The 72089-nt window shown below is 35.8% G+C and overlaps 1 protein-coding gene across 1 annotated transcript; it reads left to right on the top strand.

Moving 5' to 3' along the window:
* The first annotated feature begins 44006 nt into the window (after positions 1-44006).
* hnf4b (hepatic nuclear factor 4, beta) lies at positions 44007-56050 on the top strand. Its single transcript, XM_083557735.1, has 10 exons — positions 44007-44363; positions 46925-47102; positions 47620-47714; positions 49659-49762; positions 50208-50360; positions 50639-50726; positions 50804-50956; positions 52617-52853; positions 53050-53169; positions 53687-56050. Exons 1-10 carry the CDS (start codon positions 44249-44251, stop codon positions 53812-53814), a joined length of 1371 nt encoding a protein of 456 aa, XP_083413861.1. The 5' UTR covers positions 44007-44248; the 3' UTR covers positions 53815-56050.
* The last annotated feature ends 16039 nt before the right edge of the window (positions 56051-72089 follow it).

Below are 72089 nucleotides of genomic sequence, written 5' to 3'. Positions count from 1 at the left end.
ACACACACACCATTGCATATGGACTATTTCGTTGCATATTACACATTTATCTCTTTTTACTGGGCAGTGCATCAGTATGACTGTGTTATTGCCTCATTATACTGTGTTATTTTTGCACTTTTGCACACATGCACTTGTATTCGTATGAATTCCTATGAATAGGTCCATATGTTCTTGTTTTCTGTAATTTTATTCTTGTTGTTTAATCTACCTGCTGGAGAAATATTGTTTTAATTTACTGTTTAATTTACCACCTGTACCAACTTTTTATGTGTGGTGTATGGATGGCATGGAAAATAATTTTTCTGGTAAATGAAATCACAAATTATTACTAAAAGATAGATTTTTTTTACATTTCTTAATTATTGTACTGTTTATTTTCAGGTTTAAATGCAACGATGTTACAGTGTTTTAATCAGAAATACTTTAATGTTTCCAACATATATTTTAATGGTTCTACACATATATATTTGAAAAATTACAGTAACGACAATAGGATCATTTTTTCCACTTTGTGAAGGTTTGTGCTTATTGAGTCACAAGGGTGTTAGTAAAGTCAGGTACTGATGTAGGGTGAGGAGGCCTGGGGTGCAGTCAGTGTTCCAATTCATAGCAAATGTTGTTTTAGTGATTGAGTTCAAAGCTCTATAGCAGGCCACTCAAGATCTTCCACTCCAACTAATGTAAACCGCACCTTCACTTTGTGCACAAGGGCATTGTCATGCTGAAACAGGTTTGGGTCTCCTAGTTCAAGTAAAGAGAAAATGTAATGCTAGCATATCTAGAGACATCATGTGCAATTGTGTGCCTCAACTTTATGGTAACAGTTACTACATATGGCTGGAAAAGTCAAGTGTCCAAAATACCTTTGTCCATACAGTATATATGATATTTCATTGCTTATATGACTGTTTAAGTGAGACTTGTGTTTTAGTTTAATTTTCATATCTTACTAAAAATATTTTTGTTGTGTTATAACGTCTGAAACAACAAAAAAACGACGAGGCTTATTGAAATGGAAGTTTTTATTTATAGACAACATCGCCCTCTGCAGGACGATTAAAGAATTAATGATCAGACTCTTCATAGGATATTGCATCTTAAAGTACAAGAAATGCGTCAATAAATAATTTAACATAAAAATAAATAATAATGCTGATAAGAAAGAAATTATATTTTTTAGGTATAAGTATTAAATTTAAAATGTCATAATACATTCAAAAGCCTTGGTTATAATTATCTTTGAGACATTAAACTATCTATATTTGTTTATATCTTTTTGTTGATAATAAGCATGAAACATTTTCAGCATTCATAACAAATCGCTTTGAATAATAGTATTGCATTATAAGCATTGATTATTCTGTAATGCATTCTTTTAGCCATTTATAAATGTTATAAACAATGTTATACAGCAATTGTGAATTTATTATGAAATGTTAGAAGTGTATTCCAAAGTCATTAAATGTATCACAGAAAGTGTTATTAAACAATCATAAAGCTTCATAAAGATCCTTGGTTTACTGAATGTAGCCAAAATGTCTTGTAAATTCTCTAATTCATCGGAAATTCTTCCATCATTGTGAAACCAAAGCAATTTTCCCTGACAGGCTGAAATCACCTTGACAAAACATTCATATTTATGTAACCATCCCTCTCTCCCTCTCTCTCTCTCTCTCTCTCTCTCTCTCTCTCTCTTGCCCATTCGCTCTCTCATAGCCATGGTGCCCCGTGCAAAAGATTTATTAATGGTTTTTGAAAAATACCAGTGATTTCATATAATTTAATGGGCTGCAGATGGGCCGGATTCAAACCACTCGGTCAGAAAATATGTCCCAAAATTGCTGCGCTTTCTAATATCGGCAGCATTCCGGGAGCCGACAGGGAATAAACCGGAATGGAGCACAAATGCACCTTTCATATTTTGTGGGGTGGCTCGGAATCTGCACCTCGTAGGTGATAAAAAAAAAATGGGACTGCAGCTCTGACTCAAATCAGCCGAAGAGACGAGGCACACATCCATCTTAATGCTGCAGAGGAAAGAGAGTGTAGGACCTGGGAGAGAGAGAGAGAGACCTGCACTGCTACTCTGCACTGTAGCAGCCATTTATTATTTTTCAGTCAAATTTTATTTATTTGTAACTGTAAAGCACTGCCGCATTCCACATGAACCTTTCAGTGAGGCATGCATGAAGTTCAGAGCATCATCTCTGAACACGTGATTAAATTTTTTCATGTGCAAGTGTGCGAGTGATATGTGACCATGTTTGCTTTTGGACATATTATGAAACTGCACAGGAATTTAAGTACATGTATTAAGAACTCTTTGGCTATAAGTGAAGATCACATATATGTATAGACACATATACACACACACAGACAAACACACACAAACACAAGAAAGCAAAATGCACACACATTGTACATGCAAATATATATTTAAATATAAAAGTTTATATATTTCTATTACTACTATGGTTTTGAATACAAATGTACAATAACCTGGTTGCATCCAGAAAATTCTACAGAAACAGCTGACCTTTATTTAGGGTAAATCAAAATTAGTTATGATGATGATAATTACTTTTGAACAATGGTACACTGGCCCACACGTCCTATAAACCTACCCACAGCAAAACAAATCTCCTAAAACACACATTCTCACACTTACAGTCACCCAGCTTCTAATCAGACACACCCATGTCCAGTTTAAAACACTCATGCCAGCTATGTATCTGACTTTCATTCAATGACATGTTGCAAAGTATTTGTCATGTTTGTTCATGCTCTCAGTTGATTCAAGTTCCACGTCTCTGATTTTGCCTAGTCCATGTTGTATGCTGACCACCTGACCCTATGACTGCTCTTGATTTTCAGTTTGGAAAGAAAGAAAGAAAGAAAGAAAGAAAGAAAGAAAGAAAGAAAGAAAGAAAGAAAGAAAGAAAGAAAGAAAGAAAGAAAGAAAGAAACCATTTTGCATTTGTATTTCATGATTTCTGGCACCCTATCTATCATCTATCAATACAAAAAAAAAAATAGAATTGATTAAAAAAAAAAAAAAAACTTTTTTTTTCATTTTTTTTTTTATGCAGGACATATCACAAGACTGACCTGCAGCTTTGCACTTGGATGTTATTAAAGAACTGGCACAAAAGAGCTTTGAGATGAATGGAGTGCTCAAAATCTATGATTTCTGAAGCAGAAAAGTATTTCTTTTAAAAGTTCTTGAAATAAGTGTTTTCTTTTCCACATAAACACTGTATATATATATATATATATATATATATATATATATATATATATATATATATATATATATATATATAAAACAAGACAACAGAATAAACAGAGAGAAGTTAGCGCATCAAAGAGTCTAGAGCTGCAGCTGAGCTGTGTCTTTGCACGCTGAAGACGAGGAGATGTTCCACTCGCTTCACAGCTCCTCTCTGCTTCTCTATCTGGATTACCAGGATGCATTTGATTCCTTGAAACCCACCCGCTCACATCCACGGACTTCCTCTGTTTCTGATTTCCAGGCCCCGGTCCTGTCAGGGGAATGCTGGAGCGCAGGGATGAGGCTTTCACTCAATGAAGGGATTTCTGTGAGGGACAGAAACACGAGAAGCAAAAGTAAAGCAGAAGAGAAAGGAGGTGGATTAGGGATTAAGTCTCCTCACTGACTTTTACACCTGTATGTGACGGTAAATCTCTGCACAAAGTAAGACATTTAAAAAAAATAGTTCTCTCAACTGCGTTAACAAGAGGACATGTGTTGTGTGTCTACTAATAATTAAAAATATATTTTGTTGTGTCAGAAAATAGGAGGCTTAATATATTTCAACACAGATTCAAACACACACACACATGCTCATAAAAGTCAAGAAAGAAGAATACACACAACACTATCAATACTTTCACCCCAACACACACCTGTACACTTAAATACATACTTCAACACATAACATCCCAACATTCTATCACACATCTGTGTACAATACTCATACACACTTACCTCACCACTATCAAGCATCCTGGCACTCACAAATCCCTAGGCACACGACCCAAACACCTCAAACACACACCATAATACTCCCCACAGCCAAACACCCCAGCACACACTTTAACACACTAACACTCACTAAATCCAAACAATTTCACCACAAGTGTTGCTCAAACACCCCAGCACTCGACAACAAACTAAATACATCTCAATATCCACTTAAACACTATAAACACCTCAAAACACACTAATACACTCATATTGTCATATACTGTATACACTTAAAAATACCTAAATACTTACAACACCCTAACGCTCAGCTTTTTAAACACCCTGAAAACTTATAATGCTTCAACACATCAAATAACCCAGCCTAACCTGATATTTCAATATTTACACCCCAAACCACCCAAACAAAGTACACATGAAACATCTCACACCAAAACCTATTAATTTTTTTCAATGCATGTCCTTTTACTGTATGTCCAAAATCTTTGATTGGAAGGACAGAAACATAGTATGAGAATTTGCATTTTGGTAATGCACCTAGAGGAAATGAGTAGCAGAAGTATAGACAGACGTGGAATGTGGTTTATATGTGCAGTGACCAACACTGTGCAGATGAAATGCTCGATTTAAAGCCCTGTCATTGTCACATAATTGGATATAAATTAATGTGAGCAATCAAGTTAAACTGGATGCTCTCATACTAATTTCTTCACTTTCTGTGCCTTATGTCCTCACTAATGAATGCATTAGAAATGCTGCATATTGTGTGTAAATCCAATTGTCATTTCCTCTTTAGATTGTTTCATTGTTCCAATTAGCCAAGAGAAATGTGCAAAGAAATGATAGGAGCACCCTATATAAACACACACACACACACACACACACACACACACACACACACACACACACACACACACACACACACACACACACCAGTGGACACAGGAAGGGGTAAAAGTAGGATTTATAATTTGAAAGACTGTTTGGAGCTACAATAATCTAAGCAATGCTATGCAATGTAAATCAACTTCTTTTGCACAGTAAGAAGTATAAATTGATAAAATATATTCCATATCATTCTTTAATGATTAAACAAATTAAACATTTCCAAAATTGAAGGATTTCTAAAAGTCAGTGCTAGGTTTAGTGCTAATTTATCATCGCTTATTTGTGTTCATCATGTATAAGTAGGACTGTCAGGTGGGGCGATTACTGGCATCAGCGATTTAGCGGTGCTCGAGAAAAGTTTCCATCAACTCACTGCAAAGTGAGCAAGAGAATGCATGAAGCAAAAGAAGCCTAGCTCGTCTGATCAGATTATGCCACAAGATGATGATGCTAATTAACCAGGGCAAATTTGCATTAGCGGATTATGTAATGGGCTGAAAGCCAAGTGGAGCGGTGGGTAATTGACTAACTAAGCGTAATACCAGCTAAAGTCACAGCTTTACTGGAACACTGCCCAGGCCACTTCATGCCAACTCGCTTGTGCCCGATCATGCAGAGAAGCCAGAAACATCAATTAGACAGTGGAGGGTAATTGTGTGGGAGGAGGGCCTAGTGGCACAGGGGACCCTGATAAATGTCCTTAGGCAGCCTCGTGTCTCTGCTCATTTCAATACTTATCAAACGACATGTCTGTACTTGCTAATGCACTCAGACAGACAGTTAAACACACAGATTAGGATGATGATGATCAAATGAGGCTTTTAGAAAGAAGAGGGGGTAAAGGAACAAATGTGGAGAAGACTTTCGGATCACTTATTTTCTGTACGTGGATAAGGATTTTGGAGTTTAGAACTTAAATACTAGTAATGATTTACACTGTTGCGCTATTATGGGAAAATAATAAATGATAGGGTAATGTGAGGAGTTACTCTTACTTCCCTGAAGTTGGTCATTTTTCCCATAATAGCAGCTCACTAAGTGCTATTTTGTACACCACACTGTAAATGTTTACTTATTAAAGAATAAAATGCCATTATTTTTATATGTTTATATGTACATTAAACAGTGTGGTAGGCAAACAGAGAAAATTCCTGTTAAATGTTATAGCAGCTATGTCACAGCTTGTCATGTATCCAAGAACCTTTTTGTCCTTAAAGTAACAGCTTTTTTACTGACACTGGAGACTCCTTCCATTGATTTTTTTAAATGTTTATTGTTTTCAGATTAACCTAAGCAATACAAAAATTCAGTTCATACTGTTTCCTTTGATTGTTTTTTTTATAGCAGCATCCCTGAAGTGTTTAATTTGTTGCGATCTTTAATATGATGTGAGGAAATCATTAGTTTGAGTTCTTCTAGTGTGTTCCTGTCTCACCATTTGCAGATTATAATTATAATTAGATGAGTTCATCTAATTATAGTTCATCTAAGTTGTACAGCAGCCATGTTTTAGTAATTGCCCCGTGATCGCTCTCTCATCTACGGCAATGTTTGTTAGATTTATGTGAAAGGATATATGTGCTTTTGAAGTTGTACAAGAAGCTCCGTGGGACTCATCATGTCAGTTGTATCCAGCAGCTAACAGGAGGAAGGAAACAGGATACAATACAGAATGAAGGAGAATTGCAAAGCCTTTGCCCTCAACAAGGGTTCAAGCAGTTGAAGCTGTAGCTTTCCCTCCATCCCTACACTCCTCCATCTCTCTGACCCCTCAGCAGGCTGGGAGCAAGCCAGGACCACATGGTGCATGAATGTCCATTCACTTCAGACCTCTCCCAGGCTGCTCCTGACTCTAATTGGTCCAAGAGAGAATTGGTTCTGTGTATTTTTGCATGTTAATGCTCCCATGGTAACTCTAATGGCCGCCCAGTGAGAGGCATTTTCGACTGCATTACCTCTTATCAAGTTACAGAGCCCCACCTTTTCAAATAAGATACATTTAATTGATCTAGTCTATAAAAATCCTGCATTGCTGTGAACGACCCCCAGGTTTCAGTCTTCTCTTCCTTTATTTATTCGCTCTGTTTTCACCGCTTGGGTCGAGAGCAAACCCTGCATGTGGTGCGGGAAAATTAGGTTTATTCAACTCTTTACAAAGAGGAGGGACAGCAGAAAGAAAATTCAAAAGGCTTAAAAATTTGATCAGCAGTCCCAACAATCAATCAAAGGCCGGGCTCCCAGGCCGCGAGGCTTGAGAGGAGATGTGAAATGAACCTTTTAAACAGCAGGCTTTTGGCCCACACTTCGCTCATCTACGCAGGGTAGAAGATGACTAACAATGCTAACACGGTTTCTGTCCTGTGAAAACATTCAGAAAGTTCAGAAACACATGCACACAGCCACACCACACCACACCACACCAAATCACATCACACAAACATGCACATTAAACCCCATACCATGCAAAAAAAAAAAAAAAAAAGAATCGCAAGCAGGAAGCAAAAAAACTGCACTTGAAACATGTTTAACGCTTAAAAAAATATAAAGCACAAATATTAAGAATGTAATTTTACTGAGTTGCTGTGCTACAGTTTGCACACATGGCCTTAATTTCAGCCTCACTGCTAGTTAATCCTGTTATTGCGTGTCAGAGTTATTGCGCTTACTACAGCAGTGCACGCTTATCAGAAATAAATACATTAGATTCACTGTAAGAGTAATACAGGGACTTCATAAAAAAATAAATAAAACTCTAGTAGTGCACACGAAAAAAAAAAGAGCAAATTCCTACTGAAGGAACTCTATGTAAGGGAAAAAAAGCACTTTGTGTCATGCTGTGATAAGAAAATAATCAACACCTATGTGGTTCCCTATTGCCACAACTGGTGATTTTTCTATAGGATCTTTAGATGCTTCTGTTTTAGATCTTAAACTCTGAAGATTTCTAAACTCAGCTCATTGAATGTCCACTTTTAAATCTATTTTTATACTCTAGTTTTTAAAAAGGTTTATTCAGCGGCTGAAATAGATAAGTAATTGATGTATCTGTCAGGGAACAACCTGCCACACCTTCCCTAAACACCCCGCACACTTGCAGCGACTTTACATCTTACTAAGTACCGGCACCTGACGCTCATCACCACTCGACCCTATATAATCACCCACTCTCTGTTCTACTAGTTTACTAAGGAGAACATTTATGGACTAACCCTTTGGAATTATTTGCATTCGCCGGACCTTACCTTTCTCGGGAGATCTGAGATTTGATGGACTTCACCTTTCCAAAAGGTTTCTATTGGATTATTTATATGAACTTTCATAGTACAGCTGGAGCCTGTGCTTGAGCGTACAATTATTCTGGGTTCCTTTAGATCAGGGGTCTCCAATCTTTTCCAGAAAAGGCCAGTGTGGGTGCAGGTTTTTATTCCAACCAAGCAAGTCCACACCAAATTCTACCTGTTCAAATCTAATGATCTTCATTTTCAATGACTATCAGGTGTGACCATTGATTGGTTGGAATGAAAACCTGCACCCACACTGGCCCTTCCTGGAAAAGATTGAAGACCCCTGCTTTAGATAAAATCACAGCTTTTGTTACATCGGTTTTCGGCCTCTTCTCTCCAAAACCTCACAGTATCATTGTTTAACACTGTCAGAATTGATTTATTTTGTATTTTTATTATTTTATTTTCTGTCTCCTGCCCTGTCCTGGATGCTTCCTCTTACATGTCCTTTTGATTGTTGTTGATTAGTTTGTGTATTCATACCCCGGTGTTTGTTTGTTCTTTGCAAAGAATTGTTCACTGTTTTACCACTTGTCCATATCAACAATTGCTATGTCCCTGTTTGTATTTCTCCGTCATCTTCTTCTTCTTTCGGCTGCTCCTGATAGGGGTCGCCACAGTGAATCATCCATCTCCATACTACTCTGTCCTCTACATCTGCATCTTTTAAACCAACTACCTGCATGTTTTCCCTCACCACATCCATAAACCTCCTCCTTGTCCCTCCTCTGCACATGTCCAAATCATCTCAATCGGGGCTCTCTCACTTTGTCTCCAAAATGTCCTACATTCGTGGTCCATCTAATAAACTAATTTGTTATCCTGTCCATCTCTGTTACTTCAAATAACCAATGTTTGGAACCAGTACACACTAGCACTGGCACTAGCACTTTGTATTATGTATTTTTATTTTTTTTTGTGTGTGTGCTGATCGCCTGACCCCTGCTTGTTTTTCATCTTAGGGTTTTGGATCTTTTTTTTTTTTTTTTTTTAAGTCTGCTTGCTCTTTGAATATGTTAACCGGAATATGCATCCATCCAAGAATGTCCACATGACAATTGCTTTAATATACTGTACTTCAATGCAATTTGGTTGTAACTGATGTGTTTTGATTGAATTATAAAGCACTTTAGGTCAACTTCTGTTTCTTTAGAAATGCTCTATATATACTGACTGGACTCTTTTATGACATCAATTGGCCAGTGGTTAAATATTTATATTAATTAAACAATGACATACTACATCATAGGTTTCATTGTAATATAGTGGCAATTAAATTAATTTAAGTTAATAACAAAAAAAACAGCTTGTCATGTTGCTTGGCAACCTTGAACTTTCTGTGCTGAAGATCTAAAAAGCCCTTAAAGCACTAAAACGGTAGGCTTCTTCATAAATGTAAGATAAATTTCTCTACATAAAAAACTTATTTGGATCAATGATTGTGGTTTTATATATACATGTCAACTAAATACACACTGACTTCACAAATTTAAACAAATTTACAATTAAGCTAATTAAGTTCAGACATAACCTAGAGCTAAGTTTGTTTTAGGTGCAAAGTATTCTCCCAGAGTCTAAATCTCTAAAACATTACCACAGCAGGAAAGGTTCTTTTTAGTAGAAGAAAAGTTCTTTCTATAGTCAGTCTTCACTCACTTATGACTAAAACAGAGCTCAGGCAACAGATGCTTTTGTACTCTATATCATCCTTTACCATTCACCCTGTGTGTGTCTATGTGTGTGTTGTATATGTATTAGACCAAGAAGAACATCACTGCATGCCTGGGGAGCTTTCGCTGCTTCTCTGTGTGTTGTTGTGAAGCAGCTAAATTAAAACCCTGTCCGTTGAACTCCCACGTCCGCCTGGAAGATTCCCTTTCTCTGACCTTTTAGCAAAATTTCCATCAATCTCATTTTACGCATGATTATGGTTTTTAATGAGAGATGAGCCGTATTACTCTCTATAATCTCTACCTCTCTCAATACTGCCTGATAACACCAAAGCCTGAATAAGAGGGAAAAATGGCTTTTTTCGAAAGAAAATTGCACCTGAATGTCAAAAGCAATTTTCTTTTTTCTTATGAACTTGTTTGCCAAACAGCATCTTGTAAGCCAGTGAAATATAAAAAGTTAATTGTTCATTATATAGACTGGGATTTATCATTGTAATCATGACTCTCTCTCTCTCTTCAGGTTTCATTAAACGTTTCATCAACTCAGGATTGATCTGTGGGCCTTGCATAATTCAGTGTGTTATTTAAAACAGACACTTAATAAAGTTCTAATGTGATAGATACAGATGCAATTATAATGTTAAAAAAGACAAAATGTATTTGTTCATGCAACATATAATTTGTAACAAACAGTTAAAGAAAAAGAAATGCTCTGATGTTTTGTTACTTTTAATTGTTGCTCATTTAGAAAGCACAAAAATGACGATAAGAAATGTAAGAAAAAATAATGGTCAATAGACATCAGTAGATGCAGTTGATGACCTGGGTGCTTATGGGTCTTTGCATTATTATGTCAGGGGACCAAGTAGGCACAGATAAAAGCTTTCAACCTCAGCTATTGCTCTCTCAGGAGCGGTGGGTGAAATCCTCTGTAAAGTCCTTGTCTTTGTGTCTAAGCTTGCCGGAGGGTGGGGCTGATCCCCGCAGCGGCAGCTCTTTTGAATACATATTGCTATGGCTGAGCCCCTAAGACACCACAGGAGACCCTCAGGCCACATCCTGTTTATTACACACGTGCTCTTTCTGCCTTTTTCTGAGGTCTAGAGGTCCTCTCCACACCCGGATCCCAGGGAGAGGATGGAGAACATGGAGCATATCACATTCATAATGTTTGGATTGTCGTTTGGTTTTTATGAAACATTTTTCCCACAGCGCTCTTAAATTCTCCAATATAAATGGTCAGATTATTGTTGCTATTGTAACTGTCACTGTAATTTTACAATAACAGCTAAATTGGAGGGACATGAGGAGAATAGTATATATACATAGAGTACATGATCTGAAAAATAACTTTTTTGAAATGGCAAAGTTCTCTGTAAGAAGAAGTTGATAGTTGAATCTAGTCATCAGTGTCCGTTTTCTTCTTTTTCAGGAAAGAGGAATTCATACTCTGAGGTCTCAGTAACATGTCAAGCAACAATTTCAAGATAGAGAAAAAAAAAGCCGGTGATGGAATGAGCGACTGGTGAGTTTTGAGATCACAAACAAAATATTTTTTCATTAATGTTCCCATTAATGAAATGTCATTTAATAATTTATTATTTTATTATTAGTTGTTGTCAACTGTTTAATGTGGTAACAGTTACTTTGCCACATTGCACCACCCTGGTCTGAATTATTTTCCTACAACAGCACAATACATAACTATTCTTTATATAAAATCTGATCGTATCTATATGAAACAGCAAATACGAGTGATTTTGTGTAAACTAGAGGCTTGGAATATAAGCGAGGAAAACTGGAAAACACAAAAAACAGTGTAATTATGGATTTTATTTTTGCAAAAAAAAAGTGTCAGATGAATGTCTACATATTCTAATGTGCATAAGAATGAATTGAAGGTAAGACAGAATGTTATGGTTCTCATTTGGAATAAATGCTAATGAGCCCAAGAGACACAAGGGATTTGGGGTGGGGGGGGGCAATTAAAGAACGCCTGCAGCAACAATATTGAGGACAAAGGATGCCGTCTCACTAATTAAATTCTGTGGCAGACATCTGCCCTTTCGCCCCCCTTCTCCATTTCCTCGGTACTCATGAGAGGCAGTCAAACGTTCCCTCTCAACTGTCACTCACTGAAGCTGCTTCACACAGAGAGAGCTAACCCATAAGCTAACTCATTCCACTTCTACAGTTTGAGGTCACTAGAATGGTTCCTTGATCTTCACAAGCAAAGGAGAAGAATGAAGATCTGAGCACTAATAATAGTGCCATGAGATATGATAGATGTATTTAAAATAGGTTTCTGTAGTAAAGGTTATATACTTTAATTCATCTTTTATATAATTTTATTTAGTAGTGAGGAGATAAATGTGTTCATTGGTTATCAAAAAAAAAACAAATTAATTATACGCTTACACTTTTTTTTTTGGCTAACAAAACTGTAGCTTGGCTCTGACCATGCAGTTCTTCTTTTTGTACAGAACAACATTAAGTCAACCTCAACTGTTTAAAGGTTTCATGCAGTGGTTTACAGTAAGCAAGTATTTGACTGCACCAGTTATTTAAATATAGTTTCTGTGCTACATGATCTAAACAGTCACAGGTTTCAGACCATCACAGATATGAATCACCGCAAATGACATAATAAATAAAAATATATGTGTAAATATGTGTACACAAATATATTCTACTTCCAAGCTGCCCAGAGCCCCAGAAACAGTAAAAGACCTCTCTCAGCCTTAACTCTGTTGCACAGAGCTCTTAAAGGTGAGACACCACCATCACGTGTGAGTGTGTGTGGTAATAGCTCTGAAGTTAATAAAAAGAGGGCCAGGTAATAGAGTTTTAAATCACTGGCCAAGTACTTCTCCTCAGACTGGGAGACAGGTTTAGCTAATGAAGCCTGACAGCCCCATTCCAGAGTGACTGCAAGCTTAGAGCCCAGCCTGCATTGCCGCTAACTCGTTCCCTCCACCACAGCGGGCCACAGCAAACAGGGAAAGTTTAGAGAGACTAACTACCACACATTTCCTGCTTATTTAACACCCAATCTCACTTCAAAGTCTGTAATGGCAACAGGATTCGATCAACATCAAACATGCCAGTTTCTCTGTGCTGCTCTCTCTCTCTCTCTCTCTCTCTCTCTCTCATTCTTACACATACTGTACCATCTAATTCTTCAGTGCGATCAGCATTTATTGCTACATCCATTTATTAAAAATTCACCACTAAATGCATAGTTCAAAAACTTTAATTGGTAACTTTGTAAGTCAGAGGTTAAGATGAAGCTTTCTGACATCCTCTGGACAGTGAGGTAAACCTGAAAAGGGAGAAAATTGCATTGCTGGTGAAGGAATGAATGTTTATAGCTGATATATCTTAAGATTGAACAGAAACAAACTTGTTTACACAGATGTTCTGCATCCATAATTGGCCAAAATGTCATTAATTGGACACAACGTTATAAGGATATAAGGTTGCGTCATAACAGCATGTCCTGTAATGCTTTATTTCTTACTTAACATAGAATTGACTTATTCATAAATAAGTGATGTACAGTATGAAAGAAATATCCCTCAAGGCTTCCTTGATAATGTAGGTATTGTTTTTAATGAGTGAATGAAAGAGTTAAGCCCCAAATCCATAAGTCACTTTGATTCTACTAAGAGATTGATTGCACGTACTTGAGACACTCCACATTGTCCCAAATGTTTTTCATGTACAGAATGCAAAATATTTGTGCAAACCTGGCTCTCCAACATATTTCACTCCAAAATGAAGAGAGGACATTCTGGGCTAGGGGTTAGAACATGAGGTGCTGTTGATTTGCAACACATGGCAAAAGTGGAGGAGTTAAGATGGATGAAGAGAGAAAGAGAGCGAGAGAACGGATAGAGAATGATGAGTCCCTGCTCTCTAATATTCCTCAGGCTTCCTCCTCCCCACCGAGGCTGGATTTTCCCTCAACTTTTCCGCTGGTCTTGTCTTGTTTTATACGCTTCCAAGATGACCTGGAACTAATGCACTGCTTATTTCCCCCCGAAGATTGCATATGGACCATACAGCTTATGCAACCCGTCTTCATTTGCACACAGGTGGAGAGGTGATGGGGTGATGGAGTGGGGGAGGAAAAGTAAGAGATGAAGGATAGGGGAATAATTCCTTACTGCTATAAAAAAAATATTTTTTTATTTTCTTTAAATGGCTCACTCAAGGTTGTTGATCTTCTAATGTAAAACAAATTGTTTTGTTTTACAATCTGATTGGTTGATTTAAGTAAATAGAAAGTCAGTGATTAACTGATTTACTGAAGGTTAGGATAAACTATGGCCCCTGCTTCTGATACAACAGGTGGCATGAGAGGCTGAGCAAAAGTTAGCCGTTATTAGCAACATCATTTCCTTCATCTCAGAAAGTCAATGTTAGATGTTTCCTGCATTGATTTAAGTCCCCCAACCCCTCCTCAGTTTTTGTTGGTGGGCCTGGAAAGACAAGACAAAAAGATTTCCAACAGACTGGCCAAGTCAGTTTCAATAAAGACTGATAGAAGCTGTCAAAGATCCTGATGCCTTCTCTTTCAACAGTCTACCGGCGATTGCCTTGGATTGTGTACCATGATAAAAGTCCCCCCTGCACACTCTGTAGAAACACAGAACTTTGATGTGAAAGCATAAGGGATGCAGACTTCCAACTACCAAGGGTGTCTGAGAAGGGTGAAAAAAAAAATTTGTCTTTCTTACTTTAATTCTGAAGACCTCCTCTGTTAATAAAATATCAAGGCTTTGAGACAATCCTGAGATGATCCCCTTCTCCAAGTGTGCAGTGCAACCATCTCGAAAGATAGCGAAGTGGGGTGACATTACCTGTTTCAACACTATTGCTTTTTGGGCATGGGCATTAATGAGATTGTACAAAGGCATTTTTTTCCATCTCAAACTCTAGCCCCTCATCACCCCCATGTCCCTGCAAAAGGTGCTCAGTGTAATCTGACTTCATTTTCTGCCTCTTTAACCGGGACCAATGTATTTAAACGGTTGTGCCTTTGACAGATGCTCAGTTAAAATTATTCCTAACTGGAAATTTTGCTGGAGTGATATTAAATATCCTCAAGGCCAAGGCTGCCTAAAGAGAACGGACAACATCAAAAGCCAGAACACTTCAAAAAAAAAAAATAATTCTATATATAATGACCCCTGCGTACCTCCAGGGGGAGAAACGCTAACACAGTTCTTCTGTCTTCAGATCCTGGTCCACCAACATTCCTGTCCTTTAAATGTAGATTACGAGCGCTCCCATGACTCCGATCTTTAACGCAGAATACAGAATGAGATGCATTTTGCAATCAGACGCCTGAGCTCTAATCTATTCACAAGTCATTTTCACCTTGTCAGTCTAGACATTATCACTTTCCTGTGTGCCACAGTGTCCACAGTGTGTAGTTTTATTCCCGGGGTACTGACCCAAGAGTGCCCTGTGGGTTCCTCTTCTCACCACCCACCCATCCACCACCCACCCCCTCTCTCCCATCCAACACTTTCTAACCAGCTGTGCTTTTTTCAAGACTTCAAAAATGATGCTCCATCCCCACCACGAGGCCACCAGAAGAGTCGCGCCCTGCCGTTGCATACAAAGAATAAAAACTCACAGCTGCAAACACTCAGTCCAGCTCCCTGATCCAAGCCGACAGGAGTCATTAAGTCATAAAACAGCACACACTCCAGATGAGCTAGGGGTTTGGCATGGTAGCATAGCCGCCGCTCAGGAAGAAAAGGGTTACCTTCAGCCCTCAGGAGAGTGACGGATTGCTTAAAGCTGGACAACACAGCACTACAACTCTAAACTGAATAAATGAAGACCATATACAGTACATCAAGATTGTTTTTAGATTCATGTACATAAAGTTGGAAATTAGTATTTATCTCTATAACACACTGATATAACCCAGCAGTATATACTGTTGAAAAAAAAAAATATATACATATATATATATATATATATATATATATATATATATATATATATATATATATATATATATATATATATATATATATAGTTTATATGTATATAAATTTGCCATAAATATCTAAAACAAAAAATATTAAACTGCACTTTAAAGGACAGCCTTCACACATTAGTAACATTTCTGAAATATAAAAAGTAAAATCAATGGCCACTGTATGCTATGGCATGCCTTTCCCTTCGTCTCCCAGTTAGGTGACTTGGCCTCTGCTATGGTTTTTTTAAACCTATGGGGTTAAACAAAAAGCAAATGTTCAGCAAGGTTCCTCTGAACTTGTGCTGGGCTTTGAAAAAGCTTTCTCGCCCAGGCTTAATTTTTGCAAGTCAAATTCAAATGTCTTTGTGTATCATTGGCAAGTCATGACTAAAGGTTTGATCCCTAAGTTGGAATGGTGTTTAAGAAAACTCTGAAAAGTCAAAAAACTATAAAAGTAATTATTATGGACTATAACCAAATGTTCAACCATTTATGAAAATAGTTGAAATGGTTTTGCACAAAAGCCAACTCGTGGACTACTACGCCTACACATGAGGAGTTTTTATTAAATAAAATAAAATTCCCATTTACACAAATACACAAAATCTCTGTACGCAAGGTAAAAGGGTGAAAATCAATATTGAATGCCTGTGATCTTTTGGTCCTCAGATGGCACTGCATTAAAATCAGGTATGATTCTCTAATGTAAATTATGGCATTGGCTCAGAAATACAACCACACAGTTCGCTGTGTCATCCAGAAATGCAGGTTAAAGCTTTATTATGCAGAGAAGATATATGAAGATGATTCAGAAACAGCATCTTTTTCAGGGAATGCCATGCATTTATCAACAAGACAATGCTAAACCGCATACTGTATCTATTACCACAGCATGCCTTAGTAGTATAAGAGGCTGGGTGTTGAGCTGGCCTGCCTGCAGCCCAGACCTTTCACCAATTGACAAGATAAAAAATTTGACAAAGAAGACCCAGGACTAGAATCCTATATCAGCCAAGAATGGGACAACATTTCTCTCGCAAAATTCCAGCAACTGGTCTTCTCACTTCAGAAGAGTGGATGATTCACAATAGTAAACATGACCCTGTCCCATCGTTTTTAGATGTTTTGTAGCCATCAAATTCAGCATTACCCTATTTAAAAGTGTTAAAAATGTTTTATTATGAATAAAATGTTTGTTTTATTAGATTAGCAAATGTGTGATAATCATAATGATTAATAAGGCTTGGTGCAGTCATAAGATGCATAAAACATTGCATTAGTGCAGATTTTATTTTCCCATCCAGAAGATCTGAGAATTTGCTCACCTATTTTTAAAAATCAAAATTTTCGGTAAACCAAAACACCATCTTAATGTGATATAAACTAAATAAAATTCGGATGGGGTCTAAGTAAACTCCTGTTCCATTTTACACCATGTTTTAACCAAGTCCAGCAAGGTAAAAAGAACCTTAAAAGGTAAAAAGATAAAGTACTAATAACTGGAAAAGGATGAGCATGCTGCATCGCTTTCTCTCCCTCTCTCTCTCTCTCTCTCTCTCTCTAGGCTGCTATTTTTAAAGATGTACAGATCTGAAAAATGATGGCTTTTAGTCTGAAATATTACAGTGTTATTAATTACAGAGAACAAGTTTGACTCAGAAATAAATGTTCTTCCTGCCTGATGTGTTTTTCTTAAACACCATCACTGAATCTTCTTTTCTATACATATACTGCATTGTAGTGGGCTTAACAGATAGAACAAACAAGGTGATGTGTTAGATGACAAAGACATCAATGCATTAATAATAACATTTTTATAAAACCTTCAGATCTTCCTGCACATTCTGCTTCTGTGAATGATCTCAACTAGAAAAAAAATTGCACTTCCATTGTCACATCAGTGCTTGTCTGTATAGTGTATAATATGGAGAAAAAACATATATTGGGTAAAGTTTACTCTAAGTAAAAAATTTAACATTAATGGAAGCAGTCTCCATTTTCAGAAAATAAAATCATTAAGATATGTGGCCAAGTATGTCCAAGGCATAATTGTGAATAAGATTAAACATGGAAAACTCATGGGAAAGGTTAATTTATAAACATTCAAAAGAACATATTTTAGGTTTTGTGTTGCAAAAATCCAAATTAAGAAAATTTAAACCTTACAGCCTAATAGGCAGTGTTGGGCAGTAACGCGTTACCGGTAACTTTTTACAGTAACGGTAACTTTTTACAGTAACTAATACTGTAACGCGTTACTTTTAAAAATAAATTAACTCCGTTACGTTACCGTATGGTGCGTTACCCGTTACTTTTATAAATGAATTAATTTCGGCTGAAGTGTAGACTACAGCCTAACCTGCTTACAGCAGCGTCACATTGTAGGATTGGTGGATAAACCACTGTAAACACGAAGAAGACGCACTGTGGGCGTGTCTCCGTTTATTCAGGTCTGTGTGGCAGTAATGGCGAGTTGAGGCGAGAGCAAGACGAGTTTCTTAAAGTGGAAATAGGCTCATTATTTCACTTTAGTTGAGTATAAAGACAAAAACCTTTAAGTCAAATGTAAGTTGTGTCTTTCTGGTTCGAAGCTCGTATCTGCTGCGATAAACAGCAACTCCAATCTGTTGAAACACCTCCAGGACCTCCATGCCTGATGAGCTAGTAGCTAGAAGCTAACCCGGTGTTCTGTTCTACATTGTGAATAGTTTTCATACTTCAGCTGTGAAAGGAACATTTTTAAGAGCTCAACACAACAGCAGAAGCCACTTTAGTGTTTGATTGTGAATATATTATTCAGCTTGTTTTGTTATTTATTTCAGAAATCCTTGTGATATATTCAGTTTGTGCTGGTCTGACTTTAATAAAATAGTGTTTAAAAATTACTGTGTTTAAGTCAGTTTTGTGTTTGTATAGACCATAACGCATAAAAGGGCATTAATGGGAACAGTAAAGAAGGTCCTTTAAAAAAATAACTATAAAGTTACTTTTAACAGTAACGCATTACTTTTTGGTGTAAGTAATCAACAAAGTAACGGAGTTACTTTTTGAATGAAGTAACTGTAACTAGTTACTATTTTTTAGTAACGAGCACAACACTGTTAATGGGAATATGTATTTCAAGTATTCAAATACTAAAAACTAAGCAAAGAAAAAAACAAAAAATATATAATAATTATTAAGATTTAACAGAACAATTGAGATTTAGAAAATGAAAAAAATTGTTAGATGAAAATGTATTTGTATTTATAATCTATCAAACTGAATGGTTAATATGATATTATTTTAGTGTAATGTCTCAAGAAAATAAATATAGCTTTAAAGTGGGGTTGGGGGTGGGAGGGTGCACTTGTCCTTAAGGCATTCAGAAAATAACAGCAGTCCACTGAAAAGGCGAGACGTAAACCTATGAGCGCTGACCCTGAATGCTCTTCCCTATGGCCCGAGCGAATCTAGTTCCCATTTCTGCGATGGCTTTTTATTCCCTCCATCTGCTGCCTTCATGCTTGCATGCTTGCTTTCCGTCCCCTCTGCACATTCTTCACAAATTCAGTAGCTTCCTTCTGCTACATTTGTAAACTCTGTTGACTGTGGAAAGGCTCCATGTTTACTTTGAATCCCTGGCCATCCCAAGGCCTCCTCTAATCACCTCCAGCTGTTCACTTCTCTCGTGCTTTCTTTGGATGGCTCTTTCAAACACACAGGCCTTATTTTCAATGTAAATGATAGATTTGTAACAGACTAAATAGAAAGTCAGATTGTTATTGCAAGCAATATTGCATGGCTTACTGTAATAATGATATTTTAGAGTTTATTTTTTGTGATAATTATCCTCCTCTGTCTGTCTCTCTGGACTAGATGCCAGCCTTTTTTTTTTTTGGTGTTTTTTTCCCCCCTCTTGTCAGTTTGGTGAACTCTGAGGATAAACTGTGCTGTGGTGCTTTAAACACCCTAAACAGAGTCTAATAAAGGTTATAAGTTAACACACTTAAGCTTGACATGTCAGTGGATCGCTGAATGTCCTGTCTTATCTCCTGCCAACACCACAAGCCTCTGAGGGAACACGCCCCACCGCACCTGCGTTTTAAACCACTTTGGGATCATCCCCAACATGGAAATACAAGAACTGAGAGGAAAAAAAAGGACTGACTTTATTGCGTTTCTCAATTTGTGTTGGCATTTCATATAAATTTAAACAGGTTTCTTGGAATAACATGATTTTTTTTTTCCAAGAGCAAACTTTGAAGGCATTCAAGGGATTCACCAGCCAAACCAACCAACCAGACATCATCTTTTTCTTTTTTGCACTGGTCTTGTCTGATCAATTGCTTTTTTTTTTATTTGGTTTATTTATAAAGTTAAGTTAGAATTTGTTGTCATTTCTGTCTTGATTTTCTTGTGCAAAGACTGTTCTTAACACAGTTAATTATACAGTACAAAGCTGTATATAGCAGTACAAATGCCACACAAGGCATTTGAGTGTGTTAAATGGAAAACACATGCAACACTCCATGCTGTGCTGTTATTGGAAAATAATCAGTGGCATTATGGTGTGATGATGATGATTTACTCGTATTACTGCAAACTTATTCCAAACTTATTTTCCAATAACAGCACACCCTGAACAGTTTTATTAAACCATCCTCTTAAACCATAGCAATTTTAATATAATTTTCAGCACAGTGACTATATACAGTCGTTACTTTGCCAGGCACTCTCATTTTTCTGTATTTGAATGATATTTGATGTCGTTTTCCAAGATGCCTGGAAATGTTGATGCCTGAAATTTCATAATATCAAGGTCACAAGTACGTGTACTTGACAAGGACTTGTGAAGGAAAATGAACAGCAACAGGGAGGGAAGAAATAAAAAAAAAAAGTAGTCAGTTTCTGCCCGAGGACTGGGTCTTCTCACCTGCGCTGTTTGGCAGCCAGTAGAACGACAAATTTTACACAGTTTGCTTCTCAAATTGGCATTCTGACCTACGGTGACTGGCTGAGTGTAATTAAATTAAAGCACACTACCAATTGCAAAAAAAAAAAAAAAAAGCTGAGAGGAAATCAGTGCATTCAAAAAACTTTGACAGAAAGAGAGACATGAATGTGTCTCAAACTCTTTTAAGTCAGTTCAGTCACTGTGTAAGATAGGAGTACTACCTAAGAAGAATAAAAACTAAAATTTTGAACAAAATTTTTAGTTAAAGCAGAGTGAGTATCAGGTGTAGGAATTCTGGCATTATAAAAAAAAATCCAAAATGATGACCTGCTTCGTGTTACATCCATTAATCTTTAATGCCTTTCCTTGTAACTGTGAACACAACAGATGTCCCTGTGATGTTAATGTCTGGATGATGTTACATACATGATAAGCATTTAAAGAACATTCTGATAATTAAAAAGGTCCAATATCTGTTTACACCTCTGTAAATATATTCAATAAAAAAATCATTTTAAGCCAGGCAATGTTGTAATTACATCAATAGCTCTGGATCTAGCACTTCATGGTTCTTCTGCTGGTATTTTTAGTGTGCTTATGCAGTTATATGTTTATTTTTGGCAGCACAAAGACAGGAATCAGACAGCGTCCATGACACACACATACTCACCTTTTGTACCATCGGCACTAGCAACCAGCAGTGATTAATTGTTGGTCTGGAAGATATAAATACGCCTTTCAGCTAGAGACGGTCTGAGTAAGCCCTTCAGGCCAAGGCTCTTCACATCACAGTGGGGCACTTTTCATTTTCACCGCCTGTAAACTAATTCAAACAAGACCTCACCACTGCAAACCTGGACCAGAGAGATCCTGAGACATAGAAAGAAAAACAGAGAGAAAAATAGAGAGTATTTTTGAGAATCTCAGACTTATAACTCTACAGTGAACATCTACAAATCACATATATAGTGACAGTATGAGAAGTGATATTCTATCATTTCTATGCAGATAACTTATGGCATGGTAGTAAAAGCAACACATAATTGGCTTATTAATTGCAAAGAAATGTGTTGTGTGATTATTTTTGATTATTTTTGCATTTCCCCACTTTAGTTCCTTCTTGCAATTAGTCCATATGTATTATTCGCTATCGTGCATGCTTTCAGGATGCAATTTCATGCACAAAAATAGAAGGGAAACTAAGCTTGTTTAAATCCCATCCAATCATGTACATCTTTGCAACTTTAAAACATTCAAAAATATATAAATATGAAAGGAATTCAATAGATCAGTGGCGCATCAGTTGATACGTGTGTAGGTAATATAGCTAGCTGGCTTTGAATTCGATAGTCTAATCAAAGTATAAAGGTATTGTAGTATTAGTCAAGCAACCACACTAATTTAAACTTAATACATTATAAAAAAACTTTGGCTTCTAGTCAAAAATATTAAAGTGTTATTAATTACAGAGAACAAATTTGATTCAGAAATAAATGTTCTTCCGGCCGGATATGTTTTTCTTAAACACCATCACATGATCTTCTTTGGTCCTCTTTTCTATACAAATACTGCAAAAAATTGTAAGATGACAATTTATTTGTATTCATAATCTATAAAATTGAATGGTTAATATTATATTATTTTAGTTATATATAAATTAGATGTTGCCATTTTGTTGAGCAAAAAGAAAAAAATATGCCATACCCACAAATGACAAAGTTAGTCAGGCCCAAACATTACTATAACAGTGTGCAGTGGAAAAGTGTTACAGCAGTACAAATTCTGTGGCTTAAAGCTTTATTGTGTGTGTTTGTGTGTTTGTGTGTGTGTGTGTGTGTGTGTGTGTGTGTGTGTGTGTGTGTGTGTGTGTGTGTGTGTGTGTGTGTGTGTTTGTGTGTTTTTGTGTGTTTTTGTGTGTTTTTGTGCATGTGTGGGACATGCTGATCCCATCACTCTTCCTTGTCTCTCACACAAAGTAGGCCATGAAGAGCCTGCAGTGTTCTTCTCCATAGAGAGCATTTGTGGTCAGAACATGAGTGCTTCATGTCCACTCTGAAAACCGCAGGGCCTCATGGATTCTATGTAATGCCTTTACACACATATCAGTTACATCTCCGGGCACAGAGCTAAATATAAATGGCAAGCGCCCAACTCTATATGGGATTGGGGAGGGCGGGTTGAAAAGGAATGCCCCTGTAACCATGTGGACCACTAGAGACTTTCTTAAGGTCTAAGAATAACAGAAAGTGTCTCCACAAACCAGCACAATCACAGCATGTCAGTGTTACAATGATGGTGCTCAAAAATAAGCAAAATATAAGGCCAATAAAATGTCACTACTGAAAGAAAAATGCTATCATGAGTCTGGACAGCTATTAAGAAACAAAATAGAAGAAAGAATGAAAAACATATGACTGTAAAACTGCAAATTTCAAGTTAAATAAAATGTGCTTCTCCTAATGCATAATCATTCAGTCTTTAGTGTCAGTGCTTTGTAGCATCCACAGGTAAAGCTGTATTATAGTATGCAATATCATTAATGGATAATATTGCATAATATTCACAGCCTATGTTTTGTTGTTTTAATGCATTATTAATTATATAGTTTTGTATATTGAAATTTTTTCTGGTCATCTTAGTGATTTTTTTATTTTGTATGCTGTGTGTGTGTGTGTGTGTGTGTGTGTGTGTGTGTGTGTGTGTGTGTGTGTGTGTGTGTGTGTGTGTGTGTGTGTGTGTTGGATTAATACATTCTTTCATTTTCTCCTGTATTGTCATAGCAAATATCTGAAATATTTGTGCTAAACCATAGACTCTGACATCTATGCTTTGTACATTTCATTGGCCTCAAGGTTCAAGATCTAATTGTCTCTTCATACTTCTGTGTCTGCATTTCTGTATATGAGTATATTAATGGTGTGCTAGGCATTTCACACCTAGGCCTTCAGTGGTGTCCTACAGTACATGAATCAATCCACCTTTTAATAGCCTCATTATGATAGCACAGCTATAGAAACCATCATTATTATACAGAAACACAGAATAACAGAGAGCTGCATCACAGACAGGTATCTAATGCAGTAAGAATGAATGCCATTACTAAAGTAAGTAACCCAATTAACACAAGTCAGTAAGTTTCCTTTCACTGCAGCCACAACTGCAACACATACATCATCTCTAGCAAAAGCATCAATATTAAACCCATAAAATGACCCTAGGTTTTCAATGCATTTTGTGTGCTTTCATCGAAATGCTATAGGAAAGAAAAAACAAAAGCATTAAAGGTTAATGAAAAAGCTTAACAACTTTTTTGTAGTTTCCTCCTTTTCCTTAAGATGTCCAGCTTTTCTTGAAAAGTCTGTCTTGTAAATGTCCTTGTAAGTATTTGTAAGTTAATGCCATATGGCCTAACAAACGTGGCAACTGTATTCCAGGCCTTCATAAACTAAATTTTCTGGACCTACATAACTCTTGCATCATATACAGTATATTGGTACACATAGCACCTTTAAATATAAGTTAAGTAAACACTGGAAAGCAAGGAGAAACTGGAATTAATTCAAATCTACTTTGAGGAAGGACATTCATATGCAGTGATTTTGAAGATGCTGCAGTATATCATGACATAAACATTCCAACTTTCTCCTGCCGCAGACTGTTGTACTTCAGACGCTTTATGGTCTGATATCCATAACTGGCTTTACCCAAAGGTTGCCCATCTAAGAAATTTCACTGTGAAGGACATTATCTTTGGACTTGGAATGAACAATAACAAAGATGACTGTCTTGTTAATAATATACCTCTGATGGGAAAATTTTATATATACAAAACGTTTTTTGCATTTTATAATGAGTTTATTTATTTTACAAAAGCCCTTAAAATGATCAAAATTAAAATGCAATGAATCTTTTGTCCTTAATAGAAAAATATAAATTACGGATAAACCTTTTAAACCTTAGCCCTGTTTATTTTTATCCTTTTTTTATTAAATGTTATTATTAATAAATGTTATTATTAAATTCTATTAAATTGTATTATTATTATTAATATTATTATTATTTTTTATTATTATTATTATTATTATTATTATTACTATACATTTTATTTATTTATCTTTTTTTCCCCTCTTCCCCTAAATATATGTGTATATATTTGTATTTTCATGCACCTGTTCTGTGTATTGTAATGTAAATTGTACTTGTTGTGGCTACGTTGTTTGTATATGGCTAATTGCTTAATAAAAAAATTTTTTAATTAAAAATAAAAAACAATCTGTTGTACTTCCTGTATATCTTGAATGACAGGTGTCTTGTCCAATGATCGGTAAGTGTACAAACTATACCTACATTTTCCGGTTTGTCTGAATTGTCGTTGTGTTTTTTCGGATTTGTTAATGTGTTTTCGTTCAACAATTCAGACAAACCGGAAAATGTAGGTATAGTTTGTAAATGGAACACTTACCAATCATTGGACAAGACACCTGTCATTCAAGATATACATTCACAAACTATACCTACCTTTTCTGGTTTGTCTGACTTGTTTTTTCAGATTTGTTATTTTGTTTTTGCATTTGTTATTTTGTTTTTGGATTTGTTATTTTGCTTTCAGGATTAGTTAGTGTTTTCTAATTTGTTAATTTGTTTTCTGATTTGTTAATGTGTTTTGCACTTCTCGGCCACCGTATCTGACCATTTATCACATTTTTTGCCTCACATCTAGATTATCTGTGCTATTTCCTGAAAAAATTGCAAATGGATTCTACACAGCCTGGTTCTGAGTCAACCTTACACCAATCATTTGATGTGAAAATGCTGCTGTGATTGGACACCATCTACAGGGACTTGGAGTAAGCAAGTTGAACTCTGATTGGTTAAACAAATAGCTTAAAGCAAAAGGGATTGTAAGCTATAGTATATCTAAAGTGTGCAGTGAGGAGCCAAGGCAGACAGATACCTTTGACCCCGGCAACATGTTGTGACAGCTGAAATTTGATTGGATAGAAACTCCAACTTATACAGATAACACAGCAGTGTACCCGAGATAAAAGCTATGAAATGAAGAGAATATAATATTGGAAGTAATTGAATACATATTCATGGACAAAAATATATTAAGTAAGTAAGTCAGTGATTCTGATTCTAGAGTTTAGGCCAGAGAAGTAGAAAAGGCCTTGCTGGCCCTGACAGCCTGCTACTGGAGTATATTAATATGACTCAAATATATGCAAAATACAACGACTGTCAAAGATTTGGAAACGCAAAGAGAGACACGTGCATGTTCCTTTTGTTTATATGCAACAACTCAGTTATTTCACTGTATATAGATTTACTTTGACCAAACACATACACATTTACACATGCTAAACTTTATTTTAATCGAAAAATCTTTCCTTAGCATGAAAAACAGCTTCACACATTTTTGGCATTTGGACAAATGAAATACTTTGGCATGTTCTTCGCTAGTTGGATATTTCTGTCTGACCTTGCAATCCAGTTAATCCTAGAGCAATTTCATAGGATTTAGGTCCAGTAAGCGACCATTTCATGATGGATAACATGGCAGCCGACTGTTTGCTTTCTAATCAATGCATTGTCTTGTTGTGTGGTGAAGTTGGGTCCAATTAGCCACAATCCACATAGAATTGCATGGTGAAAAACTATATTAAAACTTAAGGTTCACTCGATGCAGTGTCAGTAGCTGAGGCTGAGGGGAATATCTCTTTATGGGCAAATGCATATCTTGGGGTGCGAGGGAAATTCTGATTGCATGCACTGTGGAAATTTCAGAAATAAAGTGCTTTAGCTTATCTTTTTTATTGAGAGAAGGATGCAAAGCTGCTGCTACAAATTATTCAGTATTTGAGATTGTTCATGAATTGAAATCATGGGGATCACACCATTGTTGCCATCATCATGGAAGGGAAGGTCATTCCTGTCATTCCATAAAAAGTTACATTAAGTTTAGTTGTAAGACTTATACAGTGGCTGGCCAGGCTTGTGCACCAAACTTTGGCGGTGCTGCAGGCTTACTAAGCAAAATTTTTCAAATAGATAACACCAAAATTAACACCTGTGGCAGTGAAGGATCATTAATTTAACTCTTTGTGCCACCAAGCTATTTTATCACCCTTTCAATGGCAGTAAATATGGCCATCTGTGATTAAACCTAAATGACTTTGAGAATAAAGAAAAATCATTTATGATAAACATGTCGATCTGGCAGTTAGTAGACTTGGGCAACACTGCTACTTTTATCATCTCTAAGTATTGGACTGTAACGCAACAGCTGGCAGCATTTTGTCAACTTATCCATTGCTAGGGCCATCAACCAGACCAAGCTTATCCAGCTGCCAACTACCTACCCCTTCCCTTTGGCCATGAGAGGACCCCACGGACCTCATAAATCCTGTCTCACTAGCAACCCATGAGAAGGTTAGACTTGAGAACAGTTATCAGCTTTTCTCAGTTGCCAATAAGCAAAATCAGATGTGAAAGAGAATTCTTGGGCCAAGTAATCTCTTTTGGACAAAGAGGCTATAGAAAGGATTTCTCTTTTTCTAAGGGAATCTGGCTTTTACAGTTGATGTTTTTTTTGTTATTAAATGGGGATCTGATCTAACATCTCCAGTGTCTGAGTCTGTGAAGATTCAAGATGCAGTCAAGCAAAATATGTCACAAATCTGTTCACTACATTGCACCATCTGTCATGGTCCAGTGCTGGAGCTCTGTCAAGAGCAGCTTTCATCAGGGATGGCCATGTGACATAATGTGCGCAGGCCATGTACTTTGTCATTAGCCAACAAATTGTTTTAATTGTAAATAGTCTTTGAATTTTATAGTTTTACATATCAGGTTATATTATAAATCATCTGGTCCTTAGCAGGTCTGAAAATTAGGTAAATATAACCTCAGATAAACAACAACACATGGCATACCATGTCATTTTTAATTTTTACAAAAATAAAGCCAAAATAGAGATCAGACTTAATGTTTACCTAGGATTTAAGAGGTTTGATTAATTGATCATTAAAAAGTGACCAACTTTATAAAAGCCTAGTTTTATCAGTTTGCTGGTCTGGAGCATTCAGTTGTTCGTTAACACAATGCCAAGGAAAAACAATATCAGCAATGATCTTAGAGAAGCAACTGTTGCTACACATCAAATTGAAAAGGGTTATAAATCCATTTGTAAACCATTTATTTAGTTAGGAACACTGGTCACAATTGGAAAACATTTAAGGCAGTTTCCAATTTTCCTAGGAGTGGACAGATTTACTCCAAGGTCAGACCAAGCAATGTTCAGAGAAATTGCAAAAAAATCCAAGAATTAAATATCAGACTCTACAGGCCTCACTTATTATGTTATATGACAGTACGATAAAAAAAAGGAAGGGTTGCCAGGAGAAAGCCTCTACTTTCTAAAATGAACATGGCAGCATAGCTTAGGTTAGCAACTTGGACATTTAGACAAATGAGAACAAAGTGAATATGTTTGGTCTTAATGCACAGTGCCACATTTGGCAAAAACTAAATATAGCATATAAGTAAAAACACCTTATACCAACTGTATAAAATGATTTGGCCAAGTTTTGCAGGAAAAGGACTTGCAGTCATTGAGTTGGTCATGAATGTCTCTGTATACCAAAGTATTCTAAAATCAAATATGAGGCCATCTGTCCAACAGCAGAAGCATGGCAAAAATTGGGTCATGTAAAATGACATTGATCCCATACATACCAATAAATGTACAACAGAATAAATGAAAAAGAACAGAATGAAGCTTGTCGTGACCCAGTCAAAGTTCAGACCCAAACCCAAATGGAATACTGTAGCAGGACCTTAGGAAAGCTGTGCATAAACAATAAACCTCAATGAACTAAAACAACATTATCATACAGAATATGGTTATTTCAATTTATTGCTGATAATGGTGGTTCTACAAGCTATTACATCATAAGGTGTACTTAGTTGGTAATGTTCTCTCAATTTTGGCTTGATTTTTGTAAAAATAAATAATGACACTGTTATATGTCATGTGTTGCTGTTCATATTCAGATGTATTTACTTGATTATATGATCTAATAAGGAGCAGATGACTTAAAACCATAGAATTCAAAGTGGGTCTACTTTCCTTTTCACACTGCTGGTTATAATCTACTAAAAACATCACATTGAGAGTCAATTTACATAAAATACTGGCTGTATATTTTGTAATCCAGAACCTTTGCTCTTGGCCCTCACCCAAATCCATTCTTGACAATAGAACATTCACCTTCTAACTAACCTACTTCATGTTTACTTCCCAATAACATATGCCTAGTTTAACTGCTCATGCACACACACACAAACACACACACACACACACACACACAGACACACAAAATCACACTCACTTTCTCTCTCACCTTCTCTCTTTTGCACTCTCTTACTATCTTAACATTTTTTTTTTCTGTGTCAGTTTTGGTTTTTGATAAAAAAAAAAAAAATATTATTATTTTTAATTTTTTTTTGCTTTTAACACATTAAATGAATAATCAACAGCTTGATTTCTGTGTTATACATGTAAGACTTTCACAGATACTATCTTAGTCCATCTTTTAATCATCCAAAAGTAGATTCAACCTTCATTACTTCACTCTGCGTCACACATCACACATTTGATCACAAAAAAATGTCCTCCATAAGTGACAGAAAACTCCCACACTTCATTTAAAATGTTCATTCCTCTCTACTTTAACACAGCATTCCCAAGGAAGCAGAAGAGCTGGAATTTGGGCAGAGATATGGCCGCTGGCTTTTTCCTCCTGCCAATTCTTCTCACTCTGCTGTGGCTTTTTATTAATTTTATTTAATTATCCTGAGAACCTCTTTTTACACCGTGCCACGGCTGCCAGTGCCTGACTCCCAAAGTGTGCGCTGTGTAATTTAATAAAATCCCATTTAAGAGGGAATTTGATTAAAAAATTAAGCTGCCATGATTACCCCCTACTCCTCAGGACGAGATCTAATATTTCACATTATGAACATGTCGGGCAGAAATTATCACCGCAGGACAAATTAATAACTCCTATAGAAATGCTGTGATGGCAGGAGTCATGTGGGGTGAAAATATTAAGTGCAAACCTTGCTTTCCTTTGCAGGGATTGCTTTAAAACACTTGTAATTGAATTGTAATTTTGCATTTAAGTTTTTTTTTTTTAAACCTACATAGTTACGCAAATTGTAAACAGCAATATTATTATTAATCATTTTTAAATTAATTAATACAATTTTATGTACTCAGTTAATGGACTTATTTGTAACTGCTTTGTGACAGTGGCCATTGTTAAAAGTGCTATACAAATAAAATGTAATTAAATTTTATTTAATATATATTTAATAAAAAAAATATGTATGTGTATATATATATATACATATGTAAATATAAAATTTTTTATATGATTTATTATCATTTATTTCTTTATTTTATTAAGTTAATATTTATGTAACCACACATATGTACATAAAGTAAGAGAATATAAAAGTGAAAGTTAGTGTATATGCAGTGATTGTAAGTATTTCTGACCAATTTATATTTATTTCTTTTTTTTTCATGACTGCATGTACATGCACAGTAATTTTTACTTCATATAGAATTTACAGTTCAACATAAATTATTTGTTTATACAATTAGAAAGGTACAGCATTAATAATTATGCAAGGATAGTTAGGATTAATCAGATTTGTGTTTGTGTTTAGGTAAGTTTCCTTTATTATTAAATGTAATATAACAACATAGAAACAAGACAATTGAAAATTAAACACTTATGGGATGATACCGTATATGAAAAATAAAATAGAGAGCATAGATCACTTAATAGGAGTTTAATAGTATATCAAGAATATTCTGCTGCATGAATAGTTCCCAATAGTTGTGTCCCAAATGATATACTATGCACTATGCATGTACACACTGCACTATCGGGTGTCTAACTGAGTGTATGTCTAATGTCTAATGTTTAGAAGGACAGCATCATCTCAAGTAGAACACCAAAATTCTCCTTTTTTTTTTGTTCCAAATAAGTAAAAGTGTAAGTAATTTTTCTCAAGTCCATGGCTAACTAATGCACAAAATGTAATGCTGTTAGCTTGAGCAGAAACAAAAGAGTCAACAAAATCATATTACTTTTTACAGTTTGCTTCTCTTTATGCACAACATGACCACAGTCACTATCAGATGCAGGTGTATACTGCAGGTTAATTTGGCATTCAAGAATCAGACCCTTGTAACCTGGTAGCCTTGCAACCCATTACCTGTTTGACTACATAAGCAAAACTGCAATCTTTGAAGCATCCACACTTTGTTTTTCTGGGGATATTACTTACACTATACATACTGCAACATAGCACGGAATTGTATGAGTATGTGATTTGGAACTTACCTTTAGTCTGTATTTCTCATTATTCAGCATGACAGAGAATAGCACTTGATCCAGCACATCCTGCCAGCATTATGTTTATAATTTATTTCATCATGTTCCAACTGGTAATTGTCTGCACAACATGAGGTACTAAACCACAGTCATGAAATTATTGTGTGTCTGTGTGTGTGTGTGTGTGTGTGTGTGTGTGTGTGTGTGTGTGTGCGTGTGCGTGTGCGTGTGCGTGTATGTGTGTTAGCCAGTTAAACGTCAGGGATATTAATGTGATTGTAAATCAGTTTCACCTGTTTTGGTGTAAATTAAAGAGACAGGGTTAGGTACACTGCAGATGCAAAGCAAGACAGCCCCTATAAAGGGAATGGTTTTGCATGTGGTGGCCATAGACAATTGCTCCTTCTTTTTTCCTCCTTACGGATTTCTCTCTATGTTGTATTTTATTAAGGTACTTGTCACTACTGCACTACTGCATGAGGCAGTATACTGTATGCAGGTCGCACAAGTTGTCGTCCTCCATGATGGCACATCCATATGTGCCACCACAGGAAGGTTTTGTGTTTTTTGCAAAATGGGGAAAATACTGGGAGATAGGGCCATTACAGAAGGGCAACAACCCAGTACAGGACTGGTGTCTGCTCCTTTTTGTAAGAAGCAACAGTTGACGCATTGCCAGAGCCCTACAAAATTACCTCTAGAAGGCTATTGGTGTGCATGTGTGCATATTTTTAACCAAACTGTCAAAAGCCCTTGGGCTTGGCATGAGAGCCCAATATACTCTGGTGGGACCTTTGATCAAAGCCTAGCACCATGCAGCTTGACTAGCATTTGCCAATCTGGGAAGAGATCCCCAAGGACACTATACACCATCTCACCAGGAGCATGCCCAGATGTTGTCGGGAGTACATACAGACACATGGGGCTATACACAATGCTGATTAACATGATGAGTTGCCAGGATGAAATTCATGAAATTAATTTGAGTTCTATCAACCTCAAAATGTAATAATTTTTATTTTTATTTTCATTATAATGAGTTTTGCCTTCCACTTACCATTGTCACAAACAACACAATGTATATAAGTAAAGATTTTCAACTATTTAACTAATATTTTTACAAGTTTAAAGGATAAGCTGACTGATCTACAATGTTACTCACACTACCTGATGTTTTTTATTTTAGCCTTTAAAACCAAACTACGTCATTCCCTCCATATTACTGTCTCTAATTATGATGCTCAGACATTTCCTTTTTTGTGAAAAAAACCCTCATGCATGTGGGATAATTTTTTTAATAAAACAATAATATAAAATTTATTGTAGGTTCTTCTGCCTTCACTTGTTTTACAGCATGACAGATAGTGGTGCTGGACAGAATTCTGTTGCTATTGAGATGACATGACTCAAGAGTACAACATGCTTAAAGTCAAAGTCAGAACTGTAGGAAAATGAGTCACACCTCTGACACTATGTACATACTTTTATAAATCCTAGTGGTCTGTAGTCTAAATATGAATTATAATAGAGGTATTACAGACTCCAAATAGAACTGTAGGTAGGTAGGTAGGTAGGTAGGTAGGTAGGTAGGTAGGCAGGTAGGTAGGTAGGTAGGTAGGTATGTAGGTATGTAGGTATGTAGGTTGGTATATAGGTAGGTAGGTAGGTAGGTTGGTAGATAGATAGATAGATAGATAGATAGATAGATAGATAGATAGATAGATAGATAGATAGATAGATAGATAGATAGATAGATAGATAGGTAGGTAGGTAGGTAGGTAGGTAGGTAGGTAGGTAGGTAGGTAGGTAGGTAGGTAGGTAGGTAGGTAGGTAGGTAGGTTTGTCGGTCGGTCGGTCGGTCGGTCGGTCTTACATAAAAAAGAAAAATAAACATTTAAAAAGGCATTTTAACATTGTAAAATGTTATCCCATATCTTCTGTCCTGTCAGGTCTATCTGACGTTGAATCTGTATGCTGTAAAGTCACCCAATGCATCTAAGATGGACAAAAAGGGATTTCAAATAAATACAAAGAAGCAAGCAAAATGGAATATGTACAGGTTAATACAATCCAACACCCCCTCACCCCTACATTTATTGGTGGTAGGGGGGATGGTTTGGCCTCATGATGTTTGTAGAAGAAAAGTAATCTGCACAATTAATGCCTGAAAATTATAGCCTGGATCTAGAGCAAGCGTTCTGAGGCATAAGTTATTGATTTGGAAATGAAAACCTGTATGCTTCAAGGTTAAATCCAGTCCAGCCTCATTACCGCTCTGTCCTTGAGAGGCCCCACATTAGGGGCCGTGGCGAGCAGGAGACACGGGGCTGCTTTAATGAAGGTGAATTTAATGGGATTTAATGTAGCTGGGGGCAGCAGAGCAGCAGAGATAGGGTTTTAACAAAGAGCCAGGGAGCAAAGGTATAGAGATATAGCCTGGAGAGCAGCCATTTTCCATTCTTTTTATTTATTTCGCCATTCAGACGGGATGAAAGCACACCGCGTATTAGATGTAAGTGGGTCCCGTGAGTCAGCACTTATGTTCTGGACTGGAGTCGAAAGACAGAAAGACCTGGGTTTTGAAACCCCTGCCATCCACACCGGCTATTGTGCAGTCCAACACGATATGATTTAGAGGAAAGGGATAAAAAAAAAAATCTGCTCCACATATTGAACTTTTTAACTTCTGAGAACAATAGAAAGAAACACAAATCTCATGGTTTTATAAGGGGAAAAAGTTGTGAGAGGAAAATTTTTTAAAGTGTTTTCATGTCTGTAGTGTTTTATATTTTCAATAACTAACATTATAATCATAAAGATTATAATTAGAAGTCAAGTTTATATCTATAGCGCTTTTCACAACAGACATTGTCTCAAAGCAGCTTCTTAGAATTTTAAAGTTAAGGTGAATGGTGTGCATTTATCCCTGATGAGCAGCCATGGTGACTGTGGCAAGGAAAAACTCCCTTAGATGTTATGAGGAAGAAACCTTGAGAGGAACCAGACTCAAAAGGGGACTCAAAAGGGGAGCCCATCCTCATTTGGGTGACATCAAGAGTGTGATCATAAATCTTTAAACAAAGATATATATATAGATTATCTTTTATCCAAACCTGGATAAGTCAGAAAACAAGATGGCTATAAATAATGTCAACATCTAATGTCTAACGTGTTTGATTGGTGGACAATTCCACAATAAAATGCTCTATGTCTCAGATATATAGCCAACAAATAATGGCATACATTCAGATATCGTTTAATATTGGAACATTTGAAGTTAACAATCCAGGGTTAATTCAGGTAAAGGGAACTTTGAAAACAATTAAGTTTAAAAACTTGTACTAATGAGATGCATAAGAATTGCTTCTTGGTAATAAACTAACTAAAACTTATGTGTAGTTTACTAATTGAAGTAGTGGTAATCACAATCCAATTCATGTATATTTTAATCTTTAAATATAATTTATCCACGTTATATTTGTGATTTCATGACTCATGACTTTATATAATGTTATAACGTTATATTCAAGTTAAGGTTTAGATTATGAAACTACGTTAAATAACTTTTAATGAGTAGAGCAAAAAAATATTTGTTCAGAATTGTACAGAATTGAAAATTTTTTTTTTTTTTTTTAAATATTACATGACTAATAAATTATAAATAATTTATAACCAAAGTATCATTCTCACAAGTTCAACATAAATACCTTGATCTGATTAAACATATGATCACATTTTTCTGGTGCAGCACATGAAAACAGTGCAGTAACTATCATTCTGTCTGAAGCGGTAGTGAACAACTCATACTCTCTGATATATAACGGAGAGATGTAGCTCAGTCTCTGATCTCTCTCTTTTTCTCTCTTCCTCTCTTTCTTTCTTCCTCTCTCTCTCTCTCTCTCTCTCTCTCTCTCTCTCTCTCTCTCTCTCTCTCTCTCTCTCTCTTCCTCTCTCACAGCTGTGCCCTCAATTTCTTGTGCACTTGATGCGAACAATGTGTGCTTTCTGCAAATAACATTAAATAGCCCACTGCTTTAGTAATGCCCCATAAATATGCCTAAACCTCCAAGAGCAAAAATAATTACTTTCATACCTTTTTCCAAGCCCACAGCAAAGAATCATTTTTCTCTCCCTCTCCTATTCCTTCTGCTCATCTTCTTCCTCCTCATTCGATTTAATCAATTCCTGCGCTTTATTCTTTGCTCTTCCACCTTTTTTCTATACATTTTCTTTACCTTTTCACAAATTATAATTTGTAATGCTGCAGTAACACAAACAGTCAACTCGTTTAAAAAATGTCAATGCCACTGTGCCCCCTGAAGTAAACAGATACCTGTAAAAGTTTTTTTATAATAATTGAAGGAACCTAGGTGATTCACAGAGGGGAAAATTCTATTTCTATTTTAAAAAATGTGTAAATCTGGAAATCAATATTTTATATTTGTTTGTTTGATTAATTGTTTGGGGTTTTTTTTGTTTGTTTGTTTGTTTGTGCAACATTTTTTAAATCTTAGAGTACTGATTTTTAGATGCAAAACTGCCAAAGCACTAATATAGAAAAAAATGGAGAAAACAACTTTATCTACTTACTCACCTTTGATTGTTGGTTTAATTTATTGATTTCTAATAATATGATTAGATTTTTTTATCATGCATGAAATGCAAAAAACATTTGTTTGTTTGTTTTATTTGTTTGTTTATAATATTTTATTTTGCTTTCTGTTTTTATTAACACAAGTTCAGATTTCAGATTAATACCTGTTAATTGCAAATAGTTTTTGCAAAACTGTACAATTTCAAATGAATCTTATCAATGTTCCAGTTTTAATGTTTCTTTGGATATGGATGTATATATTTCTATATACTATGTATTTGATGTAGTAGAGGTTAAACAAAGGGCCTGTGAGACTACAGGAAGTGAAAGATGTGTAGGTTTTAAGGTGTAGTTACATACGCACAGGATTATAGACGCCTAAATGAATCGCATCAAAGCAAAGAAACAAAACCCATAACTCTTTTAACCCTGTACCTGTAGTTACACATCCTTTTCTTCTGTACACATGCTGCTGCACCACTTCATGTGGATCTTCACATGGATCTTTATGGATCTCTGAGGGATACCACCAAAGAAAAGAGAAACCACAACTGCGAGGTCAAAGTCCGGGTACATACTGTAATTAAAGACAGCGGTGAGTGTATACGTATGAGCGGCCTAATTAACATAGAGTCATGCTTCTCAAACCAACTGATCTTCTGCCAAGTTTGCCATGTGTGGATATAGAGCTCCAGCTGTGGGCAAACAGTAACAAGGGAGGGGTGTTCATGAAGCCTTACCTCTGCTGTCTTAAGAGGACTGGACAAAGGTAAAAGGTCAACCAAACTTGTTGAGAAGAGTATTGAGAAGAGGTGTTTGAAACATATTCATATAACTCATAACACAAAAAAAATTACTTCCCCAACAAAATTGTTCCATTTATTATTTGTATTTTTTTGTGATGCTGTGACTTGTTTGAAATAGATTACTTTAGCACTTTCTTTGTAATCTCAATGTCACCAAAACTCATTTTCAGAAATGACTTTGCTAATCATGCATGGAGCATGAAAGGCAAAAAGAATCATTAAAAAATTACACATGTAATCAAACCAGAGTGGAAAGAAAACACATTTTCCTTGTTTAAAAAGCAGAACTTTTGAACTCTCCAATGCCAGCTCTGGGTGAATCCATAAGGCAGAGTGACTCCAGGTGTCGCCTTTAATTGCGAAAAGAATTAGGAAAACCTTGTTTGATGCATTGAGTTTTTCATAATTACTAATCGAGCATGATGGCAATAAAACAATGCACATTGTTCACACATCTGTGTTTTCCATTCAATCCTCAACTTTCATTCGAGCTGTCTGTAATCCCTCAAACATGACTAATGGGAAACATTAAATACAAGTACAGGAACAAGTGGTTTTAATTAAAATGCTGTTTCAGAGGTCCTTGAATCCAAAATGCTTTTCTTTCTTTCTTTTTTTCTTTCTTTCTTTCTTTCTTTCTTTCTTTCTTTCTTTCTTTCTGCACATGTTTTTCCTTTTATTAGCAGTTATGGATTTCTTCACATCGCTTTTCTAAAAAAAAAAATAAAACTTGTATACTTTCTCCTGAATTCTAGTGCTAGGATCTGAACTACAGTACATGTATTTTTTTTTACCAAAAAAAAACAAAAAAAACTATGTAAAACAACAATTACTCTCAGCAAATAGCAGGTTTAATGTCAGGTTTTATAAAATTGCAAAATGCCATGTTCTGTGTGAGTCAGATGATGGAGTGATTTGCTGCTCAAATACTTACTTACAAAAATGTTTTAAGTAAATAAGAGGGAGGGAGGGACTTTGACAGAAACAGACAGATGGATGGACAGGCAAAGGAAAGGTTGGATTATAATATGATATGATAAATTATATATATATTTAAAAAAAAAATCATATATATATATATATATATATATATATATATATATATATATATATATATATATATATATATATATATATATATATATATATACAAAAAGTAAATTCTTTTTATAAAGTCAGAAAGTAAATAAAACATTTGTGAATTTTATTTATACTCTCTGATAAAGAAACTTACAGAGGCAAGCTTGATCACCTACTTTAGATTAGACTTGTCCTGTTTGTTTGTTTGTTTTTATTGTACCTCTTTTTACATTACGTAAGAATCAGAAGCACATTTTTCATGACAAAGCATTTCCTGTGATCATGAGGTCACAGTTTACAGTTAACAGTACACAGTTTAATAATGCTGAGTGGCATGAAAACGCATCCTGTAAGGACCGAAGGAGAAAACAGCAAGGGAACTGAACTCGGCTGGGTTCTTCATGGGAACTTTTCATGAACTGACTCTGACATCGCTCTGTTCCTCCCTCACGTACTGAACTAAGGTTTATAAGAGTTAATGAACAGTACATGCACACCAGTACTAAGCGTCAGGCTGTGACACTGTGACCTTTTAACTTTTTTAAGAGAGCTTGTGTATTACATATGGGCGCAATCAAACAATCCATTCAAACTCTCTCCGGCCCGGTCACGCTGCTCCTAAAGATCACACAGATCCCAGAGAACATGTGGCTGAAACTTTCACTTTCAATCAACTTTCTTGAGGAGGTTTTTTCTTTTTTCTGCACTGATGCTCCTGTACACAATACACCAACTCTTTTTGTGAGAAATGGGTGAAGAGTCAAGTTAAAATAAAATACACGTTTTAAAATGATGTTTAAATTAAAACAAATTAAAGCATTCAATAAAAGTATCTGTTTTAATCTTTTGTTTTCTTAATTAGCCAAATTAACACAATTCAAAATTCTAATAATTCTTTTTTTTATGTAAAAGTGATTTCTCTACCTTAATGTACTTCTGTTAAAGCATTTTGGTGGAGATAAAGGTTCTAAAAAAGGGTTCTAACTGAAGCCATCTGTAATAAGGAAAGCATCTGAGGTAAAGTTCTACATGGAAACCTTTTGAAACTTTAAGGTTTTACATAGAGCATAGTGAAAGTACCTGACAAGGTTCCACCTAAGATATTCAACTACTTGGTGATGATGATGATGATGATGATGATGATGATAAATGCTAAATGATAATGACTAATACATTTATATAATTTCTTCTGTATAGTTTGTTTATTTGCTTTTGTTGTTGTAATTGTTGATACTGTTTTCAGGATTCTATGGTTTGGGTATTCCATGCAATTACCACAACAAAACTGATAGAATATATTTAAAAAATATTTAAATAATTCAATGAAAAGCTTTTTAAATAGGTAATTAAGATAGAGTGTGAGTGACTCAAAAGATCAGATTTTTTCTGTATTCAGATTTTTATTATTTTCTGCAAAACATTAAATAAAAATTTACTTCAAGCATCAGTATCATGCTGAAGCCATAAATGTAAAAAAAATTTGAATCAGACGTAAAAAATTTTGAGTAAAGCAATCTTGCTAAACTCTCATGATGGTGTGTCAGTTTATCATGTTTTGTTTTTAATGTTGATTTATTTTTTTATTATATAATTCAGAATGTTTACAGGTCACACACTGCTCCCAGGATGCACCTCAGCATCTGTGGGTGAGTATGAAAAATCTTTGGTCCGAGTCAGTTTTAGGGGTTAATTTTTTCGTGTGTGTGTGTGTGTGTGTGTGTGTGTGTGTGTGTGTGTGTGTGTGTGTGTGTGTGTGTGTGTGTGTGTGTGTGTGTGTGTGTGTGTATATATGTGTGTGTGACAGACTCCTCTCCTGGTGAGCTCGCTTCCATGATGAATGGCCACCTTTCCATTCTTTATTGCGCCACTAAATCATAAGGCTGCCATGCTTTTATAACCATTCTTTGCTGCTTTTTTAATCCCTCTCCTCTTTTGGAATAATCCTACAAAGTCAGTTTCTTTTTTTTGGGGGGGAATGTTTTCATCTATTGAAAAAAGCATCATTACATACACAAAACATCTCAATCAGACACCCTCTGATGGTCTTGCGGTCCTGTGGTCATCCAAACCTACTATAAAGGTTTAAAGTCAAAGCTTATAATGATAAAATCCACACATTTTGTTGTGAAAAGGAAAAAGACCTGTGTCCTTGAATGATATGAAGCGATTTTCTGTCCTCCGTTTCCCCACCCTGCATTCTCAAACCTGGATTTCTCCATTAGGCCTTTACAGAAGGAGTAATACAGAATGATACAGAGTGTAGAATGATTCTGTAATACTTTCACCCCTCATATCCTTTTGATATAATGATACTATCTACCACCTTATTACCTGTAACTATAGCAAGCCTTGCTGCGGGTGAAATGAGCAAATGAGTTTTCTTCTCTTCATCTCCTGTGATTCATGCCAGATCTACATTCGAGTCTCATCCGCAGCAGCAGTGCTGCCAAGCAAACTTGCATCATGAGAAAATGAGCATCGTATGAGTGTTTACAATTATCACAGTGTTATGGTACATTACAGTATCACAAAAATCACCGTATTTTGCATCTAATGTTCACTCTCGTGCTATAAAACCAGGGTTGCAAAAAAAGGACAAAAATGCAAAAAAGGACAAAAGTGCAAAGAGGTTCCTAGAGGTCCTTTTAAAAGATTCTAAGCTTTGCTGTGACAATCTGAAGAACCGATAAACAGGGACATGGCATTTTGCATGTGCATCTTAGTTTGCATCATTTAAGCAATTCGCAAATATGAGGTATATAATATATATAATATAAGAGTAATATATTTTGTTATAATATAATTTATGAACACAATAAGATTTATAAAGTTAATATACTGAGGACTAGAGCTGGACTAAATCTGGATTGGGGTGTTCAACAACATATGGATGTGATAGTCAGTTTTACACAGTAAATTGGCTATATATTTTATGTTAGGTCCAGGAGGTTAACTTGAGGCCGCAATTAAGATACTGATACTAGGAGATAATATGTCAAGGTCATGAGACTACATTATTTTAAGACCATATGTTAATACATCAATATGACAAACTCTGAATCTCATGGGCACCAGTTGTGTTGTGTTGTGTTGTGTAATGTTATGACCATGAGACACCAAAGTTATGACCATAAATTGTGTAAATTGTAACTTAATATGTTGTGAAACCTTCTACTGAATACTGTAAGTGCCCTTTAGATAATTATTTGGCAGGAACAGGTAAAAGAGTTTAATATCTTTGAGGATTTGTTCAAGGTGATGTGAGCTAATGGTATATACATTACCATGGTAGATCATTCCAAGATTGAAATGCAATATTTTCTATCATCTGCATGCTTATATTTTTGCAACCACAGTGGTCTATTTCAAATGATTTCTCTGTCTCAGTCATTTTAAAACAATCATTGCAACAAACTCATAGGAACAATGTCAGCACAAACATGTTGCCAAGAGACACAACCAATCTATAATTTAATCCCTCTTTTTGCCAATTGGTTGAACTGACTGCTGTTGGCGATGTAATTTCAGACCAAACATAGATCCATGGATTTTCCCTTGTGTTGATCTGATATGAATTTGCTGGTAGTGGATTGAGTGCAACATCTCAAAACTTTGGTGTCAGTTGTTCTTATCAGTGACTGAGCAGTTATCTCTTCGCTTCTTATCCCTCTTCTCTTCATTTCTCCCCTCTTCTCTTCTCTTCTCTTCACTTCTCTTCTCTTCTCTTCACTTCTCTTCTCTTCTCTTCTCTTCTCTTCTCTTCTCCTTTCTTCTCTTCTCTTCTCTTCTCTTCTCCTTTCTTCTCTTTGACTTCCAGGAAATCCTTGGTATAGTATTTGTATCGGGAGTGATGCCATCATTAGCAATCAATAGGAATTTACTCATTGCCATCTTACATGTAGAAATATCAAAAATATTAGAAAATGTATCTAAAATGTAAAAATATAAGACTACAATTAAAAAAATGTAATTTTTAAATAGTATTGACTAGTCTTATTTTATTGGTAGCTCATTTTCATTCTATGGGTTGATAATTTTATTTAACAGATAATTTTATTTTTATTAATTGACTTAGTTAACATGCCAATTCTAAACTTGAATGCACATGTTTGATATCAGTTCTTTAATAACAATATAATTAAAACCATTACATAACCTCAGAACAATCACAACAGAACAAATGCAAGCAACTTGAAAACTTGTTTATTCATGAATTTCAATTTAACTCTGAAACTGTCCTCAGTTTTGCTTTTCTGATCTTCGCCTCTGAAAAATCCACTCGACCTTCAGCCATCGATTCCCACATCAGACAGACAGATAGAGAGACAGATAGCTTCACCTCCACTGCACCTGTAATGAGTAAATTTAGCTTCCCTGACAGGTTCTTTGACCTCACAGAGGTCTTTTTTCTTTGAGCCAGATGTTACAGGTGTTTTATTAGAAAAAAAATCACACCGAAACACTCTTGCAGAGTCCTGACTCCTCAAACCTTTGTGTCAATCACGATTTACACGTTTTATTGTGTCTGCTTCAGGACACGTCCTTTGATATAGTGTGTTGTACTCGGGAAAAGTTAGAAAAGGGTGAAAGAAACAGTGTATATGCTGTATTATGTCTCCCCCTAGTGGCCATGTATAAAAACTAGCTTTTAAAGTTTTTAATACTTTAATCAATATTGGCAGGGACAAACATTAATGCTTTATGAAAACGTATGTTTATTATTAGTGAAACTATATTCAACATAGAACATGAAGCCAAAATATTTTTTTAATGTTTTACCGTAATTATGTTGTTTTAAATTAGGTAAATAGTAAAAACACCAAACAGAACTTTTGCTATGTTTCCACGGACGGGTTTAATTGCCGGATGTTTGTTCTGTTGTTCCGGTGCTTGATCTGATACTTGGTGCAAACAAATGTTTTGTGAATAAAAATTATTTTTCGGTGTAGTTTATTTAGGGTTTTTTTTTTATATCTGAGTAAAGAGATGATGTTGCGAATAAATCTGTGTTGGGTTGAAGGTTTTAAATTTGACTCTTTAATATTTATTTTCTTTACATTTGTAATAAAATGTGTGTGTGTGTGTGTGTGTGTGTGTGTGTGTGTGTGTGTGTGTGTGTGTGTGTGTGTGTGTGTGTGTGTGTGTGTGTGAGCAGGTACACAGTAATTTGATGGGAGACTCTGGCACACGCTAAGCTATGAGCTGTGACGGACAGATTTTTATGAACCATCAATCATTGAAAGTGTAACCCATGCACCAAGGATTTGAGTAAAGGGGGTGGAGTAAAGTGGGTGGGTGAGGATGTTAAAGTGTGGGGTCCTGACCCAAGGCCCGATGTGACATTCACAAAAGGAGTTGCCACTCTCTCTCTCTCACTCACTCAGACCACTCTATTACACCAAAGCATGATGGATATTCCCTCTAAAATGGCTCACATGTGGCCTGACATGCAATTTGTTATCATTTAGAAAAATCATGTGGTTTCAAATTTATGAATCACTTTTTTATAAACCTTAAAACAACAATTTTAGTAATAAAATATAAAGAAATATAACTTTATTTTTATGTATTTATGTATGTAAATATCAGAGAAATGCTATATTGAGAACTGTAGTGTATAAACATTTGTGTTGTGTAATCAAGAAAAGGTACATCATGTTTTTTTTTTGTTTTTTTGTTTTTTTTTACCAAGAATCAATATTGCTAATAGCAAACACAGGGCAAAGGTGATTGGAAAGCCCCTGCTGCTTCCTAGAAAGAAAAAAAAAGAAAAAAAAAAAAAAAAAAAAAGGTTGCCTGGTCACCATACCCAGGTTTCGTTGTTTCATAGAATTGTTTTACAAGGAAATACATTAAATGTTGTTGTAATTTTCATACCATTATTTTATTTGTGGAAATCTTTTTATAAAACTCCTTTTATTTGTGCACATAAAAATGTATAACACTCCTATCATTTTCAAAAATAATTACTAAAATGGTCTGTTGGAGCATTTATAAAGGATCCCGCTCTGCAGGAAAATATCAGAACTGGCAATCCTGGGGTAATTGGTGTGTAATCTGGCTAACAGTGCCTCTAAAGGCAATAAGAGGAACTGCACCTTTACAAATGTCAAAAAACTTGTGGTTTGTAGTTGTGACTCCAAAACCATCAAAACTTACAATGTGTTAACAAGAATTGTGTACATGTAACTATTGAACATATTTAATTTATTTTTATGTGGTGAAACATGGCTGGCCATGTGACAGTTTTCCTGAGCGAGTCATGTTTACTTTTGAATGCCCTCCCCTTTATGATTCCCTGTCATCTGATAAGAGCAAACTCAGTGACAAGAGCAAATGCAATCTCTGCTTCTTCTTTCCTTACATGACTGTGGAAGGAGCAGTTTCATAAGAAGTCATAGAACACTGAAAGCCAATCTCCAAAGAGTGAAGAAGTAGGCCATGCTGGTGAAAGTCAACGCCTACTGAATGATTGATGGCTTTTCTGCTTTGAGCTTTAATCTCCTGTGTAAAGAAGTAAAGAATTTGAAGTCATCCATCCAGTCTGACTTGGAATTACAGTACTATGAAGATCTCTGAAGGAGAACTGGACTTGGGCACCACGGATTACACGGTGGCCCTGGACCCGAGCTACACCATGCTGGAATTTGACAGCCTAAGAGTTCTCCCAGTGGACACAGGTTTGTGTAACATGACCACAAACACACTTTGTTGTGGGTTAAAGTGATCAAAAATCAAAAAGAGTGAAACACTGGTTTGATTGATCCAATATATAGGAATATTTTCCTGATGGAATGGAATTATAAGCATAATAAGGTTTATAATTTTCTTCATAACTAAATTCTTTTATTCCTCTTATACCACTTACTCACTTCAAATTATCACACGTTTGTTTTTGTCCATTTATAGGTACAATAATATTTGTTGTTGTGGAACATCTACAAAACAAGTGTATATAGCAACACACAGGTGTTTTAAGTGTGTTTATAGCAACTATAAACACACTAAACTACACTAGGCTACACACCAAACTGCACACCATAACAATCACTTTACTACACATTAAACTGCACACTGGAGTACACACTATAGTATTCATCACATCACACACCAAACTAAACTAAACACCAAACTACACACCATACTACGCACCATACAACACACCAAAACAGCACACTCAACTACATACTATAGTACACACCACAATACACATCACTATACACTACACACTATATTGTACACCACACTACAAAACAAACTACTGTACACAACAAACCGCAAACTCAACTACACACCATAGTACACACCAAAGAAAAAAAAAAATATATATATATATATATATATATATATATATATATATATATATATATATATATTTTATCAGCAAAACAATAATAGTGTATCTATGTCCAAGAGGTACTGTTTCCTTTACTGGTTCCTGGTATGTGCTTCATGGCTTTACCATAGCTTTAGGCACAAGCTTGGAATAATTTTATTTTGCTCTTAGATGAGGTGATCGAGTGATAATAAACAAAACTCCAGGGTTTCTGATTTTAAACCTGCGCTTGAGTTACTGTCTCGAAGTTTTTCATGTTCCCACTGTTTCTGGGTCCTGATGTGTTTTCCCTCCACCCAATTCGCCATGGCAGGAGGTGACTTGGTAACTCTAAACTACTCCTTTGTGTGAATGTGTGTGGTGTCCTGTGAGACACTGGTATCTCATCCAGAATGTATTCCAACTTCAGACTAAGTGGTCCTAATATAGATCCACTTATTGAAAACAGTGAATGAAGCTCCAGAGTCCTGGTTTGATCCTGAGCTTAAGGTTTCTGATTGGATAAAGTTCCCTGCACCTTTTAAAAATGTGCCATTAGGCAGTCTAGTGACACTGGTGTGCATTATAGGATATTTCTTTATCTTGTTCCCATTGTTCCTAGGATTCCTGACTTCAGATTCAGTCTGAAGTTTATATGAATGAATGATTAAACAGATGCTCTTAGCTAAACTAGATGCAAGATGCTATTAGCTAAACCAAATGTCTTTGAAATATAGCACAAAAAAACATTTAGTTGTTTATATGTGAAACTAAAGTAACTCTATACACTTGGAATTTACATGCAAGTTGGAGAACCATATTTTTTTCACAATAGAACATAGAATTCATATCAAATGTTTAAACTGAGAAACAAATAAGGTAATTTTGATAGCTGCAATACGTTTAATAAAAAGTTGGAACAAAAGTCTGTAAAAAAAAGTAAATATTTTTATATTGTGTGATCTTTGCAGTAATGGCGAGTCAAGGCGAGTTTCTCAAAGTGGAAATATGGTTATTATTTCTCTTTAGTTGAGCATAAAGACAAAAACTCAATCAGTCAAATGTAAGCTGTGTCTTTCTGGTTCGAAGGTCATATCTACTGCGATAAACAGCAACTCCAATCTGTCGAAGCTCCTCCAGAAACTCCATGCCTTGACGAAGCTAGAAGCTAACCCGGTGTTATGTTGTACATTGTTGAAAGTTTTTATACTTTAACTGTAAAAGGAACATTTTTCAGAGCTCAACACAACAGCTTTTATGATGCAGAAGCAACTTTAGTTTTTGATTCTGAATATATAATTCAGCTTGTTTTGTTATTTATTTCAGAAATCCTTGTGATATATTCAGTTACGTTTTAAATGAATTAACTAGTAACTGTAACTAGTTACTATTTCTAGTAACTAGCACAACACTGATATTTGATATGTTTTATTGTGAAATAATTGCAATCTATTTTTATTTGCATTTTGCACAGTGTCCCACCTTTTTTGGAATTGGGGCTGTATTCCTTTTACATTTGTATTTGAGTAATGGTAAGTACTTTAGTAAAAAAAAGTATAATGAAATAAATGTTTCCCAAAATGTAAGTACGAGATACTTGGAAGATGTACAGAAACAAAAAAGTACTTCCTTACTGTCTACCACTAAGGTTTTTTCATATCCATACACAGTCAGAGCCTCGTAACTCCTCTGGAATTGTTTTTATCTTGAATGAAAAGAATTCATCTGAAAATTTAGTTTATATTATAAAGCTTTAGATTTCCATTTACAAAGACATTTGAAAACTTGTGGAGGCAAAAACATGCAGGTTTCTCAGTACAGAAATTCAACAACTGACCTTGAAATTTATTGAGTTTAGATTAAGCCATGTCTCTTTTCTTTTCTCATTATGGATCTTAATATCTTTAAACTTGTTTAATGTCACAGAGCCATTCAGGTCCGAGTCGTCCCATGTAGCCACAGCTGGGATGCCCCAAGCTGCTGCCATGCTGTGCTCCATTTGTGCAGATAAAGCCACCGGGAAACACTATGGGGCATCCAGCTGCGATGGCTGCAAAGGCTTCTTTAGGCGGAGTGTGCGCAAGAACCACGCTTATACATGCAGGTGAGAGCAAGGGCACCATACAATAAAATAGTAAAACATCTTTGCTCTGTACACAAGAATCCAGAAACAAATAGTATCATGCAGCTATAAGAAAATAATCAATAACTGCAAGTCCTAAAGAGTGGATAAGCAATTTCCTCATATACAGTACTGTACAACAGCAACTTGCAAAAAAAACGTAGCTTTTTGCAGAACCAAGAAACCAAAAAGCCTAAACTCTGGAAAACTTAGTTACAGCTTTACCTCTGATTGTGACACAGCAATGATACTAGAGACTCTTTCCAGACTCATGACTATACACTTGAGATTTGAAGCTGTGCTACTGTCAGAGCTGCTGGAGTGGAAAATTAACAACTTCTGACTAATCAGAATGGACAATTTATAGAGCATTTTAGCCATAGTCTCTAGAAATTTTTGTAGTGGTGGAATGGTAAGATTTTAGACTTTTTTTTTATTTAGTTAAGAGCGTGTGTGTGTGTGTGTGTGTGTGTGTGTGTGTGTGTGTGTGTGTGTGTAGGTTTAGCAGGCAGTGTGTTGTGGACAAGGACAAGAGGAATCAATGTCGATACTGCAGACTACGGAAATGCTTCAGAGCAGGCATGAGGAAAGAAGGTAAGATGCCAATTATATGATTGAGTGCGAAAGTTTGTGTTTGACAAAGAAGGCAAGGAAATAAGTCTTAATTATAGCATTAGTTTTGAGTTTTACAAATGTTTCTTCATTATTATTAGTTACCAAAAAAATAAAAAAGTGTTTTAAGTATATATGTATAAACAGTGAATTTATTAGTTCATTATTATTTTTGTTTTCATTTTCAAAAGATTAAATGTTTAGAGATTGTGTATCATTGTGTGAATTATGTAGGTTTATTTTAAAAGTGCTCCCAAATAAAGATCTGACAATATACAGTTCAATTTTTATAATCAATTTTTATCTTCATTGTTCTATTTAAAACACGTAATGATTTTAGTGCAGTACCTAACAGATTTCAAATAATATGGCATTTGCCAAAATGTTGCAAATGAATAATAGTACTGTAAATATTTTCAAGTTTATAATAAATCCATGAACAATATTCTCCACTATACACTAGACTGTGTACTTAATGAACAATTCATGAATAATGATTAATATAGCATTTAATTACAATCATAAACATGTAACAGGTAACATCAAATTAATATCTATTGGTTTATTTCTACTTTAAAATATCAACACATTTTTGATAAAGGCTTACTTATTTGATGATACTTCAATCTATAATTTATTAATTGATGACTTCTTGGACTGGAAGTTTCATGATAAATGACTGAAAAAGAGGACGGCCTCTTTGTGTGAATGTAATTGTAGATGTATGTTATAATATATTATTTTAATGAAATGTACAAAAGGCACATGAATGACTTTTTTCCAACATGGCTGTGATCTAAGGTAGGAGAATCTAAACCAAGTCTTATCTCCTTTTGTAGTTACTGATAAATGAGAGGGATAAACTAATCATGGCAAGAAGGAGTGCCATGAATGGCTTTTCCTTAATGTCAATAATTAACACACTGGTGTATAGTCAAATATTTGCTAGGAATTATTTAAAAAAAAAAAAAAAAACAGACATGGCTTGGTACATGAAAAAGACATTTGGTATTTATTTAGTATAACTATAATCCACAGCATTATGATTGATTATGATTAATTTATCTTTTCTATAATTTTTTTTTTCATTCAGACAGAATGTACATTTGATCATAAGCCAAACTTTACAAGCATATAAAGTGGGTCATAAACCAAACTAGTGTGTTGTATAATAATGAATAATCCATGAGAGGCGATGCATTACAATTATTTCATTACAAATGAGATGCTGATTAAAGCCAATCAGCAGCTAGTGAACATAGATTTTAGTCTAGATTACAAAAAAAAAGAAAAAAGACACCTTGCTCTATATAGGCTACTATCTAGTGAGGTTTTTAGAATAACTTCATAATATGCAGTTGAGACACAGTAAAGTCTAACATTTAAAGTAACTTCAACTGTGTTTTGAGGATAATATTATTATAATTATTACAACAGCTAGCCAGACTGTGTCTCAAAAACTGCACAAAACTAGAAACATCTAAGTATCAGAAAATTTAGATGTTTATTATTTTTTGGCTGAGATGTTTCAGACGTATGGACTTAACCAACTCTTTGATCCACTTTAAGCTTTTACCAATTGCAACAGAAACATCTGTAAATCAAAGCATTATCTAAATTTATACTTTACCATTTTAAATGTCTGGTCCACTCCTCCTCCAGTAATAATGTTTATATAGGACGTGTGGGGCAAAAAAAGTTACCACCAAAAAAATCTCCAAAAAATAAGACTTTACTATGAAGCAGGGATGCTGTGCTGCTGCAAATGAAAATAGGGTCTATAAAGTGGTAAGACTTTCTTTTATGGCATAATTGTGATTATTTTGGGGTTAAGTAAAGCAGTGTTTTGATGTACCTGGGTAAACAAGTGAAAAAAAAATGTAAACACTGAATAATATGTTTTGTTTTGTTTTGTTTTTGCCTTAGCTGTACAGAATGAACGAGACAGGATCAGCTGCCGTCGAGAAGCTCAGGGAGTCAGGACTTTGACTATCAGCATCCTACTGAAGGCAGAAGAGAGCACACATCAGGTAGGCATCATAAGCACAAAAAATCTAATCATTGACGAGAATGTTAAAGTTATTTAGGCAAAGACTAGAATATTCTGTAAAAGGTCGGAGCAAGGGCACCATTAAGGCAATCCTTAAAGTAAAGAAGATCAGTGATGCAGTTTTAGTCCCCTCAGTGATCAGCAGAACTGCCTGAGCACACTACTTGATCACAAGCTCAAAACCAGTGGGTTTATGGGTATAATAACAATCAGGCTTCCACATGATGACACAAATGAGCTAATTGGATGATTGAATTATGAGGTGTGGGATATTTTTCCACCAAGGTTCTGCAGCTTAATCTTAAAACCACTGGAATTAACTTATTTAACTTTATATGTGGAAATTAATCTTTTAATATTGTCTGTCTAAAGCACTGTACTGCTCTTCAGCTACGTTAAGCTTACTGTTTTGGTTCTTTATGCAGTTCTCTGTTCTGACTCCACCCATGAAGGAAGTAATTGCAAAGAAAATCGCTCGCCCAGCAGATGTTTGCGAATCCATTAAGCAGCAGCTCCTTCTCCTGGTGGAATGGGCAAAACGCATCCCAGAGTTCTGCGAGCTGCCGGTGGACGACAGGGTAGGGCATGTTTGTGTCATTTTTACCAGATGATTGATAAAACCTGTACATTTGTAAAGGCAACATATTAGCAAAATGTCTGTAATTGATGTGGTGTAGGAGGAATAAAACACTTTGTAACCGGGTTTTATAGGAAAATAATACATTTTGAAGTGGTAACAGTATTGCCACTTCATAACACCATCCTGTCACTAATTATTTTTACATTATTTTTCGTGTTTTGTCTTTAATATGTAAATGTAAATAAAGTACACCATCTGTGTTGTGTTTATGTGCAGGTTAGCTTGTTGCGAGCTCACTCAGCTGAGCACCTCATCCTGGGTTTGGCTCGTCGATCGCTTCCTTATAATGATGTCATCCTGCTAGGTAATGCACAGCTGTGGATTTTACCTTAAAGGTGTTTTCATGTGAGGACTGACATCACTCATGATCTCTTCTATCAGGAAATGACTTCATCATCCCTGTGAATGGTCCAGAGCTGGAGATGTCCAAAGTGGCAGCACGTGTCTTGGAAGAGCTGGTCAGGCCTCTGAGAGACCTGGACATAACTGACACGGAGTTTGCCTGTCTCAGGGCCATCGTCTTTTTCGCCCCGGGTCAGTCTCACAAACGTTCACACAGTATCTCACCTCACCACAATCCTTTTCCAAAACTGTCTCGCTCTGATTTTCACATTATGGTTTCATAGGAAAACTATTAATAACTTTGGAAACTTCTGGAATTTATTACCAGCTGGATGGAGGGACTGATTATAATATCTGAGCCAAAATAACTGAGGACTGTCAGGTTCTGTCTGAGGGAAATGCATACCCAAAAACATTTCACTACATTTCAATACACAAAAAATCCCATCATGGTCAGGTTTTCCAGGGTTTTAGTCTTAAAAATACTCAAAACATATTTATGGAATTTAAGGTCAAAAGATAAGTCTGAATATCAGTCATTAAATTATTATAATGTGGTTATAATTCCACTTAATATATTTTAATAATATTTGTATCTTTTTATCTTTTTTTTTTGTTGTTTGTTGTTTGAGGTTTGGCAGATTTAAATTGGATGAAAAATTAAGGGCAGTTGAAAAAGATATTGGACCACTTAGCAGGAGCAACCTGGATTGGCATTAAATGTGTAGAAAGTCTGATTCACAATAGAGACACAATGTTTTGTCTGATAGAAACTTGTTTGTAAACATTGATCTGGTTTCTTTACTCAAAGTTGTACCTGAGCAAGACTGAATTTTTCTGGCTGTAATATGAACATCAGAAATAAATTTAATTGCTCGATCAAATTTATTTTTTTTGCTACAGTAACAGCAAGTGCACTATAAGTTGGATAGCAAATACACAAAACCTATAACTAATAAAGAACTGAATCAAAAAATGCATGGCTTGACATAGTGAAATATATATAATCATTAGTACAGTGGGGGTTTTGTTAGAAAACTTAGGAGGAATTTTTTTTTGGGTGGCATCTCAGGTTTGTAATAGTTATGGTGCTTTATAACGTTTTACTGGGAACATTAGGGTTTTGTTTTCTGGCTTCTTGCTACAGTAATAGGTTATAGAGTTACAGCGAGAGGGAGATAGAAGATGATGATTCTGGTAAGAAAATGTACAGTACATAAAAAAATAGGAACTCGCTGTTATATCTTATCTATAAAATCATTATGATCATATGATGCTTTGTTCATCAAGCATCATATTCTTGCAAAGCACCATGGTGTAATGCAGAATAACAAAATGTGAAAATGTAAAAATACAAATGTTACAAGTCAAGTCAAGTTACTTTTATTGTCATTTCTACTATACACAGTGGTACACAGTAAAACGAAACAACGTTCCTCCAGAACCCTGGTGCTACACTAAACAACATAGAGCTACATAAACTGCATCGAGTGCAACCTAGTGCAAACAGTGCAGACAGACAACACAAGACAAAACACATAACCCAAGATAGCGCCGACCAGAAAAACCGTCTGTATACTCTGATTATACAGTACTGTGCAAAGAATACATAAAAGGAAATTCACTTTGTCTAATACTGCAACACCCTAGATGAACCATATTTTCACTGGAGTTCTGGAACTATCTTACCATTAAGTTTTATAACAAGTTTCTTCTTCTTTGTGTCTAAGAGCTGAGGGAAAACTGCATGCTGTCAATATCTTTTTTATATGCACAAATCTTGCATAAAAAAGAAGTCTGACCTTCTGCATCATTGCTCCTATAAAACATTTTTCTTTTTTTTTTCTTTCAGACTGCCCTGGGCTGGAGTGTGCTCAGATGGTGCGCAGGCTGCGTTTTCAGGCCCATGTGTTGTTGGACGAAGCAACGTGTGAGCAGCGTGGACGGTTTGGAGAACTGCTGCTGCTGCTGCCACCACTGCAAAGCACTGCCTGGCACATGGTAGAACAGCTCCAGCTTGCCCGCCTGTTGGGAGAAGCCAGCATGGACAACCTACTGCAGGAGATGCTACTCGGAGAGTCAGCCACAGGTAGCAGCTGCCAGTGCACATCTGGAGCAAGTTTAAAATGGTCAAATTGATAAAATTATTGTTTTAAGACCAACTCCTAGAAATGTAACCCATATGTTAAAGCCTGCAAAATCTTGATTTCTCTTCTGAGTGCCTAGTGGAAATGAATATATAGAAAATTGATGGATTTCTGTTTTTTCTCATTGATCTTTTACAGGCTCAAACCCAGAAGTGCTCAGTTTCAGTCCCCCTGTTGACCCGGTTCTGTCACGGAACCTACACCTGGAACAAGTGGCACTGCCAAACTTTACCTCGGTCATCCTCCCTGTACCATCCTGTGAGTCTCTTTTAAGTAAAGCTGAAAGTCAAACTAAAATCAACCGAACCTAGCTTAAGTGTGAAATATTGTATAGACTCATGAAAAAGAATATGGGTCCTTTATGGTAATTGTGATAGTTGGGTAACTAAAGAAATAGTTTCTGAAATCTAAATTATATATATATAATTTTTTTTAACCCAAATGAAACATTCAAAAAATCTAACAGAACCCTCCAAAATCACACAAACTCCAAATTATTAATAATTTTCTACTTAGCCCATGAACCTGACAGTAGTTTAGCATGGAGACTTTGTACACCATGATACATTGGTTCTTTCAGAGTTCTTTAGGGGATAATAATGGGATGTTAACATCCAGGATGTTAATATCTGTACCATTACAGCTAACATTTCTGTCTCTCATTAGTTTCTACTGTATGTGTTTGGATTTTGTTCGAATTTGATTATTTAGTTTGGCTGAGTGACAGCAAGGACAATGTTCAAAGATAAATCCTGTATCTCTACCTGTTTGGCAGCTCTAGCTGGAGTTCCTCTGCTTGCTGTCCAGTCTGGTGCTCAGCTCTACGCACACACACCTTCTGCAGGAATGACACTGGACATGGACAGCTGTCTCACCAAGTCTGCAGTCCACACATGTCTCTGAGCACACACAAACACACACATATGCACAAACATGCGCACAAGCACATCGTGTACACATACAAACACTCATACGCACTGCATAATGCTGTCTTATTCAGATACACATACACACTGTTAATGTTTGCTAATGTCCAGGTATAATAAGATGAATCTTTAGCTTTACATTCTCTCTTATACCAAAACCATTAAAAACACTTATTTCTAATTAGTTGTTAGCATTCACGCCTAGCAATAGCATTTAAGGAGCACAGACCGTAACCAAAAACATCACCAAATCTTATTTGCCAACCACAGGAATGTCATTTTTCATAAATGCATTTAAACTCATGTTCCTAAAATGTTTTTTACCAATACCATAGAAACCATGCTCCTGAGAATGGCACATTTTGCTGTTAATAATGTGAGAAAATTTGCCTAAAGGAAACATTAACTGATTTTGCTTGTCACAAACTAAACAGAGAGTATTTTATTTATCAGAGGGCACACAAGGTTATCAATAACAATTTCACATTGCTGGATGTCTAGACATGATTTCATTTCCTATGTTTCATAAAATTACACTTTTGTTAGCGTTAGATTTTGATACTTATCTAATCTTGTGGTACTGGACATATAGCACATGTAAATTATTCAGTTATATTGTCAGAATATAATAAAATTCTAGCTTTTTTTTTTAGATCATATAAAGTGTGCATAGATATAAATCATCGCCAGCAGAGGGAGCTGATGGACCTGAATGGCTTTTTCAGAATAGTTACAAATTTTGTTCTGAATTTTCAAATCAAATCAAATGAGCTGCATGGAACAATGATACAATTGAATTTACACAATTACAAAACAAGATGGTTTTAATGAAATAAAGCATGTCCATCATGCCTGCAATTAAAGAAATCACTGACAGAGTTACTGTTAAAACAGCAAATAAATTTTTTTAAAACAGCACACAAATACACAATTTACATCACAAGATCTTTTTTTTTTTTCAGGATTATTCCTTTAAGAGCAGATTCCTTTTTTTGTGCCATCATTTCTATCGTCACATGTTTAGTTTATAATATCATACAATCTATATCACAATATAAGTTCAGTTTTTTAGTTGTCATTATATTTTGCATTTTAACTTTAACTCTCTGTTTCAGACACTAATTTTGTGAATAGTGATTTGGGAACACTTTGAATACCTTAATATCATCTGTGTTTTTATAAATAAGACACTTCATTTGGTATTATATTGTGTGTATATATAGCCTTACACATGTGCTGTAATTATTCCATTTTACTTGTTGAATAAAGTTGTTTGTCTGCTTACATTGGGGGAACCTTCTGGTCTGTATCTGTTTGCCTCTCTTTTTGATTCTGTCTGCCTATCTTTATGTCTGTCGTCCACCCCCCCGAACCCCCCCCCCCCCTCTCTCTCTCTCTCTCTCGCTCTTGCTCTCGCTCTCGCTCTCTCTCTCTCTCTCTCTCTCTCTCTCTGCATTGGCCTCTCTCTCTGTCTACCTGTTTTTCTTTTTTTCTCTGTCTGCCTTTTGCATTTGTTTCTGACTGTTCTTCTGTATCTCTGTAAATATCTACCTGTCATTCTTTCTCTTTCTGTATCTGTTTGTAGCTAACTGTCTTTTTGCCTGTATATGCCTGTCTCTCTGTCTGTATCTACCAATCTTAAGCTTTCTTTATCTATCACTGTCTATGTCTGCCTATTTTTATTATATCTTGCTCTGTTGTGTCTGTTTGTCTGTCTGTCTGTCTGTCTGTCTGTCTGTCTGTCTGTCTGTCTGTCTGTCTCTCTCTCTCTCTCTCTCTCTCTCTCTCTCATGCACGCACACACACACACACACACACACACACACACACACACACACACACACACACACACACACACACACACACACACACACACACACACACACACTTTTATAATCTCTCATTCTGTCTTAGTCTGTCAGCCTTTCAGTTTCTGCCTATTTCTTTCTTTTTGTCCATCTCTCTCTATCTATATCACTTTTTTTTTACTCTGCGATAAGTGATTGAATCTGTGAATGTAATAAAATGCAATAGCTGGTGAAATATTACCCAGTGATAAACACACAGCAGTAAATGATTGTGCTGTTTGTTGTGTTGGTGATTTGGCAGAATGAAGGGTTCAGGGTCCACACTCAGACAGATTTTTTTTTCTCATATATTGTATCTTTATTATCTATCTAAGTGCTGGATAGGAATAAATGTTATCAACAATAGGATGGTGTGCATTTCTGTAATCTCTCTGGGAATGGTGCTGCTGTTTTGTAGCAGTTCCTTATTAAAAATTGTTAAGCTTCTATCAAGGAACTGTATTGAGTATAGTAGAAAAGCAAAAAATGCATGATGTAGAGCTTATAATTATATGAAGCAAAGGTGTGTCACATCAATCAGCTGATCCATTTTGGGTGCCTTTTGTTTTAAGAGATTTAAAGCTAATACAAAGTCTAATAAAAGCTAACAGCAAAAATTGTAGCAGCCTTATCTGCTGCATCTTAGGTAAAGAAGAAATTGTTTGCATTTTATATTTAGTATCTAAATAACAGTGGTGGACAGTAACAACGTAAGCAGTGGTGGATTTAAGCATAGGCTAGCATGGGCTAGCACGTAATTCCAGGGATTTCAGAACAGCGTAACAGATATTGGGCAGGTGTGGCCTATTTGATTAATCTGTAACGATCATGTACAGTTTTGAGAAATAACCTTCATACTGTTAACTTCAGATACCTGGCCTGATCACAAGTGTTTCGTGTCATATACCCTTTGCATACTGTTAACCTGATACTGTTACTGATACTGATCTTGATTGCACGTGTTTCGCATCAGATTACATTTATACTGTTACAATTACATTCATATTGCTATAAGTCCAGACACCTATCCTGATTGTTCCATGTTCACAATATATTATTCAGTTATGGAGTACGCATTTCACTGTAATAAGCTTTACATCAGTACTATCATGTATTCTATAACTAAAGGCAATCTTCAGTTAAAGATACATTTTTATTAATCTCAGTTATTTCCACAGCCCATGCCTGTAATAATTTTCTTAAATATCCATAATTCAATACTCTATTTAATTAACACATAAGGAATAAGAGACATAAGATGTTTAAAGAACTGGTTGATTAAGGACTTACAGATTCTTCTCATGCACAATCTCCCAAACCATACATTTTTCGAATTCATCTAAAATACTTCTAATAGACTACTTTGTCTATCCGAGGGTCGGCACAGGGCGTCCATGAAAAACAAATCTACTGGTTTATTTATTTATTTATTTATTTATTTATTTATAACCGCTCATTTGCACTCATTTTATATCATGTCACGGTCAATAAACCTGGTCGGGACTCGATTGTGCATCCACTGCCGAGAGAAGTTCCCTCACTTATACACTCAGAAAGGAGAGGCTGGGGTTGGACCAAAATCCACCATGGTGCACACAAATAACCATCTGGGGTTGACAAACGCACTGTCGCATTTTGTGGCATTTTTCCTTCAAAAGAATTTAGTCTTTTTTGATCATACAAAGGAGAGCAATACATCATTCAAATCTGTTAAGCGTATATTTTTATTTGTATACACTCATAATAACAACAAAATGCTGTGCTTTTGTAAAATAAAGAAAACAGACATTAGGCGCTCTCTGCCTTCTCTGTCATCTTTCTTCACAGTCATAAATAAAACAACCGGAATCTAAGTTAATACTCGCCTCACAGAGAATACATATATGTATGGAAAGCTCGAAATGCCTATTTTTAAGTAAACTAATCACATTGAAAACAAATATATTCTCTGAAAATTTTCAGTTTCTCCAGTATGACCTGATTAAAATAATCACACATAAAATGTGATTAACGACTACTTTTTACTTAACTTTACTTAAATACATGTCAGAGCCCAAACTTCTTTACTTTACTTTAGTAAAAAGTTATATATACATGTATATATGTTATTCAGCCACGTCTTAAAATACAAATCATTATTGTTTCAAAGATTAAAGGCACAATTACTTTCCCATATACTCTGCAGTAACATGGTAAATGTTACAATGTGGGCTTTTAAAATGTTAGCATTCTGACACTTGGAATTTTAAGATATAGAATAGTAAATACCTGTTTGTATTGAATAAATGTTTTTGTGTGGTATGTTTTATATTTCTTTTATTTTTGTTTGCAATGTCCAAGAACAGCTTAACATTTAAATGATTTTTACAGATGAAAATATGGCTATTGAATATATTATTTGTGAAAAATTTATTCAGTTAGAGGTTTGTTTATTTTTAGACAGAATTATGTGGAAAAAATGGAAAGGGGACAAAGTCAGGCAGCAATATATTCAAGAAGAAATCATGTCAGAGACAGGTAGATGCAGTACAGTGCATTTGAGAACAATTATTGTCTGTACAATAGTTTTTATTTATAAAAAGAGAGATGCGTTGTCCACTCACTTTTGCAGTGCCATTTTTATGTCATCAGACTTGTGTTGTGGCACATGACTTTTACAATAGGCCCCCTCTGACTGATTCTTGTCATGTCAAGAATATGAGCAATGGAACAATGGATTTGTAAACTGCTCTGAGAATATGTTCTTACTTATCCAGTGATAGTAGCTCAAGCAGAGAGGAGCTTTTCAAAGATAAAACTAATCAATGGCAGAGATGTTGAGTCATGGCGTGGTTCACTCAGGGCATCACTCAATGTAGAACCACCATTGCTGGTTGGTGGTGTCTACTTAACATTACCATACAGTTTAGCATCAGTTCAACATCAAGCAAAACATTTTGAGAGTAATAAATGATGGAAGAACCTCCTTACTCTAACTTGCCACAGAATCCATGGCCTTATTTGCCCCATTTCTTTGATCAGTGTTTAACTCATTAATATCATTCTATTAATAGATTGGTGTGCTAAGAGTAACATTAGAGTTTTTTCACATAAACTGAGTTGATTAAGTCTTGTGATAAAGAATTATAATAGGACATTATAGACATAATAAATCATGGTACTTGGATATTTAATTACATTTGAAGGCACATACTTTTGTACTTTTACCCAAGTGAAAGTTTAAAGGGAACACTTTTTACTAAAGTCTATGCTTTGTGTACTTTATCCACCACTGCCAAATAACCAACTAATTGCATTTGGATTTGTTAAATATCCTGGCTGTATTGCTAAGTCAGTTAGAGAAGATAAACAGCAGAGAGCGCCAAACACCACATCACATTCTCAATGTCTGCTGAAGTAGGTTCAAGTGTCATTTCTTCAAATTTTACCATAATATTAAATATGACAGTGATGTGTGTCAATTAAGATTTATAGTTTGCATATTGCATATTTGAGCAAGACTAAGTTGCATACTGCATCTATTACAATAGTATTACTTTGTAGTACAGGTGAGTCCAGGCGTTGAACTGGCCTGCCTGCAGTTTAGACCTTTTACTATTTGAAAACATTTGTAACATCATGAAATTAAAAATACAAAAAAGGACACACAGATCTGTTTAGCAGCTAGAATTCTAAATCAGATACATATGGAACAACATTTCTCTCCCAAAAGATTTCCAGATTTATACAACAGAACATGTGATGTTACACAGTGGTAACATGGCTCTCTCCCAAAATATTAAGACCTGTTGTTTTTATCAAATTATAAACAACCTTATATCTTTCCCTAAAATGGTACATTTTCTTAGTTCGAAGCTTTGATGTTTTCTATGTTTTATTGTGAATAAAATATTGGTTTATGAGATTTGCAAATCATTGCATTCTGATTTTATTAAGTATTGTACACAGTGTCCCAACTATTTTTGAACTGGGCTTGTAATGTTAAAGATGGAGCTAAAGTTTAAGATTCAAATTATAGTTAAAGGTGGTAGAGTTATAAGGCAGAGTTAAAGAGAGTAGGATAGCGATAAATAGAAATATTAACTCTAACGTTGCCTTAGACATCAACTTAAAGTTACAGTTAAAATTAAAGTAAGACAAAAGTTTCAGTTAAAGTTATAGTTAACCTTAAAGATTGTGTTAGGTTTAAAGTGACTATTAAAAATAATGTTAAACTTATATGTGTGAATTAAAGTTGAACGCTGTGTTAGAGTTGGAAGTAGATTTAACTTAAACTTAGACTTAATATTAAAGTTAGAGTTCAAGTTAGAGGTAGATGTAAAATGACAGAATTAATGTAAGATTTAAGATAAAGTCAAAGTAAGAGTTCAAGTTTATAATATTTATGACCTTGTTGAAAATTCTATCAATTTTTTTTATCTGATAATGGAGTTACTGTAAATAATAAAGTTTCCATTATTCCAATCACACATGAATAATTAGTTGCGAAAGAAATATAACTTTATATAATTTTATCTTTCGCCAAGCTCCAACAAATACACCCAAAACAATTAATCGTGTCCTGCAGAAATAATTTATTTTGTGTATTTCTTAGAATCATTCCTAGTTCAGTTCCAGGAAAGTATCATCCATTTCTACAATACTGAACAGAGCTTCCTGAAAGGCTGAAAGGCCATTTTTCAACATTCTGACCAAAGCACAGATCAGAAGCTCCACATCTGCCTACCTGTTACTGAATCTTTCTCCCCTCTCTTCAGCCTGGGTGCGCTGGGCTTTTCCATGCTCAGACCCTCCGGAGGTGTGAAGTGAAGTGGGGGCAGGGGTTGTTGAAGGGAAAACCGCACAGCCACAGGTAGCACAGACCAGGTCTTTCAGGCCTTTCTTTGCCCTCACTGACCCACAGCTGTGCCTCAGAACCAGGACGTGTAAAGCATTCCTTCTGAGCTAAGAAAGCTCAAAGTTTCGACATGCATTTAAGTTTAAGGTAACAAAATTAGTGCTGACTGAGATTTGGCTCCGAACAGAATGACAAGGGGCAACAAGGGGAGGCAAATGGAGGTGTGGGGAGGTAACATGCAACATGTACTTTGCTTTTATGATTTGTGGTACTTAGTAAAAAGATAATTTGTCTTTTTGAGGAGAAAAAGAGTGAGCCACTGTTTATAGCTGCTATAAGCTGTTTCACAGATTTTCCACATTAAATTAAACTTAAAATGCATAAAATGTATGCAAACATTTTTTAACATCTTTAAAAATGTTTAATTTGTTATTATCTCAAGTATCACGTTCGACAGTGTTGTTATAGCATTTTAACATCAGGACATGATATTATCACATTTAAAGAAATCACAGAAGCACATTTTTTTATTCTGCAAACCAAAATGCTTCACAGAAACCAGTTCCTATGCTGATCCCTGTCCACCACCCAATCCTCCTACAATGGGCATATATCCATCAGAACTGGACCATGAAAAAACACAAGAAGGTGGCTCGATATCAGAGGTGGCAATTATTAAGCTCCTCATTAAGAAACCTAATTTGTATCCAAACACACTATCAAATTACAGACCCATTTCAAATATTAAATTTATGTCTAAGATTTTAGAAAAGATTGTGTCTGCCCAGTTATGTTCCTACTTACAAGAGATTAATATCTTTGAAGAGTTTCAGTCAGGTTTTAGGCCCCATCATATGACAGAAACAGCTCTGGTTCAAATCACTAATGACCTGTTTTTAGCTTCCAGACCAAGGCTACATCTCTCTGTTTTGCTATATCTTAGTGCTGCATTCGACACTATAGATCATTATCTTCTCCTGGATCGCTTATAAAATTACATCAGCATTTAGAGACAGGCATTAAGCTGGTTTAAATCCTACCTGTCTGATCATTACCATTTTGTAGACTTAAATGGAGAGTTATCCAGGTTAAGTAAATTATGGCGAGCCACAAGGTTCAGTTCTAGGACCCCTGCTTTTTACAATATACATGCTTCCCTTAGGACAATTATTAGAAGGCATGAGATTAGCTTCCACTGTTATGCTGATGATACCCAGCTATATATATCATCAAAACCAGACGATACAGCTCAATTGGCTCAGATAACTGAGTGTGTCAAAGAATTAAAACATTGGATGACACATAACTTTCTATTATTACATTCTGATAAGATAGAGATTTTGCTTATCTGCCCTAAAACCAGAAAAGAAGCTCCAGCATTTTAACCTGCATTCAGAAGGATGTAGAGTACTGTAACTACTAGTTCAACAGTAAAAGACCTGGGAGTTTTTTTAGACAGTAACTTATCTTTTGAAAATCAACCATATTACAAAAAGAAGGTTTGGTCTTCTTCCACTGTAGAAATATTGCTAAGCTAAGAAACATGTTGTCTTTATCTGATGCAGAGAAGCTCGTCCATGCATTCATGACCTCCAGACTGGACTATTGTAATGCATTACTAGGTGGTTGATCTGGTCGAAAAAATATGACCAAAGAACCCCAATCTTATCATCCCTACACTGACTACCTGTTAAGTTTCGAATCGACTACAAACTACTGCTACTGCTACTGCTACTACTACAAAACACTAAATAGTTTATCCCCCATGTATCTATCCAGTCTTCTAACATGCTACAATCCGTCATGCTCCTGAGATCTCAAAACTCTGGACTTCTAGTAGCTCCTAGAATAGCGAAGTCTACTAAAGGTTCAGAGCTCAGACATACTCTCCCAGTTTAAGTGCAGATGAAAAACCTAAATCTTTTTAGCAAGGCCTACACATAACACATATCACATATCATAACCTTGTGCTCCAGTACCACTGATAAAATGCACATTATCAACTGGTGCTTGTTAATAATATGAACAGCAGCTATGCTAATTCCTCTCCACTTCTGTTTTCTCTCTTTACCCATCCTGAGATTACGCCAGATTCAGTCAACCTTTAAAGAAGTAGATGCCGACCCCACAAACATCCCGAACCATCTAGAGACGTACCATTGCCATTTGGATTCCACCTCATGTAGTGTTTGGACATTGGACCTCTTTGAGTGTTTATAGACAAGGAGCAAGGAGTAGCTGATGTTGGATCTATGATGATCTCAAATGTTGAGCTATTTTATGAGTTGCTTAGTAGCTTCTGGTTCCATAACCTCAAAAGACTGTATAAGACTGTAGAAAGGAGATTACTCATATTCTTACAATCCAGGTGCTCATGTTAGTTCTCACTAGAGAGTTGTTCTGAATTGTTTAAAAGACTATAATCACACTTTTGATATCACCCAAATGAGGATGGTTCCCCTTTTGAGTCTGGTTCCCCTCAATGTTTCTTCCAAATAACATCTAAGGGAGTTTTTCCTTGCCACGTTTACCATGGCTTGCTTATCAGGCATAAACACACATCGTTCACCTTAACGCTTAAATTCTGTAAAGGTGCTTTGAGACTGTTGTGAAAAGTGCTATAAAAATAAACTTGACTTGACTTGACTAGACATTTTAACGGCACTAAATTTTATTAACGCACTATCAATGCAGTGCGCATTTCTGTTTGACCATTTTTATAAAAAAATATAAATAAATAAATAAATAAATAAACAAACATAAAAGAGGCAAAATTAAAACCTTCAGCGCAACATACATTTATTCACAAAGTCCTTTCTTTTTTCAGAAAAAAAATTTAATAATATGTTAAAATAAAATAAACAAAAAAATATTTGTAATCAGTAAACATTTGTTTTACTGATGCGCCAAGTCTAAATAAAACACCAAAATCCGTCATGATTCACAGAATTTATCCTCTGTTTTTTTTGTGGCATATTTCCTTCAAAATAATTTTCATTACTGTCTTTTCTGATCATACATCATTCGAATCTGTAAAGCGTCTACCTTTATTTCTATACACTCATTATATCAAAATGTTGTGCTTTTGTAAAATAAAGAAAACAAACAGGGGGCGCTCTCTGCCGTTGCTGTCATCTCCCTTTCACAAACACATTAATAATACAACCTGAATCTAAGAGAATTTTTGCCTCACAGAAATAATAAAAATATGTATAGAAAGTTTAAAATGTCTTTTACACAAACCAGTTCACATTGAAAAACAAATATAGATTATGTAATTGGTATAAAAGGTACAGTTTTTTCTGGTTCCACCTTATTAACCAACCATGTGGAAACATAGCAAAAGTTTCGCTTGGTGTCCTGATGATAATTTACACTGCCATAATTACTTTAAAACATTTACAATAATTTTTTTCTTCATGCTCTAAGTTGAGTTTGGTTTCACTAATAATAAACATACATTTGCATAAAACATCCATATTTCTGCATGTCCATGTTGCTTATAGTATTAAAAACATAAAGTATTAATATATAGTACATTTAGAACAAATAGAAATGTGCGATTAAGTTGTGATTAAATATTTGAAACGATTGACAGGCCTGATATTAATATGACCAGTTACCAGTGTAACACTAAAAAAGGTAGTAGTAATGGCTACTTTTTACTTAAGTACATGTCAGAGTACTTTACTTTAACTTGAGTAAAAGTATAGTAAGTACTTCAACTTTTACCAAAGTATTTAAAAAAAATGAGTTTTGAGAAGAAAAATTCGAGGAGGAAGATGTCTACAGAGACAAAAGGGAAAGGAGAAGTGTAGGAGAGTGGTGGTTAGGGTGGGTACTTAAAATGTTGGTACTATGACTGGTAAAGGGAGAGAGGGTGCTGATATGATAGAGAGGAGAAAGGTAAGTAAGTAAGGGAGTAAGGCCAGGAACATTAGAGAGTTGTTTAAACTGTTCTATCATGGTGTGGATGGAGAGTTTCTGATAGGGTGATGAACATGAATCTGGAAGTTAAAGGGGTGATGATAAATGTCATCAGTGCCTGTGCATCACAAGTAGGTTGTTAGATGGAGGAGAAGGAATGGAGTGAGTTAGATGAGGTGGTAGAAGATGTACCTAGGAATGAAAGATTGTTGATTGGGGTGGACTTTAATGGGCATGTTGGTAAAGGGAACAGAGGTGATGAGGAGGTGATGGGTAGGTATGGCCTTAAGGAGAGGAATGTGGAAGGGCAGATGGTGATAAAGCATAGGGTGACATATAAGAGTGGAGAAGGTTCAAGGAACAAAGGTGGGCTAGGTTCTATTCATTAGATGCAACCTAAAGGAGATTGGAGACTGTAAGGTGTTGGCAGGGGACAGTGTAGCTAGACAGCATCGGATAGTGTTCTGTAGGATGGTTTTGGAGGTGAAGAAGAAGAGGAGGAGTGTGATACTGAAAGAAGAATAAGATGGAGGAAACTGAAGGAGGACGACTGTAGTGTGAGATTCAGTGAAGAGGGCAGACAGGGGCTCGGTGGTGGTGAAGAGGTGCTGAACGCTTGGGCAATTACTGCAGAAGTGAGAGGGAGACAGCTAGAAAGGTACTTGGTGTGACATCTGGAAATAGAAAGAAAGAAAGACAAAGAGACGTGGTGGAATATGGAAGTGCAGGAAAGCATAAGGAGAAAGAGGTTGTCAAAACAGAATTGGGATCGACAGAGTAAGGAGTACAGTAGGCAGGAGTACAAGGAGATGCCGCAGCAGGTAAAGAGGGATGTGGAGAAAGCCAAGGAAAAGGCATATGAGGAGAGGTTTGAGAAGTTGGACACTAAGAAAGGAGAAAAGGATTTATACCGATTAGCCAGGCACAGGGACCGAGCTGGGAAGGATGTGCTACAAGTAAGAGCAATGAAGGATGGAGATGGAAATGTGTTGACTACGGAGGTGAGTGTGTTGAGAAGGTGGAGGGAGTATTTTGAGCAGCTGATGAATGAGGAAAATGAGAAAGAGAGAAGGTTGGATAGTGTGAAGATGGTGAAGCGGAAGTGGATAGGATTAGTAAGGAGGAAGTGAGAGCAGCGATTAAGAGGATGAAAAGTGGGAAGTCGGTTGGACCAGATGACATACCGTCAGAAGCATGGAGATGTTTAGGAAAGATGGCAGTGGAGTTTTTAACCAGGTTGTTCAACAAGATTATGGAAGGTGAGAGGGTGCCTGAGAAATGGAGAAGGAGTTGTGCTGGTACCGGTTTATAAGAATAAGGGAGATGTGCAGACCTGCAGTAACTACAGGGAAATAAAGTTGTTCAGTCACACCATGAAGTTATGGGAAAGAGTAGTGGAAGCCAGGCTGAGAGAAGAGGTGACCATCTGTGAGCAACAGTATGGTTTAATTCCAAGGAAGAGCACCACAGACACATTATTTGCCCTCGAGAATGTTGATGGAGAAGTATAGAGAAGGCCAGAAGGAGTTGCATTGCATGTTTGTGGATTTAGAGAAAGCGTACAACAGGGTGCCGAGAGAGGAGTTGTGGTATTGTATGAGGAAGTCAGGTGTGTCAAAAAAGTATGCGAGGGTGGTGCAGAACAGTTTGAAAGCAGTGAAGTGTGCAGTAGGAACGACAGACTGGTTCAAGGTGGAGGTTGGACTGCATGAAGGATCAGCTCTGAGCCCTTTTCCTGTTTGCAGTGGTCATGAAAATATTCACGGACAAGATCAGAAAGGAGTCTCTGTGGACTATGATGTTTGTGGATGATATTGTGGTTCGTGGCAAGATTAGGGAGCAGGTTGGAAAGAGCCTGGAGAGGTGGAGGTATGTGCTGGAGAGAAGAGGAATGGAAGTTAGTAGGAGTAAGACAGAGTACATTGGTGTGAATGAGAGAGAGGACAGTGGAGTGGTGCAGTTGCAGGAAGAAGAGGTGGTGAAGGTGGAGGTGTTCAGGTACCTGAAATCAACAGTGCAAAGTAATGGAGAGTGTGTTAGAGAAGTGAAGAAAAGATTGCAGGCAGGGTGGAGTGGGTGGAGAAAAGTGGCAGGATTGATTTGTGATAGAAAGGTATCTGCAAGAGTAAAAGGAAAAGTTTATAGGATCGTGGTATGTTTTATAGTTTAGAGACAGTTGCATTAAGTAAAAGACAGGAATGGAGCTGGAGTTAGCAGAGCTGAAGATGTTGAGGTTTTCAGTGGGAGTGACGAGGATGGACAGGATTTGAAACGAGTTTATTAGTGGGACAGCACATGTAGGACGTTTTGGAGACGAGGTGAGTGAGGTCACGATTGAGATGATTTGGACATGTGCAGAGGAGGGACATGGGGTACATCGGTAAGAGATTGCTGAGGATGAAGCCACAAGGAAGGAGGAAAAGAGGAAGACCAAGGAGGAAATTTATGGATGTGGTGAGGGAAGACATGCAGTTAGTTGTTTTGAAAGATCTCTAATGAGATCAGCCAAAAGAAGAAGAAGAATTTTAAAACATGAGTATCTGTACTTCTACTTATGTGAAGGATGTGTGTACTTTTGCCAGCTCTGCCTGGTATGATGACTCACATTTTCTTTGAGATAATGTGGACAGTCAGGTGCGTGTGCATCATTTCACTAAGTAAGAAATAGCACTAGGATTCACTATAAAAAAAAAGCGGTTTGAGAAAAAAAGTGTGATGCACTGTGTGATGAACATTCGTATGAATGTTACTTTGGCACGTATCACCTACCAAAACACTGTTGTAAACCAAGTACACCTCTTCATTGTAATGATGTTTCCTATTGACCACAGCCTCTTTTAGCAGGATAACACTCCCTGCACATGCACACTGCAAAAAACTTGTTGAGGAATGGTTTCAGAAACATGGCTCAGGGTGTTGTCTCTGCCTCCAAATTTCGTTGATCTCAATACAGTTGAGCAACTGTGGGGACTTATCCATGGGGACCCCATCTCACAACTTAAATTGCTATCTGTTGTTAATGCCTTGTTGTCGGATAGAAGTCATGTGGAGTTCAGCCCTCCTACCATTTTATGCAGGTAGTTTAAACATTATGGCTAAGCAATGTATATCATTGTGTTAAGATCATGGTTTCTGTCAAGTTTCTGTCTGGTAAGATTTCGGTAAATTTAACCGCAGACCATTACTTAGTAACATTACTCTGAGGAAAGAAAATTGTTCACTTTAAGAAACTTTGCACTTTCAGACAGTTACTCACTCGTCTCTGTTTATCATTTATCACAAAATCCATTTACTCCCTCAAGTCTGATAAAATGGATAAGATATAAGAAAATGTGTCCACTGAGCAACAGTTGAACTTTTTGTTTGTTCATGACTTCTTGGCCGAATATATGCATCTTCTTTTTGAAAGTTAATCAATTTGAGCAACTCAAACTAAGATATTTCAAGTTTTCCCACTTACAAAGAACGGAGCAATTCCTATTATATTGTATGAAATAGAGTAAAGTATTTAGTCACCTACTAAACAGCAAGAATTCTGTCTCTCACAAACCTGTTAGTTTGTCTTTAAGAAGCCCTTCTATACTCCACTCATTACCTGTATTAATTGCACCTGTTTGAACTTGATACCTGTATAAAAGACACCTGTCCACACACTCAATCAATCAGACTCCAACCTTTCCACTTTGGGCAAGACCAAAGAGCTGTCTAAGGACACTAGGAACAAAATTGTAGATTGGCTACAGGTCAATTGGGATGGGCTACAGGTCAATAGGCAAACAGCTTGGTGGGAAAGGCAACAACTGTTGGCACAATTATTAGAAAATGGAAGAAATTCAGGATGACTGTCAATCTCCCTTGGACTGGGGCTCCATGCAAGACCTCGTCTCGAGGAGTACCAATGATCCTGAGAAAGGTGAGGGATCAGCTTAGAACGACACAAAATGACCTGAAGAGAGCTGGGATCACTGTCTCAACAGTTACCATTAGTAACACACTTAAAAAAGCATACAATGTGATTTTCTGTATTTTATTTATATTTTAGATTCTGTCTCTCACAGTTAAGGTGTACATATAATGAAAATTACAGATGTTTGTAAGTGGGAAAACTTGAAAAATAAGCAGCGTATCAAATACTTATTTACCCCACTGTACATATGACAAAAATGGTCAAAAAAAACAATTAGTAAACAAACATTATTGAAGATTATTCTAAAAAAAAATATTTGAAAATTGATGACAATCATTAATTAACTTAAAGATTGTCAGAAGCATCTTAAACTGTACGTAATATTTTATCTCAACATTTATGTTCAGATTTATGTTATGTTTTTAATTTCAATTAAATTAAATGTTCCTTACTTTTAATGAACATAGTTCATCTGCAAAGCTGTTTGAGGATGAATGAGTTGTTTGTAGTACCAAGGAATTCCATTGTAAGCTAAAAAGTCGGTGGTGAGAAAGGGAAAGATAGACATTAAATAATAGCTTTTTGATTACTACAGTACATAGTATTAGAACCAAATATAAACGTAACACCACTCAGTGATGTTATGTGGCTGTATTTAAAAATATTATCTAATAACATGGCTGACCAGACAGTCTAATTGTTTAACTAAAAAAAAAACTTTAAAAAAATGTTGTGTGTGTAATATATATATGTATCTCCCACAAACACAAAAAATTAAAGACTAGTTTTGTGGTAATGACGTCATAGTGCTGAGTGGTGAGTAACCCTCTCTGGAAGGAGGCAACAGATGACCAACGGGGAGACAAGAGAAACCATGTTGGATTTGGCATCAGTCCTGGTGTCTCTGGTGGTGAAGAAAATTGCACACACAAAACAACACAGATTAAAGAGCACCAGTCAAATTATTTAATTATAATATTATTATAAATATTATAAATATTATTTATAAATTCATTGTTCTCTTCTTGCCATTGTTTAAGATAGACAGAGCTATGTAGGGCATTATTTTAATGTAAGTTGTTGTGCTATGAAGTTACATCTCAAATCTTTTTAAAACCCAAAGTGCTACTTTCTTCACTTTTTCTGTACATCCAGCCTAATAACCTGTCAATTACTAGCACAGGTTTTCTAAGCAGTCATACAGGAAGTGGCCTTTGTTAGTACTTCCTGACAAATCAATTACCAATTGCTTTGGTATATGATATGCTGTTAAAAATTAATCATTTAGAAATCATAAATATTGTTTTTACTTGCTAAAATGGTGATTAATTGCTGTTTTAAAAAATATGAGTTCTGTTAATTGTAGTCATTTTTCATTTTAATTAAAAATGAAAGGAATTTTAGCGACCTGATCAGATGTCTCTGATCCATTGTTTGTTTATCTCTGGTCAGAATTCACAATTTTGCAATTCATGACCAATGATTGCATGAAGTGCAGAGTATACAGACCATTGTGTTTACTTCTGCTATGTGTTCTTACACCAGTTTCAGGCCATCCTCCTCGTACTCAATTCCAGGATGACAATCGGAATTTGGTTGTCATCCAGCCAGTGGTGTTTGTCTAGAGGATTTTTTGGTCATGACATACAATTTTAAACAGAGTAGGGTTGTGTAAGGACACAAAAGCAGCTGTGTTTGGTGTGTTGGAAGGTGTCTTCACCCTCAAACTTATTCCCTTTCATATTCACTAAGTCAGAATCCTAAATTTCTTCTATTTATTAGAAGTGGATATGACAAACTAATTAAGGAACTACTTTTGTTATGTACTTTATGTACATTACCAATCTGTCATTATACTCTGTATATTGTGTTCTTATTTTATCCTTATTGTCAAAATTTATAATATTGCCTGTATAGTCTGTATTCTTTTGTATAGTCTTAGCTAAATGTATAGTGTTATTTATACTTTCGAGAGTCACCAACATCTACAACCAAATTCCAAGTGTGTCAACACACTTGGCCATTAAACCTGATTCTGATTCTGACTTGTCATCAGCTTCAGTGATTTTTAAAAGATCTTTACACATCATTGTAATTATTGTTTTTCAGATTTTTGTTGAGGACAACATCTCTTTGAAATGCTTCATGTATCAAGCAAATGTCCCTTATGAGGGAAATATCAAGGTCCGTGACGTCGGAGTGACGTGGGGCCGCCTTCCCGTGGGCTCACCACCTGCAGGAGGGACCGTAAGGGACGGTGCTGTGAGGATTGGGCAGCAGTCGAAGGCGGGGGCCTGCTTAGACTGCTGCCCCCGCGACCCAAATTACGGATAAGCGGGAGAAAATGAATGAATGTATCAATTTCAGGCATGTTCAATTCTTATTTAAAACCTATTTACACTAAACTTTGCATAATAAGCAATTATTTTAATTGTGATTATACACTAAATAGTAAATACAAATCACATTGTTATAGTTTGATATTAAACTATTTTTTACATGTTACCTTCTCTGATTTCACATCAGTAACACACATGACGGCAGCATACTGTACAAGGTGACTTCATTAATTATCTGAAAGAAACAGAGGCAGCACAGCCAACGTAGATGTTACAAGGAATGTTAAATGTGTACGAGAGATGTAGGATACATGCTGCAACCATCTTGCCTGAATGTGTATTCAAGGGAAAAGGCAGCACAGGCTTACCTCACACATTTTTATGCTTCATACAGTTGTCGTTTTCATTACTATAAAAAGGACAAGATGTATTTTGAGCAATTTATGGCCCTTTTGGCATTCTTTTGTATTTTATGCGCACTTTTTTGAAAGTGTCTAACCACTATATTCTACATCTAATTACATCAATTAACCAGAGAATCTCGTTTTTGAGACTTCTACCTGGTGATATTTTTCATTACATTGTAACTTTGCAATAATCTGAAACATTATAACATCTATCAGAATTTATTTAATCATGTGGTTTAGGGTAAATTAGCAGTCCAATCACATTGTATTATTCAATTGAAATTTGTTTTTAACAATAAAGAGGTAAAAATCTTAAGAATAGATAGAGCACAAAAGTTTATAAAAATAATTATACAAATAAAAAGCATAAGCAAATAAGACACTGTGCATTCTCTTTGCGTTGTCTATATCCTCGAACAATAGATCTACTATTCTAATGAGAATTTAACATGTATGTCAAGAAATTCATTTAATTTTATTTCACTTTAAAGGACAACATAAGGAAAATCTCACAAATCTACCTTCTGATCTACACCACTCAACACCTTTTTCCAGGCGTTTTCAATCCCAGGATTCTTAGACTTGCCTTTATGAACACACACACACTGACACATGTGTGTGTACTGGCTCCAGGAGCCAGAGATGGATGGGGCTGAGGGATCACATGGGGGAACAGGGTTTTGGCAGCACCATGATGGTGGAGTCAGACAGAGGCCTTGTGCACACCTGATCATATACAGAGACCCCTAGGGGACAAAGCCGCAAAAAATGAAAGTAGGGCTCCATTCAGGACAGTACTTTTCCACTACTTTAAAGTGGTGTAATTTTAAAGGACTATGCTGCAATAATAATGCAGAAATAGAAGCAAATGAGCAAGGAGCAAATGAGCAAAAACAATTCATTATTTGTAAAATGATAAAAAAAAAATCAGAAAAACCTTTAGTTAAAATATTTCCAAAAACATTACAGTACAAGGTTTTTCTGCTGT

Source organism: Silurus aristotelis (genome assembly GCF_946808225.1).
Source record: "Silurus aristotelis genome assembly, chromosome: 13".
In the NCBI taxonomy this organism is placed as follows: domain Eukaryota; kingdom Metazoa; phylum Chordata; class Actinopteri; order Siluriformes; family Siluridae; genus Silurus; species Silurus aristotelis.
This window is presented reverse-complemented; position numbering and strand designations above follow the sequence as displayed.

Excerpts from the sequence above, each read along its gene's own strand:
- hnf4b (XM_083557735.1), top strand. The coding sequence starts at position 44,249 with ATGAAGATCTCTGAAGGAGAACTGGACTTGGGCACCACGGATTACACG. Across the intron at positions 44,364-46,924 it reads AGTTCTCCCAGTGGACACAG|AGCCATTCAGGTCCGAGTCG; the intron begins GTTTGTGTAACA and ends TTAATGTCACAG. Across the intron at positions 53,170-53,686 it reads CATCCTCCCTGTACCATCCT|CTCTAGCTGGAGTTCCTCTG; the intron begins GTGAGTCTCTTT and ends CCTGTTTGGCAG.